This window comes from Pongo abelii, chromosome 12 (genome assembly GCF_028885655.2).
Source record: "Pongo abelii isolate AG06213 chromosome 12, NHGRI_mPonAbe1-v2.0_pri, whole genome shotgun sequence".
NCBI classification, from domain to species: Eukaryota; Metazoa; Chordata; class Mammalia; order Primates; family Hominidae; genus Pongo; species Pongo abelii.
The window spans coordinates 19,046,701-19,118,789 of NC_071997.2; positions in this window are offsets into that span (position 1 = coordinate 19,046,701).

The window sequence follows — 72,089 nt, forward strand, 5'->3', positions numbered from 1 at the left end:
TTTTGTAGAATCTGTAAGTCGATATTTGGAACGCTTTTAGGCCTGTGTTTGTAAAGTAAATATCTTCACATAAGAACTAGACAGAAGCATTCTCAGAAACTTCTTTGTGATGTGCGCATTGAACTCACAAAGTTGAACCTTCCTTTTCATATGGCAGTGTTGAAACACTCTTTTAGTAGAATTTGCAAGGGATAAATGCAGTGCTAACAGGCCAACACTGGAAAAGGAAATATGTTCACATAAAAACTAGACTGAAGCATTCTCAGAAACTTTCCTGTGATTTATGGATTTAACTCACAGAGTGGAAACTTCCTATTGATAGCACAGTTTTGAAACATTCTTTTTCTAGAATCTGCAAGTGGTTATCTGGAGCGATTTGCGGCCTATGCTGGAAAAGGAAATATCTTCACATAAAAACTAGACAGAAGAATTCTCAGAAACTTCTTTTTGACGAGTGCATTCAACACGCAGACTTGAACCTTTCTTTTGAAAGAGCAGTTTTCAAACACTCTTTTTGTAGAATCTGCAAGTGGACGTTTGGAACGTTTTGTGGCATATGCTGGGAAATGAAATATATTCACATAAAAACTAGACAGAAGCATTCCCAGAAACTTCTTCATTATGTTTGCTTTGAACTCACAGAGTTGAACCTTGCCTTTGATAGAGCAGTTTTGAAACACTCTTTTTGTAGAATCTGCAAGTGGATATTGGGAGAGCTTTGAAGATTATGATGGAAAAGGAAATATCATAAAATAAAATCTAGAAAGAACATTCTCAAGAATTTCTTTGTGATGAGTGCATGCAAGTCACAGAGTGGAGCCTTCCTGTAGATAGAACAGTTTGGGGACTTTCTTTTTGTAGAATCCGCAAGGGGATATTTGGAGCGCTTTGTCTATGCTGGAAAAGGAAATATCTTCACATAAAAACTAGACAGAAGCATTCTCAGAAACTTCTTTGCGTTTTGTGCATTGAACTCACAGACTCGAACATTCCTTTTGATAGGTCAGTTTTGAGATACTCTTTTAGTAGAATCTCCAAATGGATATATGGATCGATTTGGGGCCTACAAGGGAAAAGGAAATATCTTCAAATAGAAACTAGTCAGAAGAATTCTCAGAACGTTCCCTGTGCTTTGTGCATTCAACTCACAAAGTTCAACCTTCCTTTTGATAGAGCAGGTTTGAAACACTCTTTTTGTAGAATCTGCAGGTGGATATTTGGAGCGTTTTGAGGCCTATGCTGGGAAATGAAATATCTTCACCTAAAAACTAGACAGAAGCATTCTCAGAAACTTCTGTGTGATGAGTGCATTCAACTCACAGACTTGAGCGTTCCTTTTCATAGAACAGTTTGGAAACACTCCTTTTGTAGAATCCGCAATTGTTTATTTGGAGTGCTTTGAGGCCTATGTTGGAAAAGGAAATAATTTCACATAAAAACTAGACAGAAGCATTCTCAGAAACTTCTTCCTGATGTGTGCACTCAACTCGCAGAGTTAAACCATCCTTTTCATGGAGTTGTTTTGAAACACAGTTTTTATAGACTCTGCAAGTGGATATTTGGGGTGCTGTGAGACCTATGCTGGAAAGGGAAATAACTTCACATAAAAACTAGAATGAAGCATTCGAAGAAACTACTTTTTCATGTGTACTTTCAACTTACAGACTTGAACCTTCCTTTTGATAGAGAAGTTTTCAAACACTCTTTTGGTAGAATCTGCCAGTGGATACTTGAAGCGCTTTGAGGCCTATGCTCGAAAAGAAAATATCTTCTCATAAAAACTAGACAGAAGCATTGTCAAAAAATTTTGAGATGAGTGCATTCAACTCACAGGCTTGAAACTCCCTTTTCATAGAGCAGTTTTGAAACACTCTTTTTGAAGAATATGCAATTGGATATTTGGAGCTCTTTGAGGCCTATCCTGGGAAACGAAATATCATTACATAAAAATTAGACAGAAGCATTCTCAGAAATTTCTTGTTGATGAGTGCATTCAACTCAGAGTTGAATCTTCCTTTTGATAGAGCAGTTTTGAAACACACTTACTGTAGAATCTGTAAGTGGATACTTGGTGTGCTGTGAGGCCTATCCTGGAAAAGAAAATGTCTTCACTTACAAACCGCACAGAAACATTCTCAGAAACTGATAATGTGTGCATTCAACTTCCAGAGTTGAACCTTCCTTTTGATACTGCAGTTTTGAAACCCTCTTTTTGAAGTATCTGTAAGTGGATATTTTTAGCGCTTTGAGTCCTATGCTGAAAAAGCAAATATCTTCACCTAAAAACTAGAAAGCAGCATTCCCATATACTGCTTTGGGACGTGTGCATTCAACTCACAGAGTTGAACAATCCTTTTCATAGAGCAGTTCTGTAATACTCTTTTTGTGGAAACGGCAAGTAGATATTTGGTGCGATTGTGACCTCCTTTGGAAAAAGAAATCTATTCAGATGAAAACCACACAAAAGCATTCTCAGAAACTTCATTCTGATGAGTGCATTCAACTCACACAGTTAAACCTTCCTTCTGATAGAACACTTTTGAAACACTCTTTTTCTACATTCTCCAAGCGGATATTTGGAGTGCTTTGAGGCCCATGCTGGAAAAGTTAACATCTTCACATAAAAACTAGGCAGAAGCATTCTCAGAAACTTTTTCATGATGTGTCCATTCATCTCAAACAGTTGAACCTTCCTTTTCACAGAGCAGTTTTGAAACACTCTTTTAGTAGAATCTCCAAGTGGATATCTGGAGTGCTAAGAGGCCAACACTGGAAAAGCAAACATCTTCATATAAAAAGTAGACAGAAGCATTCTCAGAAACTTCTTTCGGATGTGTGCATTCAACTCACAGAGTGGAGACTTCATTTTGATAGAACAGTTTTGAAACACTCTTTTTGTAGAATATGGAAGTGGATATTTGGAGCGCTTTGGGGCTTATGCGGGAAAAGGAAATATCTTCACGTAAAAACTAGACAGAAGCATTCTCAGAAACTTCTTTGTGATGAGTACATTCAACTCACACAGTTGAACCTTCCTATTGATATAACAGTTTTGAAACACTCTTTTTGTAGGTTCTCGAAGCAGATATTTGGAGCGCATTGAGGCCTAGGCTGGAAAAGGAAATATCTTCACATAAAAACTAGACAGAAGCATTCTCAGAAAGCTTCCTATGCCTCCTGCATTCAACACAGAGTTCAACCCTCCTTTTGATAGAGCAGTTTTGAAAAACTCTTTTCGTAGAATGTTCAAGTGGATATTTGGAGGGCTTTGAGGTCTATGTTGGGAAATGAAATATCTTCCAATAGAAAATAGACAGAAGCATTCTCAGGAACATCTTGGTGATGTGTGCATTCAACTAAGAGAGTTGAATCTTCCTTTTCATTGAGCAGTTTTGAAACACTCTTTTAGTAGAATCTGCAAGGGGATATTTGCAGCGCTTTGAGGCCAATGCTGTAAAAGGAATTATCTTCCCATAAAAACCAGACACAAGCATTCTGAGAAACTTTTTGTGAAACGTGCAATCAACTCACAGAGTTGAACATTCCTTTTGATAGAGCAGTATTGAAACACTCTTTTTGTAGAATCTGAGAGTGTATATTTGGAGCGCTTTGAGGCCTAAGGTGGAAAAGGAAATATCATCACATAAAAACTACACAGAAGCATTCTCAGAAACTACTTTGTGATGAGTGCATTCAACTCACAGACTTGAACGTTCCTTTTGATAGAACAGTTTGGAAGCACTCTTTTTGTAGAATCTGCTGTGGGATATTTGGAGGGCTATGAGGCCTATGCTGGAAAATTAAATATCTTCATATAAAAACAATACAGAATCAGTTTCAGAAACTTCATTGTGATGTGCACATTCAACTCACAGCATTGAACCTTCTTTTTGATGCAGCAGTTTTGAAACAGTCTTTCAGTAGAATCTGTAAGTGGATATTTGGAGTGCTATGAAACATACTTTGGAAAAGGAAATATCTTCACATAAAAACTAGACAGAAGCATTCTCATAAACTTCCCGGTTCTTTGGGCATTCAACTCATGGAGTTGAACCTTCCTTTTGAGAGCGCATTCTTCAAACACTCTTTGTGTAGATTCTCAAAGAGGATATTTGGAGCGCTTTGAGGACTAGCCTGGAAAAGGAAATATCTTCATATAAAAATTAAACAGAAGAATTCTCAAAATCTTCTTTGTGATGTGTGCATTGAACTTACAGAGTTGAACCTTCCTTTTCATAGGGCAGCTTTGAAGCACTCTTTTAGTAGAATCTGCAAGTGGATATATGGGGTAATTTGAGGCCTGCAATGGAAAAGGAAATATCTTCACATATACACTAGACGGAATAATTCTCAGAAGGTTCCCTGTGCCTTGTGCATTCAACTCACAGGCCTGAAACTTCCTTTTGAAAGAGCACTTGTGAAACACACTTTTTGTAGAATCTGCAAGTGGATATTTGGAGCGCTTTGAAGCCTATTCCGGGAAATGAAACATCTTCACGTAAAATCTAGACAGAAGCATTCTCAGAAACTTCTTCGTGGTGTGTGCATTCAAATAACATAGTTGAAATTTCCTTTTCATAGAGCAGTTTTAAACACGCTTTTGTAAAATCTGCAAGTGGGTATTTGGAGTGCTTTGAGGATTATGCTGGGAAAGGAAATACCTTCACATAAAAACTTGGTGGAAGAATTCTCAAAAACTTCCTTGTGATGAGTGCATTCAACTGACAGGCTTGAACCTTCTTTTTGAAAGAGCAATTTTGAAACACGCTTTTAGTAGAATCTGCAAGTGGATATATGGAGCTCTTTGAGGCCTTTGCTGGAAAATGAAATATCTTCTCCTAAAAACCAGACAGAAGCATTCTAAGATACTTCTTCATGATGTGTGCATTCAACTCACAGAGTTGAACCTCCCTTTACATTGCGCAGTTTTAAACAAACTTTGTGTAGTATCTGCAAGTGGATATTTGGAGCGCTTTGAGGCCTATGGTGGAAAATGAAACACCTTCACATAAAAACTAGACAGAAGCATTCCCAGAAACTTCTTTGTGATGAGTGCATTCAACTCACAGAGTGGAACCTTCTTCTTGGTAGAACAGTTTTGAAACACTCTTTTTGTAGAATCTGTAAGTCGATATTTGGAACGCTTTTAGGCCTGTGTTTGTAAAGTAAATATCTTCACATAAGAACTAGACAGAAGCATTCTCAGAAACTTCTTTGTGATGTGCGCATTGAACTCACAAAGTTGAACCTTCCTTTTCATATGGCAGTGTTGAAACACTCTTTTAGTAGAATTTGCAAGGGATAAATGCAGTGCTAACAGGCCAACACTGGAAAAGGAAATATGTTCACATAAAAACTAGACTGAAGCATTCTCAGAAACTTTCCTGTGATTTATGGATTTAACTCACAGAGTGGAAACTTCCTATTGATAGCACAGTTTTGAAACATTCTTTTTCTAGAATCTGCAAGTGGTTATCTGGAGCGATTTGCGGCCTATGCTGGAAAAGGAAATATCTTCACATAAAAACTAGACAGAAGAATTCTCAGAAACTTCTTTTTGACGAGTGCATTCAACACGCAGACTTGAACCTTTCTTTTGAAAGAGCAGTTTTCAAACACTCTTTTTGTAGAATCTGCAAGTGGACGTTTGGAACGTTTTGTGGCATATGCTGGGAAATGAAATATATTCACATAAAAACTAGACAGAAGCATTCCCAGAAACTTCTTCATTATGTTTGCTTTGAACTCACAGAGTTGAACCTTGCCTTTGATAGAGCAGTTTTGAAACACTCTTTTTGTAGAATCTGCAAGTGGATATTGGGAGAGCTTTGAAGATTATGATGGAAAAGGAAATATCATAAAATAAAATCTAGAAAGAACATTCTCAAGAATTTCTTTGTGATGAGTGCATGCAAGTCACAGAGTGGAGCCTTCCTGTAGATAGAACAGTTTGGGGACTTTCTTTTTGTAGAATCCGCAAGGGGATATTTGGAGCGCTTTGTCTATGCTGGAAAAGGAAATATCTTCACATAAAAACTAGACAGAAGCATTCTCAGAAACTTCTTTGCGTTTTGTGCATTGAACTCACAGACTCGAACATTCCTTTTGATAGGTCAGTTTTGAGATACTCTTTTAGTAGAATCTCCAAATGGATATATGGATCGATTTGGGGCCTACAAGGGAAAAGGAAATATCTTCAAATAGAAACTAGTCAGAAGAATTCTCAGAACGTTCCCTGTGCTTTGTGCATTCAACTCACAAAGTTCAACCTTCCTTTTGATAGAGCAGGTTTGAAACACTCTTTTTGTAGAATCTGCAGGTGGATATTTGGAGCGTTTTGAGGCCTATGCTGGGAAATGAAATATCTTCACCTAAAAACTAGACAGAAGCATTCTCAGAAACTTCTGTGTGATGAGTGCATTCAACTCACAGACTTGAGCGTTACTTTTCATAGAACAGTTTGGAAACACTCCTTTTGTAGAATCCGCAATTGTTTATTTGGAGTGCTTTGAGGCCTATGTTGGAAAAGGAAATAATTTCACATAAAAACTAGACAGAAGCATTCTCAGAAACTTCTTCCTGATGTGTGCACTCAACTCGCAGAGTTAAACCATCCTTTTCATGGAGTTGTTTTGAAACACAGTTTTTATAGACTCTGCAAGTGGATATTTGGGGTGCTGTGAGACCTATGCTGGAAAGGGAAATAACTTCACATAAAAACTAGAATGAAGCATTCGAAGAAACTACTTTTTCATGTGTACTTTCAACTTACAGACTTGAACCTTCCTTTTGATAGAGAAGTTTTCAAACACTCTTTTGGTAGAATCTGCCAGTGGATACTTGAAGCGCTTTGAGGCCTATGCTCGAAAAGAAAATATCTTCTCATAAAAACTAGACAGAAGCATTGTCAAAAAATTTTGAGATGAGTGCATTCAACTCACAGGCTTGAAACTCCCTTTTCATAGAGCAGTTTTGAAACACTCTTTTTGAAGAATATGCAATTGGATATTTGGAGCTCTTTGAGGCCTATCCTGGGAAACGAAATATCATTACATAAAAATTAGACAGAAGCATTCTCAGAAATTTCTTGTTGATGAGTGCATTCAACTCAGAGTTGAATCTTCCTTTTGATAGAGCAGTTTTGAAACACACTTACTGTAGAATCTGTAAGTGGATACTTGGTGTGCTGTGAGGCCTATCCTGGAAAAGAAAATGTCTTCACTTACAAACCGCACAGAAACATTCTCAGAAACTGATAATGTGTGCATTCAACTTCCAGAGTTGAACCTTCCTTTTGATACTGCAGTTTTGAAACACTCTTTTTGAAGTATCTGTAAGTGGATATTTTTAGCGCTTTGAGTCCTATGCTGAAAAAGCAAATATCTTCACCTAAAAACTAGAAAGCAGCATTCCCATATACTGCTTTGGGACGTGTGCATTCAACTCACAGAGTTGAACAATCCTTTTCATAGAGCAGTTCTGTAACACTCTTTTTGTGGAAACGGCAAGTAGATATTTGGTGCGATTGTGACCTCCTTTGGAAAAAGAAATCTATTCAGATGAAAACCACACAAAAGCATTCTCAGAAACTTCATTCTGATGAGTGCATTCAACTCACACAGTTAAACCTTCCTTTTGATAGAACACTTTTGAAACACTCTTTTTCTACATTCTCCAAGCGGATATTTGGAGTGCTTTGAGGCCCATGCTGGAAAAGTTAACATCTTCACATAAAAACTAGGCAGAAGCATTCTCAGAAACTTTTTCATGATGTGTCCATTCATCTCAAACAGTTGAACCTTCCTTTTCACAGAGCAGTTTTGAAACACTCTTTTAGTAGAATCTCCAAGTGGATATCTGGAGTGCTAAGAGGCCAACACTGGAAAAGCAAACATCTTCATATAAAAAGTAGACAGAAGCATTCTCAGAAACTTCTTTCGGATGTGTGCATTCAACTCACAGAGTGGAGACTTCATTTTGATAGAACAGTTTTGAAACACTCTTTTTGTAGAATATGGAAGTGGATATTTGGAGCGCTTTGGGGCTTATGCGGGAAAAGGAAATATCTTCACGTAAAAACTAGACAGAAGCATTCTCAGAAACTTCTTTGTGATGAGTACATTCAACTCACACAGTTGAACCTTCCTATTGATATAACAGTTTTGAAACACTCTTTTTGTAGGTTTCTCGAAGCAGATATTTGGAGCGCATTGAGGCCTAGGCTGGAAAAGGAAATATCTTCACATAAAAACTAGACAGAAGCATACTCAGAAAGCTTCCTATGCCTCCTGCATTCAACACAGAGTTCAACCCTCCTTTTGATAGAGCAGTTTTGAAAAACTCTTTTCGTAGAATGTTCAAGTGGATATTTGGAGGGCTTTGAGGTCTATGTTGGGAAATGAAATATCTTCCAATAGAAAATAGACAGAAGCATTCTCAGGAACATCTTGGTGATGTGTGCATTCAACTAAGAGAGTTGAATCTTCCTTTTCATTGAGCAGTTTTGAAACACTCTTTTAGTAGAATCTGCAAGGGGATATTTGCAGCGCTTTGAGGCCAATGCTGTAAAAGGAATTATCTTCCCATAAAAACCAGACACAAGCATTCTGAGAAACTTTTTGTGAAACGTGCAATCAACTCACAGAGTTGAACATTCCTTTTGATAGAGCAGTATTGAAACACTCTTTTTGTAGAATCTGAGAGTGTATATTTGGAGCGCTTTGAGGCCTAAGGTGGAAAAGGAAATATCATCACATAAAAACTACACAGAAGCATTCTCAGAAACTACTTTGTGATGAGTGCATTCAACTCACAGACTTGAACGTTCCTTTTGATAGAACAGTTTGGAAGCACTCTTTTTGTAGAATCTGCTGTGGGATATTTGGAGGGCTATGAGGCCTATGCTGGAAAATTAAATATCTTCATATAAAAACAATACAGAATCAGTTTCAGAAACTTCATTGTGATGTGCACATTCAACTCACAGCATTGAACCTTCTTTTTGATGCAGCAGTTTTGAAACAGTCTTTCAGTAGAATCTGTAAGTGGATATTTGGAGTGCTATGAAACATACTTTGGAAAAGGAAATATCTTCACATAAAAACTAGACAGAAGCATTCTCATAAACTTCCCGGTTCTTTGGGCATTCAACTCATGGAGTTGAACCTTCCTTTTGAGAGCGCATTCTTCAAACACTCTTTGTGTAGATTCTCAAAGAGGATATTTGGAGCGCTTTGAGGACTAGCCTGGAAAAGGAAATATCTTCATATAAAAATTAAACAGAAGAATTCTCAAAATCTTCTTTGTGATGTGTGCATTGAACTTACAGAGTTGAACCTTCCTTTTCATAGGGCAGCTTTGAAGCACTCTTTTAGTAGAATCTGCAAGGGGATATATGGGGTAATTTGAGGCTTGCAATGGAAAAGGAAATATCTTCACATATACACTAGAGGGAATAATTCTCAGAAGGTTCCCTGTGCCTTGTGCATTCAACTCACAGGCCTGAAACTTCCTTTTGAAAGAGCACTTGTGAAACACACTTTTTGTAGAATCTGCAAGTGGATATTTGGAGCGCTTTGAAGCCTATTCTGGGAAATGAAACATCTTCACGTAAAATCTAGACCGAAGCATTCTCAGAAACTTCTTCGTGGTGTGTGCATTCAAATAACATAGTTGAAATTTCCTTTTCATAGATCAGTTTTAAACACGCTTTTGTAAAATCTGCAAGTGGGTATTTGGAGTGCTTTGAGGATTATGCTGGGAAAGGAAATACCTTCACATAAAAACTTGGTGGAAGAATTCTCAAAAACTTCCTTGTGATGAGTGCATTCAACTGACAGGCTTGAACCTTCTTTTTGAAAGAGCAATTTTGAAACACGCTTTTAGTAGAATCTGCAAGTGGATATATGGAGCTCTTTGAGGCCTTTGCTGGAAAATGAAATATCTTCTCCTAAAAACCAGACAGAAGCATTCTAAGATACTTCTTCATGATGTGTGCATTCAACTCACAGAGTTGAACCTCCCTTTACATTGCGCAGTTTTAAACAAACTTTGTGTAGTATCTGCAAGTGGATATTTGGAGCGCTTTGAGGCCTATGGTGGAAAATGAAACACCTTCACATAAAAACTAGACAGAAGCATTCCCAGAAACTTCTTTGTGATGAGTGCATTCAACTCACAGAGTGGAACCTTCTTCTTGGTAGAACAGTTTTGAAACACTCTTTTTGTAGAATCTGTAAGTCGATATTTGGAACGCTTTTAGGCCTGTGTTTGTAAAGTAAATATCTTCACATAAGAACTAGACAGAAGCATTCTCAGAAACTTCTTTGTGATGTGCGCATTGAACTCACAAAGTTGAACCTTCCTTTTCATATGGCAGTGTTGAAACACTCTTTTAGTAGAATTTGCAAGGGATAAATGCAGTGCTAACAGGCCAACACTGGAAAAGGAAATATGTTCACATAAAAACTAGACTGAAGCATTCTCAGAAACTTTCCTGTGATTTATGGATTTAACTCACAGAGTGGAAACTTCCTATTGATAGCACAGTTTTGAAACATTCTTTTTCTAGAATCTGCAAGTGGTTATCTGGAGCGATTTGCGGCCTATGCTGGAAAAGGAAATATCTTCACATAAAAACTAGACAGAAGAATTCTCAGAAACTTCTTTTTGACGAGTGCATTCAACACGCAGACTTGAACCTTTCTTTTGAAAGAGCAGTTTTCAAACACTCTTTTTGTAGAATCTGCAAGTGGACGTTTGGAACGTTTTGTGGCATATGCTGGGAAATGAAATATATTCACATAAAAACTAGACAGAAGCATTCCCAGAAACTTCTTCATTATGTTTGCTTTGAACTCACAGAGTTGAACCTTGCCTTTGATAGAGCAGTTTTGAAACACTCTTTTTGTAGAATCTGCAAGTGGATATTGGGAGAGCTTTGAAGATTATGATGGAAAAGGAAATATCATAAAATAAAATCTAGAAAGAACATTCTCAAGAATTTCTTTGTGATGAGTGCATGCAAGTCACAGAGTGGAGCCTTCCTGTAGATAGAACAGTTTGGGGACTTTCTTTTTGTAGAATCCGCAAGGGGATATTTGGAGCGCTTTGTCTATGCTGGAAAAGGAAATATCTTCACATAAAAACTAGACAGAAGCATTCTCAGAAACTTCTTTGCGTTTTGTGCATTGAACTCACAGACTCGAACATTCCTTTTGATAGGTCAGTTTTGAGATACTCTTTTAGTAGAATCTCCAAATGGATATATGGATCGATTTGGGGCCTACAAGGGAAAAGGAAATATCTTCAAATAGAAACTAGTCAGAAGAATTCTCAGAACGTTCCCTGTGCTTTGTGCATTCAACTCACAAAGTTCAACCTTCCTTTTGATAGAGCAGGTTTGAAACACTCTTTTTGTAGAATCTGCAGGTGGATATTTGGAGCGTTTTGAGGCCTATGCTGGGAAATGAAATATCTTCACCTAAAAACTAGACAGAAGCATTCTCAGAAACTTCTGTGTGATGAGTGCATTCAACTCACAGACTTGAGCGTTCCTTTTCATAGAACAGTTTGGAAACACTCCTTTTGTAGAATCCGCAATTGTTTATTTGGAGCGCTTTGAGGCCTATGTTGGAAAAGGAAATATTTTCACATAAAAACTAGACAGAAGCATTCTCAGAAACTTCTTCCTGATGTGTGCATTCAACTCGCAGAGTTAAACCATCCTTTTCATAGAGCTGTTTTGAAACACAGTTTTTATAGACTCTGCAAGTGGATATTTGGGGCGCCGTGAGACCTATGCTGGAAAGGGAAATAACTTCACATAAAAACTGGAATGAAGCATTTGAAGAAACTTCTTTTTCATGTGTACTTTGAACTTACAGACTTGAACCTTCCTTTTGATAGAGAAGTTTTCAAACACTCTTTTGGTAGAATCTGCCAGTGGATATTTGAAGCGCTTTGAGGCCTATGCTCGAAAAGAAAATATCTTCTCATAAAAACTAGACAGAAGCATTGTCAAAAAATTTTGAGATGAGTGCATTCAACTCACAGGCTTGAAACTTCCTTTTCATAGAGCAGTTTTGAAACACTCTTTTTGAAGAATATGTAATTGGATATTTGGAGCTCTTTGAGGCCTATCCTGGGAAACGAAATATCATTACATAAAAATTAGACAGAAGCATTCTCAGAAATTTCTTGTTGATGAGTGCATTCAACTCAGAGTTGAATCTTCCTTTTGATAGAGCAGTTTTGAAACACACTTACTGTAGAATCTGTAAGTGGATACTTGGTGTGCTGTGAGGCCTATCCTGGAAAAGAAAATGTCTTCACTTACAAACCGCACAGAAACATTCTCAGAAACTGATAATGTGTGCATTCAACTTCCAGAGTTGAACCTTCCTTTTGATAATGCAGTTTTGAAACACTCTTTTTGAAGTATCTGTAAGTGGATATTTTTAGCGCTTTGAGTCCTATGCTGAAAAAGCAAATATCTTCACATAAAAACTAGAAAGCAGCATTCCCATATACTGCTTTGGGACGTGTGCATTCAACTCACAGAGTTGAACAATCCTTTTCATAGAGCAGTTCTGTAACACTCTTTTTGTGGAAACGGCAAGTAGATATTTGGTGCGATTGCAACCTCCTTTGGAAAAAGAAATCTATTCAGATGAAAACCACACAAAAGCATTCTCAGAAACTTCATTCTGATGAGTGCATTCAACTCACACAGTTAAACCTTCCTTTTGATAGAACACTTTTGAAACACTCTTTTTCTACATTCTCCAAGCGGATATTTGGAGTGCTTTGAGGCCCATGCTGGAAAAGTTAACATCTTCACATAAAAACTAGACAGAAGCATTCTCAGAAACTTTTTCATGATGTGTCCATTCATCTCAAACAGTTGAACCTTCCTTTTCACAGAGCAGTTTTGAAACACTCTTTTAGTAGAATCTCCAAGTGGATATCTGGAGTGCTAAGAGGCCAACACTGGAAAAGCAAACATCTTCATATAAAAAGTAGACAGAAGCATTCTCAGAAACTTCTTTCGGATGTGTGCATTCAACTCACAGAGTGGAGACTTCATTTTGATAGAACAGTTTTGAAACACTCTTTTTGTAGAATATGTAAGTGGATATTTGGAGCGCTTTGGGGCTTATGCGGGAAAAGGAAATATCTTCACGTCAAAACTAGACAGAAGCATTCTCAGAAACTTCTTTGTGATGAGTACATTCAACTCACACAGTTGAACCTTCCTATTGATATAACAGTTTTGAAACACTCTTTTTGTAGGTTCTCGAAGCAGATATTTGGAGCGCATTGAGGCCTAGGCTGGAAAAGGAAATATCTTCACATAAAAACTAGACAGAAGCATTCTCAGAAAGCTTCCTATGCCTCCTGCATTCAATACAGAGTTCAACCCTCCTTTTGATAGAGCAGTTTTGAAAAACTCTTTTTGTAGAATGTTCAAGTGGATATTTGGAGGGCTTTGAGGTCTATGTTGGGAAATGAAATATCTTCCAATAGAAAATAGACAGAAGCATTCTCAGGAACATCTTGGTGATGTGTGCATTCAACTAAGAGAGTTGAATCTTCCTTTTCATTGAGCAGTTTTGAAACACTCTTTTAGTAGAATCTGCAAGGGGATATTTGCAGCGCTTTGAGGCCAATGCTGTAAAAGGAATTATCTTCCCATAAAAACCAGACACAAGCATTCTCAGAAACTTTTTGTGAAACATGCAATCAACTCACAGAGTTGAACATTCCTTTTGATAGAGCAGTATTGAAACACTCTTTTTGTAGAATCTGAGAGTGTATATTTGGAGCGCTTTGAGGCCTAAGGTGGAAAAGGAAATATCATCACATAAAAACTACACAGAAGCATTCTCAGAAACTACTTTGTGATGAGTGCATTCAACTCACAGACTTGAACGTTCCTTTTGATAGAACAGTTTGGAAGCACTCTTTTTGTAGAATCTGCTGTGGGATATTTGGAGGGCTATGAGGCCTATGCTGGAAAATTAAATATCTTCATATAAAAATAATACAGAATCAGTTTCAGAAACTTCATTGTGATGTGCACATTCAACTCACAGCATTGAACCTTCTTTTTGATGCAGCAGTTTTGAAACAGTCTTTCAGTAGAATCTGTAAGTGGATATTTGGAGTGCTATGAAACATACTTTGGAAAAGGAAATATCTTCACATAAAAACTAGACAGAAGCATTCTCATAAACTTCCCGGTTCTTCAGGCATTCAACTCATGGAGTTGAACCTTCCTTTTGAGAGCGCATTCTTCAAACACTCTTTGTGTAGATTCTCAAAGAGGATATTTGGAGCGCTTTGAGGACTAGCCTGGAAAAGGAAATATCTTCATATAAAAATTAAACAGAAGAATTCTCAAAATCTTCTTTGTGATGTGTGCATTGAACTTACAGAGTTGAACCTTCCTTTTCATAGGGCAGCTTTGAAGCACTCTTTTAGTAGAATCTGCAAGTGGATATATGGGGTAATTTCAGGCCTGCAATGGAAAAGGAAATATCTTCACATATACACTAGACGGAATAATTCTCAGAAGGTTCCCTGTGCCTTGTGCATTCAACTCACAGGCCTGAAACTTCCTCTTGAAAGAGCACTTGTGAAACACACTTTTTGTAGAATCTGCAAGTGGATATTTGGAGCGCTTTGAGGCCTAGGGTGGAAAATGAAACACCTTCACATAAAAACTAGACAGAAGCATTCCCAGAAACTTCTTTGTGATGAGTGCATTCAACTCACAGAGTGGAACCTTCTTCTGGGTAGAACAGTTTTGAAACACTCTTTTTGTAGAATCTATAAGTCGATATTTGGAACGCTTTTAGGCCTATGTTTGTAAAGTAAATATCTTCACATAAGAACTAGACAGAAGCATTCTCAGAAATTTCTTTGTGATGTGCGCATTGAACTCACAAAGTTGAACCTTCCTTTTCATATGGCAGTGTTGAAACACTCTTTTAGTAGAATTTGCAAGGGATATATGCAGTGCTAACAGGCCAACACTGGAAAAGGAAATATGTTCACATAAAAACTAGACTGAAGCATTCTCAGAAACTTACCTGTGATTTATGGATTCAACTCACAGAGTGGAAACTTCCTATTGATAGCACAGTTTTGAAACATTCTTTTTCTAGAATCTGCAAGTGGTTATCTGGAGCGATTTGCGGCCTATGCTGGAAAAGGAAATATCTTCACGTAAAAACTAGACAGAAGCATTCCCAGAAACTTCTTCATTATGTTTGCTTTGAACTCACAGAGTTGAACCTTGCCTTTGATAGAGCAGTTTTGAAACACTCTTTTTGTAGAATCTGCAAGTGGATATTGGGAGAGCTTTGAAGATTATGATGGAAAAGGAAATATCATAAAATAAAATCTAGAAAGAACATTCTCAAGACTTTCTTTGTGATGAGTGCATGCAAGTCACAGAGTGGAGCCTTCCTGTAGATAGAACAGTTTGGGGACATTCTTTTTGTAGAATCCGCAAGGGGATATTTGGAGCGCTTTGTTGTCTATGCTGGAAAAGGAAATATCTTCACATAAAAACTAGACAGAAGCATTCTCAGAAACTTCTTTGTGTTTTGTGCATTGAACTCACAGACTCGAACATTCCTTTTGATAGGTCAGTTTTGAGATACTCTTTTAGTAGAATCTCCAAATGGATATATGGATTGATTTGGGGCCTACAAGGGAAAAGGAAATATCTTCAAATAGAAACTAGTCAGAAGAATTCTCAGAACGTTCCCTGTGCTTTGTGCATTCAACTCACAAAGTTCAACCTTCCTTTTGATAGAGCAGGTTTGAAACACTCTTTTTGTAGAATCTGCAGGTGGATATTTGGAGCGTTTTGAGGCCTATGCTGGGAAATGAAATATCTTCACCTAAAAACTAGACAGAAGCATTCTCAGAAACTTCTGTGTGATGAGTGCATTCAACTCACAGACTTGAGCGTTCCTTTTCATAGAACGGTTTGGAAACACTCCTTTTGTAGAATCCGCAATTGTTTATTTGGAGCGCTTTGAGGCCTATGTTGGAAAAGGAAATATTTTCACATAAAAACTAGACAGAAGCATTCTCAGAAACTTCTTCCTGATGTGTGCCTTCAACTCGCAGAGTTAAACCATCCTTTTCATAGAGCTGTTTTGAAACACAGTTTTTATCGAATCTGCAAGGGGATATTTGGGGTGCTGTGAGACCTATGCTGGAAAGGGAAATAACTTCACATAAAAACTAGAATGAAGCATTCGAAGAAACTTCTTTTTCATGTGTACTTTCAACGTACAGACTTGAACCTTCCTTTTGATAGAGAAGTTTTCAAACACTCTTTTGGTAGAATCTGCCAGTGGATATTTGAAGCGCTTTGAGGCCTGTGCTCGAAAAGAAAATATCTTCTCATAAAAATTAGACAGAAGCATTGTCAAAAAATTTTGAGATGAGTGCATTCAACTCACAGGCTTGAAACTTCCTTTTCATAGAGCAGTTTTGAAACACTCTTTTTGAAGAATACGCAATTGGATATTTGGAGCTCTTTGAGGCCTATCCTGGGAAATGAAATATCATTACATAAAAATTAGACAGAAGCATTCTCAGAAATTTCTTGTTGATGAGTGCATTCAACTCAGAGTTGAATCTTCCTTTTGATAGAGCAGTTTTGAAACACACTTACTGTAGAATCTGTAAGTGGATACTTGGTGTGCTGTGAGGCCTATCCTGGAAAAGAAAATGTCTTCACTTACAAACCGCACAGAAACATTATGAGAAACTGATAATGTGTGCATTCAACTTCCAGAGTTGAACCTTCCTTTTGATACTGCAGTTTTGAAACCCTCTTTTTGAAGTATCTGTAAGTGGATATTTTTAGCGATTTGAGTCCTATGCTGAAAAAGCAAATATCTTCACCTAAAAACTAGAAAGCAGCATTCCCATATAGTGCTTTGGGACGTGTGCATTCAACTCACAGAGTTGAACAATCCTTTTCATAGAGCAGTTCTGTAACACTCTTTTTGTGGAAACGGCAAGTAGATATTTGGTGCGATTGCGACCTCCTTTGGAAAAAGAAATATATTCAGATGAAAACCACACAAAAGCATTCTCAGAAAATTCATTCTGATGAGCGCATTCAACTCACGCAGTTAAACCTTCCTTTTGATAGAACACTTTTGAAACACTCTTTTTGTACATTCTCCAAGCGGATATTTGGAGTGCTTCGAGGCCCATGCTGGAAAAGTTAACATCTTCACATAAAAACTAGACAGAAGCATTCTCAGAAACTTTTTCATGATGTGTCCATTCATCTCAAACAGTTGAACCTTCCTTTTCACAGAGCAGTTTTGAAACACTCTTTTAGTAGAATCTCCAAGTGGATATCTGGAGTGCTAAGAGGCCAACACTGGAAAAGCAAACATCTTCATATAAAAAGTAGACAGAAGCATTCTCAGAAACTTCTTTCGGATGTGTGCATTCAACTCACAGAGTGGAGACTTCATTTTGATAGAACAGTTTTGAAACACTCTTTTTGTAGAATATGTAAGTGGATATTTGGAGTGCTTTGGGGCTTATGCGGGAAAAGGAAATATCTTCACGTCAAAACTAGACAGAAGCATTCTCAGAAACTTCTTTGTGATGAGTACATTCAACTCACACAGTTGAACCTTCCTATTGATATAACAGTTTTGAAACACTCTTTTTGTAGGTTCTCGAAGCAGATATTTGGAGCGCATTGAGGCCTAGGCTGGAAAAGGAAATATCTTCACATAAAAACTAGACAGAAGCATTCTCAGAAAGCTTCCTATGCCTCCTGCATTCAATACAGAGTTCCACCCTCCTTTTGATAGAGCAGTTTTGAAAAACTCTTTTTGTAGAATGTTCAAGTGGATATTTGGAGGGCTTTGAGGTCTGTGTTGGGAAATGAAATATCTTCCAATAGAAAATAGACAGAAGCATTCTCAGGAACATCTTGGTGATGTGTGCATTCAACTAAGAGAGTTGAATCTTCCTTTTCATTGAGCAGTTTTGAAACACTCTTTTAGTAGAATCTGCAAGGGGATATGTGCAGCGCTTTGAGGCCAATGCTGTAAAAGGAATTATCTTCCCATAAAAACCAGACACAAGCATTCTCAGAAACTTTTTGTGAAACGTGCAATCAACTCACAGAGTTGAACATTCCTTTTGATAGAGCAGTATTGAAACACTCGTTTTGTAGAATCTGAGAGTGTATATTTGGAGCGCTTTGAGGCCTAAGGTGGAAAAGGAGATATCATCACATAAAAACTACACAGATGCATTCTCAGAAACTACTTTGTGATGAGTGCATTCAACTCACAGACTTGAACATTCCTTTTGATAGAACAGTTTGGAAGCACTCTTTTTGTAGAATCTGCTGTGGGATATTTGGAGGGCTATGAGGCCTATGCTGGAAAATTAAATATCTTCATATAAAAACAATACAGAATCATTTTCAGAAACTTCATTGTGATGTGCACATTCAACTCACAGTATTGAACCTTCTTTTTGATGCAGCAGTTTTGAAACAGTCTTTCAGTAGAATCTGTAAGTGGATATTTGGAGTGCTATGAAACATACTTTGGAAAAGGAAATATCTTCACATAAAAACTAGACAGAAGCATTCTCATAAACTTCCCGGTTCTTTAGGCATTCAACTCATGGAGTTGAACCTTCCTTTTGAGAGTGCATTCTTCAAACACTCTTTGTGTAGATGCTCAAAGAGGATATTTGGAGCGCTTTGAGGACTAGCCTGGAAAAGGAAATATCTTCATATAAAAATTAAACAGAAGAATTCTCAAAATCTTCTTTGTGATGTGTGCATTGAACTTACAGAGTTGAACCTTCCTTTTCATAGGGCAGCTTTGAAACACTCTTTTAGTAGAATCTGCAAGTGGATATATGGGGTAATTTGAGGCCTGCAATGGAAAAGGAAATATCTTCACATATACACTAGACGGAATAATTCTCAGAAGGTTCCCTGTGCTTTGTGCATTCAACTCACAGGCCTGAAACTTCCTTTTGAAAGAGCACTTGTGAAACACACTTTTTGTAGAATCTGCAAGTGGATATTTGGAGCGCTTTGAGGCCTAGGGTGGAAAATGAAACACCTTCACATAAAAACTAGACAGAAGCATTCCCAGAAACTTCTTTGTGATGAGTGCATTCAACTCACAGAGTGGAACCTTCTTCTGGGTAGAACAGTTTTGAAACACTCTTTTTGTAGAATCTATAAGTCCATATTTGGAACGCTTTTAGGCCTATGTTTGTAAAGTAAATATCTTCACATAAGAACTAGACAGAAGCATTCTCAGAAATTTCTTTGTGATGTGCGCATTGAACTCACAAAGTTGAACCTTCCTTTTCATATGGCAGTGTTGAAACACTCTTTTAGTAGAATTTGCAAGGGATATATGCAGTGCTAACAGGCCAACACTGGAAAAGGAAGTATGTTCACATAAAAATTAGACTGAAGCATTCTCAGAAACTTACCTGTGATTTATGGATTCAACTCACAGAGTGGAAACTTCCTATTGATAGCACAGTTTTGAAACATTCTTTTTCTAGAATCTGCAAGTGGTTATCTGGAGCGATTTGCGGCCTATGCTGGAAAAGGAAATATCTTCACGTAAAAACTAGACAGAAGCATTCCCAGAAACTTCTTCATTATGTTTGCTTTGAACTCACAGAGTTGAACCTTGCCTTTGATAGAGCAGTTTTGAAACACTCTTTTTGTAGAATATGCAAGTGGATATTGGGAGAGCTTTGAAGATTATGATGGAAAAGGAAATATCATAAAATAAAATCTAGAAAGAACATTCTCAAGACTTTCTTTGTGATGAGTGCATGCAAGTCACAGAGTGGAGCCTTCCTGTAGATAGAACAGTTTGGGGACATTCTTTTTGTAGAATCCGCAAGGGGATATTTGGAGCGCTTTGTTGTCTATGCTGGAAAAGGAAATATCTTCACAAAAAAACTAGACAGAAGCATTCTCAGAAACTTCTTTGTGTTTTGTGCATTGAACTCACAGACACGAACATTCCTTTTGATAGGTCAGTTTTGAGATACTCTTTTAGTAGAATCTCCAAATGGATATATGGATGGATTTGGGGCCTACAAGGGAAAAGAAAATATCTTCAAATAGAAACTAGTCAGAAGAATTCTCAGAACGTTCCCTGTGCTTTGTGCATTCAACTCACAAAGTTCAACCTTCCTTTTGATAGAGCAGGTTTGAAACACTCTTTTTGTAGAATCTGCAGGTGGATATTTGGAGCGCTTTGAGGCCTTTGCTGGGAAATGAAATATCTTCACCTAAAAACTAGACAGAAGCATTCTCAGAAACTTCTGTGTGATGAGTGCATTCAACTCACAGACTTGAGCGTTCCTTTTCATAGAACGGTTTGGAAACACTCCTTTTGTAGAATCCGCAATTGTTTATTTGGAGCGCTTTGAGGCCTATGTTGGAAAAGGAAATATTTTCACATAAAAACTAGACAGAAGCATTCTCAGAAACTTCTTCCTGATGTGTGCCTTCAACTCGCAGAGTTAAACCATCCTTTTCATAGAGCTGTTTTGAAACACGGTTTTTATAGAATCTGCAAGTGGATATTTGGGGCGCTGTGAGACCTATGCTGGAAAGGGAAATAACTTCACATAAAAACTGGAATGAAGCATTCGAAGAAACTTCTTTTTCATGTGTACTTTGAACTTACAGACTTGAACCTTCCTTTTGATAGAGAAGTTTTCAAACACTCTTTTGGTAGAATCTGCCAGTGGATATTGGAAGCGCTTTGAGGCCTATGCTCGAAAAGAAAATATCTTCTCATAAAAACTAGACAGAAGCAGTGTCAAAAAATTTTGAGATGAGTGCATTCAACTCACAGGCTTGAAACTTCCTTTTCATAGAGCAGTTTTGAAACACTCTTTTTGAAGAATATGCAATTGGATATTTGGAGTTCTTTCAGGCCTATCCTGGGAAACGAATTATCATTACATAAAAATTAGACAGGAGCATTCTCAGAAATTTCTTGTTGATGAGTGCATTCAACTCAGAGTTGAATCATCCTTTTGATAGAGCAGATTTGAAACACACTTACTGTAGAATCTGTAAGTGGATACTTGGTGTGCTGTGAGGCCTATCCTGGAAAAGAAAATGTCTTCACTTACAAACCGCACAGAAACATTCTCAGAAACTGATAATGTGTGCATTCAACTTCCAGAGTTGAACCTTCCTTTTGATACTGCACTTTTGAAACACTCTTTTTGAAGTATCTGTAAGTGGATATTTTTAGCGCTTTGAGTCCTGTGCTGAAAAAGCAAATATCTTCACATAAAAACTAGAAAGCAGCATTCCCATATACTGCTTTGGGACGTGTGAATTCAACTCACAGAGTTGAACAATCCTTTTCATAGAGCAGTTCTGTAACACTCTTTTTGTGGAAACGGCAAGTAGATATTTGGTGCGATTGCGACCTCCTTTGGAAAAAGAAATCTATTCAGATGAAAACCACACAAAAGCATTCTCAGAAACTTCATTCTGATGAGTGCATTCAACTCACACAGTTAAACCTTCCTTTTGATAGAACACTTTTGAAACACTCTTTTTGTACATTCTCCAAGCGGATATTTGGAGTGCTTTGAGGCCCATGCTGGAAAAGATAACATCTTCACATAAAAACTAGACAGAAGCATTCTCAGAAACTTTTTCATGATGTGTCCATTCATCTCAAACAGTTGAACCTTCCTTTTCACAGAGCAGTTTTGAAACACTCTTTTAGTAGAATCTCCAAGTGGATATCTGGAGTGCTAAGAGGCCAACACTGGAAAAGCAAACATCTTCATATAAAAAGTAGACAGAAGCATTCTCAGAAACTTCTTTCGGATGTGTGCATTCAACTCACAGAGTGGAGACTTCATTTTGATAGAACAGTTTTGAAACACTCTTTTTGTAGAATATGGAAGTGGATATTTGGAGCGCTTTGGGGCTTATGCGGGAAAAGGAAATATCTTCACGTCAAAACTAGACAGAAGCATTCTCAGAAACTTCTTTGTGATGAGTACATTCAACTCACACAGTTGAACCTTCCTATTGATATAACAGTTTTGAAACACTCTTTTTGTAGGTTCTCGAAGCAGATATTTGGAGCGCATTGAGGCCTAGGCTGGAAAAGGAAATATCTTCACATAAAAACTAGACAGAAGCATTCTCAGAAAGCTTCCTATGCCTCCTGCATTCAACACAGAGTTCAACCCTCCTTTTGATAGAGCAGTTTTGAAAAACTCCTTTTGTAGAATGTTCAAGTGGATATTTGGAGGGCTTTGAGGTCTATGTTGGGAAATGAAATAACTTCAAATAGAAAATAGACAGAAGCATTCTCAGGAACATCTTGGCGATGTGTGCATTCAACTAAGAGAGTTGAATCTTCCTTTTCATTGAGCAGTTTTGAAACACTCTTTTAGTAGAATCTGCAAGGGGATATTTGCAGCGCTTTGAGGCCAATGCTGTAAAAGGAATTATCTTCCCATAAAAACCAGACACAAGCATTCTCAGAAACTTTTTGTGAAACGTGCAATCAACTCACAGAGTTGAACATTCCTTTTGATAGAGCAGTATTGAAACACTCTTTTTGTAGAATCTGAGAGTGTATATTTGGAGTGCTTTGAGGCCTAAGGTGGAAAAGGAAATATCATCATATAAAAACTACACAGAAGCATTCTCAGAAACTACTTTGTGATGAGTTCATTCAACTCACAGACTTGAACGTTCCTTTTGATAGAACAGTTTGGAAGCACTCTTTTTGTAGAATCTGCTGTGGGATACTTGGAGGGCTATGAGGCCTATGCTGGAAAATTAAATATCTTCATATAAAAACAATACAGAATCAGTTTCAGAAACCTCATTGTAATGTGCACATTCCACTCACAGCATTGAACCTTCTTTTTGATGCAGCAGTTTTGAAACAGTCTTTCAGTAGAATCTGTAAGTGGATATTTGGAGTGCTATGAAACATACTTTGGAAAAGGAAATATCTTCACATAAAAACTAGACAGAAGCATTCTCATAAACTTCCCGGTTCTTTAGGCATTCAACTCATGGAGTTGAACCTTCGTTTTGAGAGCGCATTCTTCAAACACTCTTTGTGTAGATTCTCAAAGAGGATATTTGGAGCGCTTTGAGGACTAGCCTGGAAAAGGAAACATCTTCATATAAAAATTAAACAGAAGAATTCTCAAAATCTTCTTTGTGATGTGTGCATTGAACTGACAGAGTTGAACCTTCCTTTTCATAGGGCAGCTTTGAAGCACTCTTTTAGTAGAATCTGCAAGTGGATATATCGGGTAATTTGAGGCCTGCAATGGAAAAGGAAATATCTTCACATATACACTAGACGGAATAATTCTCAGAAGGTTCCCTGTGCCTTGTGCATTCAACTCACAGGCCTGAAACTTCCTCTTGAAAGAGCACTTGTGAAACACACTTTTTGTAGAATCTGCAAGTGGATATTTGGAGCGCTTTGAAGCCTATTCTGGGAAATGAAACATCTTCACGTAAAATCTAGACAGAAGCATTCTCAGAAACTTCTTCGTGGTGTGTGCATTCAAATAACATAGTTGAAATTTCCTTTTCATAGAGCAGTTTTAAACACGCTTTTGTAAAATCTGCAAGTGGGTATTTGGAGTGCTTTGAGGATTATGCTGGGAAAGGAAATACCTTCACATAAAAACTAGGTGGAAGAATTCTCAAAAACTTCCTTGTGATGAGTGCATTCAACTGACAGGCTTGAACCTTCTTTTTGAAAGAGCAATTTTGAAACATGCTTTTAGTAGAATCTGCAAGTGGATATATGGAGCTCTTTGAGGCCTTTGCTGGAAAATGAAATATCTTCTCCTAAAAACCAGACAGAAGCATTCTAAGATACTTCTTCATGATGTGTGCATTCAACTCACAGAGTTGAACCTCCCTTTTCATTGCGCAGTTTTAAACAAACTTTGTGTAGTATCTGCAAGTGGATATTTGGAGCGCTTTGAGGCCTATGGTGGAAAATGAAACACCTTCACATAAAAACTAGACAGAAGCATTCCCAGAAACTTCTTTGCGATGAGTGCATTCAACTCACAGAGTGGAACCTTCTTCTTGGTAGAACAGTTTTGAAACACTCTTTTTGTAGAATCTGTAAGTCGATATTTGGAACGCTTTTAGGCCTATGTTTGTAAAGTAAATATCTCCACATAAGAACTAGACAGAAGCATTCTCAGAAACTTCTTTGTGATGTGCGCATTGAACTCACAAAGTTGAACCTTCCTTTTCATATGGCAGTGTTGAAACACTCTTTTAGTAGAATTTGCAAGGGATATATGCAGTGCTAACAGGCCAACACTGGAAAAGGAAATATGTTCACATAAAAACTAGACTGAAGCATTCTCAGAAACTTTCCTGTGATTTATGGATTCAACTCACAGAGTGGAAACTTCCTATTGATAGCACAGTTTTGAAACATTCTTTTTCTAGAATCTGCAAGTGGTTATCTGGAGCGATTTGCGGCCTATGCTGGAAAAGGAAATATCTTCACATAAAAACTAGACAGAAGAATTCTCAGAAACTTCTTTTTGATGAGTGCATTCAACACGCAGACTTGTACCTTTCTTTTGAAAGAGCAGTTTTCAAACACTCTTTTTGTAGAATCTGCAAGTGGACGTTTGGAACGTTTTGTGGCATATGCTGGGAAATGAAATATATTCACATAAAAATTAGACAGAAGCATTCCCAGAAACTTCTTCATTATGTTTGCTTTGAACGCACAGAGTTGAACCTTGCCTTTGATAGAGCAGTTTTGAAACACTCTTTTTGTAGAATCTGCAAGTGGATATTGGGAGAGCTTTGAAGATTATGATGGAAAAGGAAATATCATAAAATAAAAGCTAGAAAGAACATTCTCAAGAATTTCTTTGTGATGAGTGCATGCAAGTCACAGAGTGGAGCCTTCCTGTAGATAGAACAGTTTGGGGACATTCTTTTTGTAGAATCCGCAAGGGGATATTTGGAGCGCTTTTTTGTCTATGCTGGAAAAGGAATTATCTTCACATAAAAACTAGACAGAAGCATTCTCAGAAACTTCTTTGCGTTTTGTGCATTGAACTCACAGACTCGAACTTTCCTTTTGATAGGTCAGTTTTGAGATACTCTTTTAGTAGAATCTCCAAATGGATATATGGATCGATTTTGGGCCTACAAGGGAAAAGGAAATATCTTCAAATAGAAACTAGTCAGAAGAATTCTCAGAACGTTCCCTGTGCTTTGTGCATTCAACTCACAAAGTTCAACCTTCCTTTTGATAGAGCAGGTTTGAAACACTCTTTTTGTAGAATCTGCAGGTGGATATTTGGAGCGTTTTGAGGCCTATGCTGGGAAATGAAATATCTTCACCTAAAAACTAGACAGAAGCATTCCCAGAAACTTCTGTGTGATGAGTGCGTTCAACTCACAGACTTGAGCGTTCCTTTTCATAGAACAGTTTGGAAACACTCCTTTTGTAGAATCCGCAATTGTTTATTTGGAGCGCTTTGAGGCCTATGTTGGAAAAGGAAATATTTTCACATGAAAACTAGACAGAAGCATTCTCAGAAACTTCTTCCTGATGTGTGCATTCAACTCGCAGAGTTAAACCATCCTTTTCATAGAGCTGTTTTGAAACACAGTTTTTACAGACTCTGCAAGTGGATATTTGGGGTGCTGTGAGACCTATGCTGGAAAGGGAAATAACTTCACATAAAAACTAGAATGAAGCATTCGAAGAAACTACTTTTTCATGTGTACTTTCAACTTACAGACTTGAACCTTCCTTTTGATAGAGAAGTTTTCAAACACTCTTTTGGTAGAATCTGCCAGTGGATACTTGAAGCGCTTTGAGGCCTATGCTCGAAAAGAAAATATCTTCTCATAAAAACTAGACAGAAGCATTGTCAAAAAATTTTGAGATGAGTGCATTCAACTCACAGGCTTGAAACTTCCTTTTCATAGAGCAGTTTTGAAACACTCTTTTTGAAGAATATGCAATTGGATATTTGGAGCTCTTTGAGGCCTATCCTGGGAAACGAAATATCATTACATAAAAATTAGACAGAAGCATTCTCAGAAATTTCTTGTTGATGAGTGCATTCAACTCAGAGTTGAATCTTCCTTTTGATAGAGCAGTTTTGAAACACACTTACTGTAGAATCTGTAAGTGGATACTTGGTGTGCTGTGAGGCCTATCCTGGAAAAGAAAATGTCTTCACTTACAAACCGCACAGAAACATTCTCAGAAACTGATAATGTGTGCATTCAACTTCCAGAGTTGAACCTTCCTTTTGATACTGCAGTTTTGAAACACTCTTTTTGAAGTATCTGTAAGTGGATATTTTTAGCGCTTTGAGTCCTATGCTGAAAAAGCAAATATCTTCACCTAAAAACTAGAAAGCAGCATTCCCATATACTGCTTTGGGACGTGTGCATTCAACTCACAGAGTTGAACAATCCTTTTCATAGAGCAGTTCTGTAATACTCTTTTTGTGGAAACGGCAAGTAGATATTTGGTGCGATTGTGACCTCCTTTGGAAAAAGAAATCTATTCAGATGAAAACCACACAAAAGCATTCTCAGAAACTTCATTCTGATGAGTGCATTCAACTCACACAGTTAAACCTTCCTTCTGATAGAACACTTTTGAAACACTCTTTTTCTACATTCTCCAAGCGGATATTTGGAGTGCTTTGAGGCCCATGCTGGAAAAGTTAACATCTTCACATAAAAACTAGGCAGAAGCATTCTCAGAAACTTTTTCATGATGTGTCCATTCATCTCAAACAGTTGAACCTTCCTTTTCACAGAGCAGTTTTGAAACACTCTTTTAGTAGAATCTCCAAGTGGATATCTGGAGTGCTAAGAGGCCAACACTGGAAAAGCAAACATCTTCATATAAAAAGTAGACAGAAGCATTCTCAGAAACTTCTTTCCGATGTGTGCATTCAACTCACAGAGTGGAGACTTCATTTTGATAGAACAGTTTTGAAACACTCTTTTTGTAGAATATGGAAGTGGATATTTGGAGCGCTTTGGGGCTTATGCGGGAAAAGGAAATATCTTCACGTAAAAACTAGACAGAAGCATTCTCAGAAACTTCTTTGTGATGAGTACATTCAACTCACACAGTTGAACCTTCCTATTGATATAACAGTTTTGAAACACTCTTTTTGTAGGTTCTCGAAGCAGATATTTGGAGCGCATTGAGGCCTAGGCTGGAAAAGGAAATATCTTCACATAAAAACTAGACAGAAGCATTCTCAGAAAGCTTCCTATGCCTCCTGCATTCAACACAGAGTTCAACCCTCCTTTTGATAGAGCAGTTTTGAAAAACTCTTTTCGTAGAATGTTCAAGTGGATATTTGGAGGGCTTTGAGGTCTATGTTGGGAAATGAAATATCTTCCAATAGAAAATAGACAGAAGCATTCTCAGGAACATCTTGGTGATGTGTGCATTCAACTAAGAGAGTTGAATCTTGCTTTTCATTGAGCAGTTTTGAAACACTCTTTTAGTAGAATCTGCAAGGGGATATTTGCAGCGCTTTGAGGCCAATGCTGTAAAAGGAATTATCTTCCCATAAAAACCAGACACAAGCATTCTGAGAAACTTTTTGTGAAACGTGCAATCAACTCACAGAGTTGAACATTCCTTTTGATAGAGCAGTATTGAAACACTCTTTTTGTAGAATCTGAGAGTGTATATTTGGAGCGCTTTGAGGCCTAAGGTGGAAAAGGAAATATCATCACATAAAAACTACACAGAAGCATTCTCAGAAACTACTTTGTGATGAGTGCATTCAACTCACAGACTTGAACGTTCCTTTTGATAGAACAGTTTGGAAGCACTCTTTTTGTAGAATCTGCTGTGGGATATTTGGAGGGCTATGAGGCCTATGCTGGAAAATTAAATATCTTCATATAAAAACAATACAGAATCATTTTCAGAAACTTCATTGTGATGTGCACATTCAACTCACAGCATTGAACATTCTTTTTGATGCAGCAGTTTTGAAACAGTCTTTCAGTAGAATCTGTAAGTGGATATTTGGAGTGCTATGAAACATACTTTGGAAAAGGAAATATCTTCACATAAAAACTAGACAGAAGCATTCTCATAAACTTCCCGGTTCTTTGGGCATTCAACTCATGGAGTTGAACCTTCCTTTTGAGAGCGCATTCTTCAAACACTCTTTGTGTAGATTCTCAAAGAGGATATTTGGAGCGCTTTGAGGACTAGCCTGGAAAAGGAAATATCTTCATATAAAAATTAAACAGAAGAATTCTCAAAATCTTCTTTGTGATGTGTGCATTGAACTTACAGAGTTGAACCTTCCTTTTCATAGGGCAGCTTTGAAGCACTCTTTTAGTAGAATCTGCAAGTGGATATATGGGGTAATTTGAGGCCTGCAATGGAAAAGGAAATATCTTCACATATACACTAGACGGAATAATTCTCAGAAGGTTCCCTGTGCCTTGTGCATTGAACTCACAGGCCTGAAACTTCCTTTTGAAAGTGCACTTGTGAAACACACTTTTTGTAGAATCTGCAAGTGGATATTTGGAGCGCTTTGAAGCCTATTCCGGGAAATGAAACATCTTCACGTAAAATCTACACAGAAGCATTCTCAGAAACTTCTTCGTGGTGTGTGCATTCAAATAACATAGTTGAAATTTCCTTTTCATAGAGCAGTTTTAAACACGCTTTTGTAAAATCTGCAAGTGGGTATTTGGAGTGCTTTGAGGATTATGCTGGGAAAGGAAATACCTTCACATAAAAACTTGGTGGAAGAATTCTCAAAAACTTCCTTGTGATGAGTGCATTCAACTGACAGGCTTGAACCTTCTTTTTGAAAGAGCAATTTTGAAACACGCTTTTAGTAGAATCTGCAAGTGGATATATGGAGCTCTTTGAGGCCTTTGCTGGAAAATGAAATATCTTCTCCTAAAAACCAGACAGAAGCATTCTAAGATACTTCTTCATGATGTGTGCATTCAACTCACAGAGTTGAACCTCCCTTTACATTGCGCAGTTTTAAACAAACTTTGTGTAGTATCTGCAAGTGGATATTTGGAGCGCTTTGAGGCCTATGGTGGAAAATGAAACACCTTCACATAAAAACTAGACAGAAGCATTCCCAGAAACTTCTTTGTGATGAGTGCATTCAACTCACAGAGTGGAACCTTCTTCTTGGTAGAACAGTTTTGAAACACTCTTTTTGTAGAATCTGTAAGTCGATATTTGGAACGCTTTTAGGCCTGTGTTTGTAAAGTAAATATCTTCACATAAGAACTAGACAGAAGCATTCTCAGAAACTTCTTTGTGATGTGCGCATTGAACTCACAAAGTTGAACCTTCCTTTTCATATGGCAGTGTTGAAACACTCTTTTAGTAGAATTTGCAAGGGATAAATGCAGTGCTAACAGGCCAACACTGGAAAAGGAAATATGTTCACATAAAAACTAGACTGAAGCATTCTCAGAAACTTTCCTGTGATTTATGGATTTAACTCACAGAGTGGAAACTTCCTATTGATAGCACAGTTTTGAAACATTCTTTTTCTAGAATCTGCAAGTGGTTATCTGGAGCGATTTGCGGCCTATGCTGGAAAAGGAAATATCTTCACATAAAAACTAGACAGAAGAATTCTCAGAAACTTCTTTTTGACGAGTGCATTCAACACGCAGACTTGAACCTTTCTTTTGAAAGAGCAGTTTTCAAACACTCTTTTTGTAGAATCTGCAAGTGGACGTTTGGAACGTTTTGTGGCATATGCTGGGAAATGAAATATATTCACATAAAAACTAGACAGAAGCATTCCCAGAAACTTCTTCATTATGTTTGCTTTGAACTCACAGAGTTGAACCTTGCCTTTGATAGAGCAGTTTTGAAACACTCTTTTTGTAGAATCTGCAAGTGGATATTGGGAGAGCTTTGAAGATTATGATGGAAAAGGAAATATCATAAAATAAAATCTAGAAAGAACATTCTCAAGAATTTCTTTGTGATGAGTGCATGCAAGTCACAGAGTGGAGCCTTCCTGTAGATAGAACAGTTTGGGGACTTTCTTTTTGTAGAATCCGCAAGGGGATATTTGGAGCGCTTTGTTGTCTATGCTGGAAAAGGAATTATCTTCACATAAAAACTAGACAGAAGCATTCTCAGAAACTTCTTTGCGTTTTGTGCATTGAACTCACAGACTCGAACATTCCTTTTGATAGGTCAGTTTTGAGATACTCTTTTAGTAGAATCTCCAAATGGATATATGGATCGATTTGGGGCCTACAAGGGAAAAGGAAATATCTTCAAATAGAAACTAGTCAGAAGAATTCTCAGAACGTTCCCTGTGCTTTGTGCATTCAACTCACAAAGTTCAACCTTCCTTTTGATAGAGCAGGTTTGAAACACTCTTTTTGTAGAATCTGCAGGTGGATATTTGGAGCGTTTTGAGGCCTATGCTGGGAAATGAAATATCTTCACCTAAAAACTAGACAGAAGCATTCTCAGAAACTTCTGTGTGATGAGATGCGTTCAACTCACAGACTTGAGCGTTCCTTTTCATAGGACAGTTTGGAAACACTCCTTTTGTAGAATCCGCAATTGTTTATTTGGAGCGCTTTGAGGCCTATGTTGGAAAAGGAAATATTTTCACATAAAAACTAGACAGAAGCATTCTCAGAAACTTCTTCCTGATGTGTGCATTCAACTCGCAGAGTTAAACCATTCTTTTCATAGAGCTGTTTTGAAACACAGTTTTTACAGACTCTGCAAGTGGATATTTGGGGTGCTGTGAGACCTATGCTGGAAAGGGAAATAACTTCACATAAAAACTAGAATGAAGCATTCGAAGAAACTACTTTTTCATGTGTACTTTCAACTTACAGACTTGAACCTTCCTTTTGATAGAGAAGTTTTCAAACACTCTTTTGGTAGAATCTGCCAGTGGATACTTGAAGCGCTTTGAGGCCTATGCTCGAAAAGAAAATATCTTCTCATAAAAACTAGACAGAAGCATTGTCAAAAAATTTTGAGATGAGTGCATTCAACTCACAGGCTTGAAACTTCCTTTTCATAGAGCAGTTTTGAAACACTCTTTTTGAAGAATATGCAATTGGATATTTGGAGCTCTTTGAGGCCTATCCTGGGAAACGAAATATCATTACATAAAAATTAGACAGAAGCATTCTCAGAAATATCTTGTTGATGAGTGCATTCAACTCAGAGTTGAATCTTCCTTTTGATAGAGCAGTTTTGAAACACACTTACTGTAGAATCTGTAAGTGGATACTTGGTGTGCTGTGAGGCCTATCCTGGAAAAGAAAATGTCTTCACTTACAAACCGCACAGAAACATTCGCAGAAACTGATAATGTGTGCATTCAACTTCCAGAGTTGAACCTTCCTTTTGATACTGCAGTTTTGAAACACTCTTTTTGAAGTATCTGTAAGTGGATATTTTTAGCGCTTTGAGTCCTATGCTGAAAAAGCAAATATCTTCACCTAAAAACTAGAAAGCAGCATTCCCATATACTGCTTTGGGACGTGTGCATTCAACTCACAGAGTTGAACAATCCTTTTCATAGAGCAGTTCTGTAATACTCTTTTTGTGGAAACGGCAAGTAGATATTTGGTGCGATTGTGACCTCCTTTGGAAAAAGAAATCTATTCAGATGAAAACCACACAAAAGCATTCTCAGAAACTTCATTCTGATGAGTGCATTCAACTCACACAGTTAAACCTTCCTTTTGATAGAACACTTTTGAAACACTCTTTTTCTACATTCTCCAAGCGGATATTTGGAGTGCTTTGAGGCCCATGCTGGAAAAGTTAACATCTTCACATAAAAACTAGGCAGAAGCATTCTCAGAAACTTTTTCATGATGTGTCCATTCATCTCAAACAGTTGAACCTTCCTTTTCACAGAGCAGTTTTGAAACACTCTTTTAGTAGAATCTCCAAGTGGATATCTGGAGTGCTAAGAGGCCAACACTGGAAAAGCAAACATCTTCATATAAAAAGTAGACAGAAGCATTCTCAGAAACTTCTTTCGGATGTGTGCATTCAACTCACAGAGTGGAGACTTCATTTTGATAGAACAGTTTTGAAACACTCTTTTTGTAGAATATGGAAGTGGATATTTGGAGCGCTTTGGGGCTTATGCGGGAAAAGGAAATATCTTCACGTAAAAACTAGACAGAAGCATTCTCAGAAACTTCTTTGTGATGAGTACATTCAACTCACACAGTTGAACCTTCCTATTGATATAACAGTTTTGAAACACTCTTTTTGTAGGTTCTCGAAGCAGATATTTGGAGCGCATTGAGGCCTAGGCTGGAAAAGGAAATATCTTCACATAAAAACTAGACAGAAGCATTCTCAGAAAGCTTCCTATGCCTCCTGCATTCAACACAGAGTTCAACCCTCCTTTTGATAGAGCAGTTTTGAAAAACTCTTTTCGTAGAATGTTCAAGTGGATATTTGGAGGGCTTTGAGGTCTATGTTGGGAAATGAAATATCTTCCAATAGAAAATAGACAGAAGCATTCTCAGGAACATCTTGGTGATGTGTGCATTCAACTAAGAGAGTTGAATCTTCCTTTTCATTGAGCAGTTTTGAAACACTCTTTTAGTAGAATCTGCAAGGGGATATTTGCAGCGCTTTGAGGCCAATGCTGTAAAAGGAATTATCTTCCCATAAAAACCAGACACAAGCATTCTGAGAAACTTTTTGTGAAACGTGCAATCAACTCACAGAGTTGAACATTCCTTTTGATAGAGCAGTATTGAAACACTCTTTTTGTAGAATCTGAGAGTGTATATTTGGAGCGCTTTGAGGCCTAAGGTGGAAAAGGAAATATCATCACATAAAAACTACACAGAAGCATTCTCAGAAACTACTTTGTGATGAGTGCATTCAACTCACAGACTTGAACGTTCCTTTTGATAGAACAGTTTGGAAGCACTCTTTTTGTAGAATCTGCTGTGGGATATTTGGAGGGCTATGAGGCCTATGCTGGAAAATTAAATATCTTCATATAAAAACAATACAGAATCAGTTTCAGAAACTTCATTGTGATGTGCACATTCAACTCACAGCATTGAACCTTCTTTTTGATGCAGCAGTTTTGAAACAGTCTTTCAGTAGAATCTGTAAGTGGATATTTGGAGTGCTATGAAACATACTTTGGAAAAGGAAATATCTTCACATAAAAACTAGACAGAAGCATTCTCATAAACTTCCCGGTTCTTTGGGCATTCAACTCATGGAGTTGAACCTTCCTTTTGAGAGCGCATTCTTCAAACACTCTTTGTGTAGATTCTCAAAGAGGATATTTGGAGCGCTTTGAGGACTAGCCTGGAAAAGGAAATATCTTCATATAAAAATTAAACAGAAGAATTCTGAAAATCTTCTTTGTGATGTGTGCATTGAACTTACAGAGTTGAACCTTCCTTTTCATAGGGCAGCTTTGAAGCACTCTTTTAGTAGAATCTGCAAGTGGATATATGGGGTAATTTGAGGCTTGCAATGGAAAAGGAAATATCTTCACATATACACTAGAGGGAATAATTCTCAGAAGGTTCCCTGTGCCTTGTGCATTCAACTCACAGGCCTGAAACTTCCTTTTGAAAGAGCACTTGTGAAACACACTTTTTGTAGAATCTGCAAGTGGATATTTGGAGCGCTTTGAAGCCTATTCTGGGAAATGAAACATCTTCACGTAAAATCTAGACAGAAGCATTCTCAGAAACTTCTTCGTGGTGTGTGCATTCAAATAACATAGTTGAAATTTCCTTTTCATAGAGCAGTTTTAAACACGCTTTTGTAAAATCTGCAAGTGGGTATTTGGAGTGCTTTGAGGATTATGCTGGGAAAGGAAATACCTTCACATAAAAACTTGGTGGAAGAATTCTCAAAAACTTCCTTGTGATGAGTGCATTCAACTGACAGGCTTGAACCTTCTTTTTGAAAGAGCAATTTTGAAACACGCTTTTAGTAGAATCTGCAAGTGGATATATGGAGCTCTTTGAGGCCTTTGCTGGAAAATGAAATATCTTCTCCTAAAAACCAGACAGAAGCATTCTAAGATACTTCTTCATGATGTGTGCATTCAACTCACAGAGTTGAACCTCCCTTTACATTGCGCAGTTTTAAACAAACTTTGTGTAGTATCTGCAAGTGGATATTTGGAGCGCTTTGAGGCCTATGGTGGAAAATGAAACACCTTCACATAAAAACTAGACAGAAGCATTCCCAGAAACTTCTTTGTGATGAGTGCATTCAACTCACAGAGTGGAACCTTCTTCTTGGTAGAACAGTTTTGAAACACTCTTTTTGTAGAATCTGTAAGTCGATATTTGGAACGCTTTTAGGCCTGTGTTTGTAAAGTAAATATCTTCACATAAGAACTAGACAGAAGCATTCTCAGAAACTTCTTTGTGATGTGCGCATTGAACTCACAAAGTTGAACCTTCCTTTTCATATGGCAGTGTTGAAACACTCTTTTAGTAGAATTTGCAAGGGATAAATGCAGTGCTAACAGGCCAACACTGGAAAAGGAAATATGTTCACATAAAAACTAGACTGAAGCATTCTCAGAAACTTTCCTGTGATTTATGGATTTAACTCACAGAGTGGAAACTTCCTATTGATAGCACAGTTTTGAAACATTCTTTTTCTAGAATCTGCAAGTGGTTATCTGGAGCGATTTGCGGCCTATGCTGGAAAAGGAAATATCTTCACATAAAAACTAGACAGAAGAATTCTCAGAAACTTCTTTTTGACGAGTGCATTCAACACGCAGACTTGAACCTTTCTTTTGAAAGAGCAGTTTTCAAACACTCTTTTTGTAGAATCTGCAAGTGGACGTTTGGAACGTTTTGTGGCATATGCTGGGAAATGAAATATATTCACATAAAAACTAGACAGAAGCATTCCCAGAAACTTCTTCATTATGTTTGCTTTGAACTCACAGAGTTGAACCTTGCCTTTGATAGAGCAGTTTTGAAACACTCTTTTTGTAGAATCTGCAAGTGGATATTGGGAGAGCTTTGAAGATTATGATGGAAAAGGAAATATCATAAAATAAAATCTAGAAAGAACATTCTCAAGAATTTCTTTGTGATGAGTGCATGCAAGTCACAGAGTGGAGCCTTCCTGTAGATAGAACAGTTTGGGGACTTTCTTTTTGTAGAATCCGCAAGGGGATATTTGGAGCGCTTTGTCTATGCTGGAAAAGGAAATATCTTCACATAAAAACTAGACAGAAGCATTCTCAGAAACTTCTTTGCGTTTTGTGCATTGAACTCACAGACTCGAACATTCCTTTTGATAGGTCAGTTTTGAGATACTCTTTTAGTAGAATCTCCAAATGGATATATGGATTGATTTGGGGCCTACAAGGGAAAAGGAAATATCTTCAAATAGAAACTAGTCAGAAGAATTCTCAGAACGTTCCCTGTGCTTTGTGCATTCAACTCACAAAGTTCAACCTTCCTTTTGATAGAGCAGGTTTGAAACACTCTTTTTGTAGAATCTGCAGGTGGATATTTGGAGCGTTTTGAGGCCTATGCTGGGAAATGAAATATCTTCACCTAAAAACTAGACAGAAGCATTCTCAGAAACTTCTGTGTGATGAGTGCATTCAACTCACAGACTTGAGCGTTCCTTTTCATAGAACAGTTTGGAAACACTCCTTTTGTAGAATCCGCAATTGTTTATTTGGAGTGCTTTGAGGCCTATGTTGGAAAAGGAAATAATTTCACATAAAAACTAGACAGAAGCATTCTCAGAAACTTCTTCCTGATGTGTGCACTCAACTCGCAGAGTTAAACCATCCTTTTCATAGAGTTGTTTTGAAACACAGTTTTTATAGACTCTGCAAGTGGATATTTGGGGTGCTGTGAGACCTATGCTGGAAAGGGAAATAACTTCACATAAAAACTAGAATGAAGCATTCGAAGAAACTACTTTTTCATGTGTACTTTCAACTTACAGACTTGAACCTTCCTTTTGATAGAGAAGTTTTCAAACACTCTTTTGGTAGAATCTGCCAGTGGATACTTGAAGCGCTTTGAGGCCTATGCTCGAAAAGAAAATATCTTCTCATAAAAACTAGACAGAAGCATTGTCAAAAAATTTTGAGATGAGTGCATTCAACTCACAGGCTTGAAACTCCCTTTTCATAGAGCAGTTTTGAAACACTCTTTTTGAAGAATATGCAATTGGATATTTGGAGCTCTTTGAGGCCTATCCTGGGAAACGAAATATCATTACATAAAAATTAGACAGAAGCATTCTCAGAAATTTCTTGTTGATGAGTGCATTCAACTCAGAGTTGAATCTTCCTTTTGATAGAGCAGTTTTGAAACACACTTACTGTAGAATCTGTAAGTGGATACTTGGTGTGCTGTGAGGCCTATCCTGGAAAAGAAAATGTCTTCACTTACAAACCGCACAGAAACATTCTCAGAAACTGATAATGTGTGCATTCAACTTCCAGAGTTGAACCTTCCTTTTGATACTGCAGTTTTGAAACACTCTTTTTGAAGTATCTGTAAGTGGATATTTTTAGCGCTTTGAGTCCTATGCTGAAAAAGCAAATATCTTCACCTAAAAACTAGAAAGCAGCATTCCCATATACTGCTTTGGGACGTGTGCATTCAACTCACAGAGTTGAACAATCCTTTTCATAGAGCAGTTCTGTAACACTCTTTTTGTGGAAACGGCAAGTAGATATTTGGTGCGATTGTGACCTCCTTTGGAAAAAGAAATCTATTCAGATGAAAACCACACAAAAGCATTCTCAGAAACTTCATTCTGATGAGTGCATTCAACTCACACAGTTAAACCTTCCTTTTGATAGAACACTTTTGAAACACTCTTTTTCTACATTCTCCAAGCGGATATTTGGAGTGCTTTGAGGCCCATGCTGGAAAAGTTAACATCTTCACATAAAAACTAGGCAGAAGCATTCTCAGAAACTTTTTCATGATGTGTCCATTCATCTCAAACAGTTGAACCTTCCTTTTCACAGAGCAGTTTTGAAACACTCTTTTAGTAGAATCTCCAAGTGGATATCTGGAGTGCTAAGAGGCCAACACTGGAAAAGCAAACATCTTCATATAAAAAGTAGACAGAAGCATTCTCAGAAACTTCTTTCGGATGTGTGCATTCAACTCACAGAGTGGAGACTTCATTTTGATAGAACAGTTTTGAAACACTCTTTTTGTAGAATATGGAAGTGGATATTTGGAGCGCTTTGGGGCTTATGCGGGAAAAGGAAATATCTTCACGTAAAAACTAGACAGAAGCATTCTCAGAAACTTCTTTGTGATGAGTACATTCAACTCACACAGTTGAACCTTCCTATTGATATAACAGTTTTGAAACACTCTTTTTGTAGGTTCTCGAAGCAGATATTTGGAGCGCATTGAGGCCTAGGCTGGAAAAGGAAATATCTTCACATAAAAACTAGACAGAAGCATTCTCAGAAAGCTTCCTATGCCTCCTGCATTCAACACAGAGTTCAACCCTCCTTTTGATAGAGCAGTTTTGAAAAACTCTTTTCGTAGAATGTTCAAGTGGATATTTGGAGGGCTTTGAGGTCTATGTTGGGAAATGAAATATCTTCCAATAGAAAATAGACAGAAGCATTCTCAGGAACATCTTGGTGATGTGTGCATTCAACTAAGAGAGTTGAATCTTCCTTTTCATTGAGCAGTTTTGAAACACTCTTTTAGTAGAATCTGCAAGGGGATATTTGCAGCGCTTTGAGGCCAATGCTGTAAAAGGAATTATCTTCCCATAAAAACCAGACACAAGCATTCTGAGAAACTTTTTGTGAAACGTGCAATCAACTCACAGAGTTGAACATTCCTTTTGATAGAGCAGTATTGAAACACTCTTTTTGTAGAATCTGAGAGTGTATATTTGGAGCGCTTTGAGGCCTAAGGTGGAAAAGGAAATATCATCACATAAAAACTACACAGAAGCATTCTCAGAAACTACTTTGTGATGAGTGCATTCAACTCACAGACTTGAACGTTCCTTTTGATAGAACAGTTTGGAAGCACTCTTTTTGTAGAATCTGCTGTGGGATATTTGGAGGGCTATGAGGCCTATGCTGGAAAATTAAATATCTTCATATAAAAACAATACAGAATCAGTTTCAGAAACTTCATTGTGATGTGCACATTCAACTCACAGCATTGAACCTTCTTTTTGATGCAGCAGTTTTGAAACAGTCTTTCAGTAGAATCTGTAAGTGGATATTTGGAGTGCTATGAAACATACTTTGGAAAAGGAAATATCTTCACATAAAAACTAGACAGAAGCATTCTCATAAACTTCCCGGTTCTTTGGGCATTCAACTCATGGAGTTGAACCTTCCTTTTGAGAGCGCATTCTTCAAACACTCTTTGTGTAGATTCTCAAAGAGGATATTTGGAGCGCTTTGAGGACTAGCCTGGAAAAGGAAATATCTTCATATAAAAATTAAACAGAAGAATTCTGAAAATCTTCTTTGTGATGTGTGCATTGAACTTACAGAGTTGAACCTTCCTTTTCATAGGGCAGCTTTGAAGCACTCTTTTAGTAGAATCTGCAAGTGGATATATGGGGTAATTTGAGGCTTGCAATGGAAAAGGAAATATCTTCACATATACACTAGAGGGAATAATTCTCAGAAGGTTCCCTGTGCCTTGTGCATTCAACTCACAGGCCTGAAACTTCCTTTTGAAAGAGCACTTGTGAAACACACTTTTTGTAGAATCTGCAAGTGGATATTTGGAGAGCTTTGAAGCCTATTCTGGGAAATGAAACATCTTCACGTAAAATCTAGACAGAAGCATTCTCAGAAACTTCTTCGTGGTGTGTGCATTCAAATAACATAGTTGAAATTTCCTTTTCATAGAGCAGTTTTAAACACGCTTTTGTAAAATCTGCAAGTGGGTATTTGGAGTGCTTTGAGGATTATGCTGGGAAAGGAAATACCTTCACATAAAAACTTGGTGGAAGAATTCTCAAAAACTTCCTTGTGATGAGTGCATTCAACTGACAGGCTTGAACCTTCTTTTTGAAAGAGCAATTTTGAAACACGCTTTTAGTAGAATCTGCAAGTGGATATATGGAGCTCTTTGAGGCCTTTGCTGGAAAATGAAATATCTTCTCCTAAAAACCAGACAGAAGCATTCTAAGATACTTCTTCATGATGTGTGCATTCAACTCACAGAGTTGAACCTCCCTTTACATTGCGCAGTTTTAAACAAACTTTGTGTAGTATCTGCAAGTGGATATTTGGAGCGCTTTGAGGCCTATGGTGGAAAATGAAACACCTTCACATAAAAACTAGACAGAAGCATTCCCAGAAACTTCTTTGTGATGAGTGCATTCAACTCACAGAGTGGAACCTTCTTCTTGGTAGAACAGTTTTGAAACACTCTTTTTGTAGAATCTGTAAGTCGATATTTGGAACGCTTTTAGGCCTGTGTTTGTAAAGTAAATATCTTCACATAAGAACTAGACAGCAGCATTCTCAGAAACTTCTTTGTGATGTGCGCATTGAACTCACAAAGTTGAACCTTCCTTTTCATATGGCAGTGTTGAAACACTCTTTTAGTAGAATTTGCAAGGGATAAATGCAGTGCTAACAGGCCAACACTGGAAAAGGAAATATGTTCACATAAAAACTAGACTGAAGCATTCTCAGAAACTTTCCTGTGATTTATGGATTTAACTCACAGAGTGGAAACTTCCTATTGATAGCACAGTTTTGAAACATTCTTTTTCTAGAATCTGCAAGTGGTTATCTGGAGCGATTTGCGGCCTATGCTGGAAAAGGAAATATCTTCACATAAAAACTAGACAGAAGAATTCTCAGAAACTTCTTTTTGACGAGTGCATTCAACACGCAGACTTGAACCTTTCTTTTGAAAGAGCAGTTTTCAAACACTCTTTTTGTAGAATCTGCAAGTGGACGTTTGGAACGTTTTGTGGCATATGCTGGGAAATGAAATATATTCACATAAAAACTAGACAGAAGCATTCCCAGAAACTTCTTCATTATGTTTGCTTTGAACTCACAGAGTTGAACCTTGCCTTTGATAGAGCAGTTTTGAAACACTCTTTTTGTAGAATCTGCAAGTGGATATTGGGAGAGCTTTGAAGATTATGATGGAAAAGGAAATATCATAAAATAAAATCTAGAAAGAACATTCTCAAGACTTTCTTTGTGATGAGTGCATGCAAGTCACAGAGTGGAGCCTTCCTGTAGATAGAACAGTTTGGGGACTTTCTTTTTGTAGAATCCGCAAGGGGATATTTGGAGCGCTTTGTCTATGCTGGAAAAGGAAATATCTTCACATAAAAACTAGACAGAAGCATTCTCAGAAACTTCTTTGCGTTTTGTGCATTGAACTCACAGACTCGAACATTCCTTTTGATAGGTCAGTTTTGAGATACTCTTTTAGTAGAATCTCCAAATGGATATATGGATTGATTTGGGGCCTACAAGGGAAAAGGAAATATCTTCAAATAGAAACTAGTCAGAAGAATTCTCAGAACGTTCCCTGTGCTTTGTGCATTCAACTCACAAAGTTCAACCTTCCTTTTGATAGAGCAGGTTTGAAACACTCTTTTTGTAGAATCTGCAGGTGGATATTTGGAGCGTTTTGAGGCCTATGCTGGGAAATGAAATATCTTCACCTAAAAACTAGACAGAAGCATTCTCAGAAACTTCTGTGTGATGAGTGCATTCAACTCACAGACTTGAGCGTTCCTTTTCATAGAACAGTTTGGAAACACTCCTTTTGTAGAATCCGCAATTGTTTATTTGGAGTGCTTTGAGGCCTATGTTGGAAAAGGAAATAATTTCACATAAAAACTAGACAGAAGCATTCTCAGAAACTTCTTCCTGATGTGTGCACTCAACTCGCAGAGTTAAACCATCCTTTTCATAGAGTTGTTTTGAAACACAGTTTTTATAGACTCTGCAAGTGGATATTTGGGGTGCTGTGAGACCTATGCTGGAAAGGGAAATAACTTCACATAAAAACTAGAATGAAGCATTCGAAGAAACTACTTTTTCATGTGTACTTTCAACTTACAGACTTGAACCTTCCTTTTGATAGAGAAGTTTTCAAACACTCTTTTGGTAGAATCTGCCAGTGGATACTTGAAGCGCTTTGAGGCCTATGCTCGAAAAGAAAATATCTTCTCATAAAAACTAGACAGAAGCATTGTCAAAAAATTTTGAGATGAGTGCATTCAACTCACAGGCTTGAAACTCCCTTTTCATAGAGCAGTTTTGAAACACTCTTTTTGAAGAATATGCAATTGGATATTTGGAGCTCTTTGAGGCCTATCCTGGGAAACGAAATATCATTACATAAAAATTAGACAGAAGCATTCTCAGAAATTTCTTGTTGATGAGTGCATTCAACTCAGAGTTGAATCTTCCTTTTGATAGAGCAGTTTTGAAACACACTTACTGTAGAATCTGTAAGTGGATACTTGGTGTGCTGTGAGGCCTATCCTGGAAAAGAAAATGTCTTCACTTACAAACCGCACAGAAACATTCTCAGAAACTGATAATGTGTGCATTCAACTTCCAGAGTTGAACCTTCCTTTTGATACTGCAGTTTTGAAACACTCTTTTTGAAGTATCTGTAAGTGGATATTTTTAGCGCTTTGAGTCCTATGCTGAAAAAGCAAATATCTTCACCTAAAAACTAGAAAGCAGCATTCCCATATACTGCTTTGGGACGTGTGCATTCAACTCACAGAGTTGAACAATCCTTTTCATAGAGCAGTTCTGTAACACTCTTTTTGTGGAAACGGCAAGTAGATATTTGGTGCGATTGTGACCTCCTTTGGAAAAAGAAATCTATTCAGATGAAAACCACACAAAAGCATTCTCAGAAACTTCATTCTGATGAGTGCATTCAACTCACACAGTTAAACCTTCCTTTTGATAGAACACTTTTGAAACACTCTTTTTCTACATTCTCCAAGCGGATATTTGGAGTGCTTTGAGGCCCATGCTGGAAAAGTTAACATCTTCACATAAAAACTAGGCAGAAGCATTCTCAGAAACTTTTTCATGATGTGTCCATTCATCTCAAACAGTTGAACCTTCCTTTTCACAGAGCAGTTTTGAAACACTCTTTTAGTAGAATCTCCAAGTGGATATCTGGAGTGCTAAGAGGCCAACACTGGAAAAGCAAACATCTTCATATAAAAAGTAGACAGAAGCATTCTCAGAAACTTCTTTCGGATGTGTGCATTCAACTCACAGAGTGGAGACTTCATTTTGATAGAACAGTTTTGAAACACTCTTTTTGTAGAATATGGAAGTGGATATTTGGAGCGCTTTGGGGCTTATGCGGGAAAAGGAAATATCTTCACGTAAAAACTAGACAGAAGCATTCTCAGAAACTTCTTTGTGATGAGTACATTCAACTCACACAGTTGAACCTTCCTATTGATATAACAGTTTTGAAACACTCTTTTTGTAGGTTCTCGAAGCAGATATTTGGAGCGCATTGAGGCCTAGGCTGGAAAAGGAAATATCTTCACATAAAAACTAGACAGAAGCATTCTCAGAAAGCTTCCTATGCCTCCTGCATTCAACACAGAGTTCAACCCTCCTTTTGATAGAGCAGTTTTGAAAAACTCTTTTCGTAGAATGTTCAAGTGGATATTTGGAGGGCTTTGAGGTCTATGTTGGGAAATGAAATATCTTCCAATAGAAAATAGACAGAAGCATTCTCAGGAACATCTTGGTGATGTGTGCATTCAACTAAGAGAGTTGAATCTTCCTTTTCATTGAGCAGTTTTGAAACACTCTTTTAGTAGAATCTGCAAGGGGATATTTGCAGCGCTTTGAGGCCAATGCTGTAAAAGGAATTATCTTCCCATAAAAACCAGACACAAGCATTCTGAGAAACTTTTTGTGAAACGTGCAATCAACTCACAGAGTTGAACATTCCTTTTGATAGAGCAGTATTGAAACACTCTTTTTGTAGAATCTGAGAGTGTATATTTGGAGCGCTTTGAGGCCTAAGGTGGAAAAGGAAATATCATCACATAAAAACTACACAGAAGCATTCTCAGAAACTACTTTGTGATGAGTGCATTCAACTCACAGACTTGAACGTTCCTTTTGATAGAACAGTTTGGAAGCACTCTTTTTGTAGAATCTGCTGTGGGATATTTGGAGGGCTATGAGGCCTATGCTGGAAAATTAAATATCTTCATATAAAAACAATACAGAATCAGTTTCAGAAACTTAATTGTGATGTGCACATTCAACTCACAGCATTGAACCTTCTTTTTGATGCAGCAGTTTTGAAACAGTCTTTCAGTAGAATCTGTAAGTGGATATTTGGAGTGCTATGAAACATACTTTGGAAAAGGAAATATCTTCACATAAAAACTAGACAGAAGCATTCTCATAAACTTCCCGGTTCTTTGGGCATTCAACTCATGGAGTTGAACCTTCCTTTTGAGAGCGCATTCTTCAAACACTCTTTGTGTAGATTCTCAAAGAGGATATTTGGAGCGCTTTGAGGACTAGCCTGGAAAAGGAAATATCTTCATATAAAAATTAAACAGAAGAATTCTGAAAATCTTCTTTGTGATGTGTGCATTGAACTTACAGAGTTGAACCTTCCTTTTCATAGGGCAGCTTTGAAGCACTCTTTTAGTAGAATCTGCAAGTGGATATATGGGGTAATTTGAGGCCTGCAATGGAAAAGGAAATATCTTCACATATACACTAGAGGGAATAATTCTCAGAAGGTTCCCTGTGCCTTGTGCATTCAACTCACAGGCCTGAAACTTCCTTTTGAAAGAGCACTTGTGAAACACACTTTTTGTAGAATCTGCAAGTGGATATTTGGAGCGCTTTGAGGCCTAGGGTGGAAAATGAAACACCTTCACATAAAAACTAGACAGAAGCATTCCCAGAAACTTCTTTGTGATGAGTGCATTCAACTCACAGAGTGGAACCTTCTTCTGGGTAGAACAGTTTTGAAACACTCTTTTTGTAGAATCTATAAGTCCATATTTGGAACGCTTTTAGGCCTATGTTTGTAAAGTAAATATCTTCACATAAGAACTAGACAGAAGCATTCTCAGAAATTTCTTTGTGATGTGCGCATTGAACTCACAAAGTTGAACCTTCCTTTTCATATGGCAGTGTTGAAACACTCTTTTAGTAGAATTTGCAAGGGATATATGCAGTGCTAACAGGCCAACACTGGAAAAGGAAATATGTTCACATAAAAACTAGACTGAAGCATTCTCAGAAACTTACCTGTGATTTATGGATTCAACTCACAGAGTGGAAACTTCCTATTGATAGCACAGTTTTGAAACATTCTTTTTCTAGAATCTGCAAGTGGTTATCTGGAGCGATTTGCGGCCTAGGCTGGAAAAGGAAATATCTTCACGTAAAAACTAGACAGAAGCATTCCCAGAAACTTCTTCATTATGTTTGCTTTGAACTCACAGAGTTGAACCTTGCCTTTGATAGAGCAGTTTTGAAACACTCTTTTTGTAGAATATGCAAGTGGATATTGGGAGAGCTTTGAAGATTATGATGGAAAAGGAAATATCATAAAATAAAATCTAGAAAGAACATTCTCAAGACTTTCTTTGTGATGAGTGCATGCAAGTCACAGAGTGGAGCCTTCCTGTAGATAGAACAGTTTGGGGACATTCTTTTTGTAGAATCCGCAAGGGGATATTTGGAGCGCTTTGTTGTCTATGCTGGAAAAGGAAATATCTTCACATAAAAACTAGACAGAAGCATTCTCAGAAACTTCTTTGTGTTTTGTGCATTGAACTCACAGACACGAACATTCCTTTTGATAGGTCAGTTTTGAGATACTCTTTTAGTAGAATCTCCAAATGGATATATGGATGGATTTGGGGCCTACAAGGGAAAAGAAAATATCTTCAAATAGAAACTAGTCAGAAGAATTCTCAGAACGTTCCCTGTGCTTTGTGCATTCAACTCACAAAGTTCAACCTTCCTTTTGATAGAGCAGGTTTGAAACACTCTTTTTGTAGAATCTGCAGGTGGATATTTGGAGCGCTTTGAGGCCTTTGCTGGGAAATGAAATATCTTCACCTAAAAACTAGACAGAAGCATTCTCAGAAACTTCTGTGTGATGAGTGCATTCAACTCACCGACTTGAGCGTTCCTTTTCATAGAACGGTTTGGAAACACTCCTTTTGTAGAATCCGCAATTGATTATTTGGAGCGCTTTGAGGCCTATGTTGGAAAAGGAAATATTTTCACATAAAAACTAGACAGAAGCATTCTCAGAAACTTCTTCCTGATGTGTGCCTTCAACTCGCAGAGTTAAACCATCCTTTTCATAGAGCTGTTTTGAAACACGGTTTTTATAGAATCTGCAAGTGGATATTTGGGGCGCTGTGAGACCTATGCTGGAAAGGGATATAACATCACATAAAAACTAGAATGAAGCATTCGAAGAAACTTCTTTTTCATGTGTACTTTCATCTTACAGACTTGAACCTTCCTTTTGATAGAGAAGTTTTCAAACACTCTTTTGGTAGGATCTGCCAGTGGATATTTGAAGCGCTTTGAGGCCTATGCTCGAAAAGAAAATATCTTCTTATAAAAACTAGACAGAAGCATTGTCAAAAAATTTTGAGATGAGTGCATTCAACTCACAGGCTTGAAACTTCCTTTTCATAGAGCAGTTTTGAAACACTCTTTTTGAAGAATATGCAATTGGAAATTTTGAGCTCTTTGAGGCCTATCCTGGGAAACGAAATATCATTACATAAAAATTAGACAGATGCATTCTCAGAAATTTCTTGTTGATGAGTGCATTCAACTCAGAGTTGAATCTTCCTTTTGATAGAGCAGTTTTGAAACACACTTACTGTAGAATCTGTAAGTGGATACTTGGTGTGCTGTGAGGCCTATCCTGGAAAAGAAAATGTCTTCACTTACAAACCGCACAGAAACATTCTCAGAAACTGATAATGTGTGCATTCAACTTCCAGAGTTGAACCTTCCTTTTGATACTGCAGTTTTGAAACACTCTTTTTGAAGTATCTGTAAGTGGATATTTTTAGCGCTTTGAGTCCTATGCTGAAAAAGCAAATATCTTCACCTAAAAACTAGAAAGCAGCATTCCCATATACTGCTTTGGGACGTGTGCATTCAACTCACAGAGTTGAACAATCCTTTTCATAGAGCAGTTCTGTAACACTCTTTTTGTGGAAACGGCAAGTAGATATTTGGTGCGATTGTGACCTCCTTTGGAAAAAGAAATCTATTCAGATGAAAACCACACAAAAGCATTCTCAGAAACTTCATTCTGATGAGTGCATTCAACTCACACAGTTAAACCTTCCTTTTGATAGAACACTTTTGAAACACTCTTTTTCTACATTCTCCAAGCGGATATTTGGAGTGCTTTGAGGCCCATGCTGGAAAAGTTAACATCTTCACATAAAAACTAGGCAGAAGCATTCTCAGAAACTTTTTCATGATGTGTCCATTCATCTCAAACAGTTGAACCTTCCTTTTCACAGAGCAGTTTTGAAACACTCTTTTAGTAGAATCTCCAAGTGGATATCTGGAGTGCTAAGAGGCCAACACTGGAAAAGCAAACATCTTCATATAAAAAGTAGACAGAAGCATTCTCAGAAACTTCTTTCGGATGTGTGCATTCAACTCACAGAGTGGAGACTTCATTTTGATAGAACAGTTTTGAAACACTCTTTTTGTAGAATATGGAAGTGGATATTTGGAGCGCTTTGGGGCTTATGCGGGAAAAGGAAATATCTTCACGTAAAAACTAGACAGAAGCATTCTCAGAAACTTCTTTGTGATGAGTACATTCAACTCACACAGTTGAACCTTCCTATTGATATAACAGTTTTGAAACACTCTTTTTGTAGGTTCTCGAAGCAGATATTTGGAGCGCATTGAGGCCTAGGCTGGAAAAGGAAATATCTTCACATAAAAACTAGACAGAAGCATTCTCAGAAAGCTTCCTATGCCTCCTGCATTCAACACAGAGTTCAACCCTCCTTTTGATAGAGCAGTTTTGAAAAACTCTTTTCGTAGAATGTTCAAGTGGATATTTGGAGGGCTTTGAGGTCTATGTTGGGAAATGAAATATCTTCCAATAGAAAATAGACAGAAGCATTCTCAGGAACATCTTGGTGATGTGTGCATTCAACTAAGAGAGTTGAATCTTCCTTTTCATTGAGCAGTTTTGAAACACTCTTTTAGTAGAATCTGCAAGGGGATATTTGCAGCGCTTTGAGGCCAATGCTGTAAAAGGAATTATCTTCCCATAAAAACCAGACACAAGCATTCTGAGAAACTTTTTGTGAAACGTGCAATCAACTCACAGAGTTGAACATTCCTTTTGATAGAGCAGTATTGAAACACTCTTTTTGTAGAATCTGAGAGTGTATATTTGGAGCGCTTTGAGGCCTAAGGTGGAAAAGGAAATATCATCACATAAAAACTACACAGAAGCATTCTCAGAAACTACTTTGTGATGAGTGCATTCAACTCACAGACTTGAACGTTCCTTTTGATAGAACAGTTTGGAAGCACTCTTTTTGTAGAATCTGCTGTGGGATATTTGGAGGGCTATGAGGCCTATGCTGGAAAATTAAATATCTTCATATAAAAACAATACAGAATCAGTTTCAGAAACTTCATTGTGATGTGCACATTCAACTCACAGCATTGAACCTTCTTTTTGATGCAGCAGTTTTGAAACAGTCTTTCAGTAGAATCTGTAAGTGGATATTTGGAGTGCTATGAAACATACTTTGGAAAAGGAAATATCTTCACATAAAAACTAGACAGAAGCATTCTCATAAACTTCCCGGTTCTTTGGGCATTCAACTCATGGAGTTGAACCTTCCTTTTGAGAGCGCATTCTTCAAACACTCTTTGTGTAGATTCTCAAAGAGGATATTTGGAGCGCTTTGAGGACTAGCCTGGAAAAGGAAATATCTTCATATAAAAATTAAACAGAAGAATTCTGAAAATCTTCTTTGTGATGTGTGCATTGAACTTACAGAGTTGAACCTTCCTTTTCATAGGGCAGCTTTGAAGCACTCTTTTAGTAGAATCTGCAAGTGGATATATGGGGTAATTTGAGGCTTGCAATGGAAAAGGAAATATCTTCACATATACACTAGAGGGAATAATTCTCAGAAGGTTCCCTGTGCCTTGTGCATTCAACTCACAGGCCTGAAACTTCCTTTTGAAAGAGCACTTGTGAAACACACTTTTTGTAGAATCTGCAAGTGGATATTTGGAGAGCTTTGAAGCCTATTCTGGGAAATGAAACATCTTCACGTAAAATCTAGACAGAAGCATTCTCAGAAACTTCTTCGTGGTGTGTGCATTCAAATAACATAGTTGAAATTTCCTTTTCATAGAGCAGTTTTAAACACGCTTTTGTAAAATCTGCAAGTGGGTATTTGGAGTGCTTTGAGGATTATGCTGGGAAAGGAAATACCTTCACATAAAAACTTGGTGGAAGAATTCTCAAAAACTTCCTTGTGATGAGTGCATTCAACTGACAGGCTTGAACCTTCTTTTTGAAAGAGCAATTTTGAAACACGCTTTTAGTAGAATCTGCAAGTGGATATATGGAGCTCTTTGAGGCCTTTGCTGGAAAATGAAATATCTTCTCCTAAAAACCAGACAGAAGCATTCTAAGATACTTCTTCATGATGTGTGCATTCAACTCACAGAGTTGAACCTCCCTTTACATTGCGCAGTTTTAAACAAACTTTGTGTAGTATCTGCAAGTGAATATTTGGAGCGCTTTGAGGCCTATGGTGGAAAATGAAACACCTTCACATAAAAACTAGACAGAAGCATTCCCAGAAACTTCTTTGTGATGAGTGCATTCAACTCACAGAGTGGAACCTTCTTCTTGGTAGAACAGTTTTGAAACACTCTTTTTGTAGAATCTGTAAGTCGATATTTGGAACGCTTTTAGGCCTGTGTTTGTAAAGTAAATATCTTCACATAAGAACTAGACAGCAGCATTCTCAGAAACTTCTTTGTGATGTGCGCATTGAACTCACAAAGTTGAACCTTCCTTTTCATATGGCAGTGTTGAAACACTCTTTTAGTAGAATTTGCAAGGGATAAATGCAGTGCTAACAGGCCAACACTGGAAAAGGAAATATGTTCACATAAAAACTAGACTGAAGCATTCTCAGAAACTTTCCTGTGATTTATGGATTTAACTCACAGAGTGGAAACTTCCTATTGATAGCACAGTTTTGAAACATTCTTTTTCTAGAATCTGCAAGTGGTTATCTGGAGCGATTTGCGGCCTATGCTGGAAAAGGAAATATCTTCACATAAAAACTAGACAGAAGAATTCTCAGAAACTTCTTTTTGACGAGTGCATTCAACACGCAGACTTGAACCTTTCTTTTGAAAGAGCAGTTTTCAAACACTCTTTTTGTAGAATCTGCAAGTGGACGTTTGGAACGTTTTGTGGCATATGCTGGGAAATGAAATATATTCACATAAAAACTAGACAGAAGCATTCCCAGAAACTTCTTCATTATGTTTGCTTTGAACTCACAGAGTTGAACCTTGCCTTTGATAGAGCAGTTTTGAAACACTCTTTTTGTAGAATCTGCAAGTGGATATTGGGAGAGCTTTGAAGATTATGATGGAAAAGGAAATATCATAAAATAAAATCTAGAAAGAACATTCTCAAGACTTTCTTTGTGATGAGTGCATGCAAGTCACAGAGTGGAGCCTTCCTGTAGATAGAACAGTTTGGGGACTTTCTTTTTGTAGAATCCGCAAGGGGATATTTGGAGCGCTTTGTCTATGCTGGAAAAGGAAATATCTTCACATAAAAACTAGACAGAAGCATTCTCAGAAACTTCTTTGCGTTTTGTGCATTGAACTCACAGACTCGAACATTCCTTTTGATAGGTCAGTTTTGAGATACTCTTTTAGTAGAATCTCCAAATGGATATATGGATTGATTTGGGGCCTACAAGGGAAAAGGAAATATCTTCAAATAGAAACTAGTCAGAAGAATTCTCAGAACGTTCCCTGTGCTTTGTGCATTCAACTCACAAAGTTCAACCTTCCTTTTGATAGAGCAGGTTTGAAACACTCTTTTTGTAGAATCTGCAGGTGGATATTTGGAGCGTTTTGAGGCCTATGCTGGGAAATGAAATATCTTCACCTAAAAACTAGACAGAAGCATTCTCAGAAACTTCTGTGTGATGAGTGCATTCAACTCACAGACTTGAGCGTTCCTTTTCATAGAACAGTTTGGAAACACTCCTTTTGTAGAATCCGCAATTGTTTATTTGGAGTGCTTTGAGGCCTATGTTGGAAAAGGAAATAATTTCACATAAAAACTAGACAGAAGCATTCTCAGAAACTTCTTCCTGATGTGTGCACTCAACTCGCAGAGTTAAACCATCCTTTTCATAGAGTTGTTTTGAAACACAGTTTTTATAGACTCTGCAAGTGGATATTTGGGGTGCTGTGAGACCTATGCTGGAAAGGGAAATAACTTCACATAAAAACTAGAATGAAGCATTCGAAGAAACTACTTTTTCATGTGTACTTTCAACTTACAGACTTGAACCTTCCTTTTGATAGAGAAGTTTTCAAACACTCTTTTGGTAGAATCTGCCAGTGGATACTTGAAGCGCTTTGAGGCCTATGCTCGAAAAGAAAATATCTTCTCATAAAAACTAGACAGAAGCATTGTCAAAAAATTTTGAGATGAGTGCATTCAACTCACAGGCTTGAAACTCCCTTTTCATAGAGCAGTTTTGAAACACTCTTTTTGAAGAATATGCAATTGGATATTTGGAGCTCTTTGAGGCCTATCCTGGGAAACGAAATATCATTACATAAAAATTAGACAGAAGCATTCTCAGAAATTTCTTGTTGATGAGTGCATTCAACTCAGAGTTGAATCTTCCTTTTGATAGAGCAGTTTTGAAACACACTTACTGTAGAATCTGTAAGTGGATACTTGGTGTGCTGTGAGGCCTATCCTGGAAAAGAAAATGTCTTCACTTACAAACCGCACAGAAACATTCTCAGAAACTGATAATGTGTGCATTCAACTTCCAGAGTTGAACCTTCCTTTTGATACTGCAGTTTTGAAACACTCTTTTTGAAGTATCTGTAAGTGGATATTTTTAGCGCTTTGAGTCCTATGCTGAAAAAGCAAATATCTTCACCTAAAAACTAGAAAGCAGCATTCCCATATACTGCTTTGGGACGTGTGCATTCAACTCACAGAGTTGAACAATCCTTTTCATAGAGCAGTTCTGTAACACTCTTTTTGTGGAAACGGCAAGTAGATATTTGGTGCGATTGTGACCTCCTTTGGAAAAAGAAATCTATTCAGATGAAAACCACACAAAAGCATTCTCAGAAACTTCATTCTGATGAGTGCATTCAACTCACACAGTTAAACCTTCCTTTTGATAGAACACTTTTGAAACACTCTTTTTCTACATTCTCCAAGCGGATATTTGGAGTGCTTTGAGGCCCATGCTGGAAAAGTTAACATCTTCACATAAAAACTAGGCAGAAGCATTCTCAGAAACTTTTTCATGATGTGTCCATTCATCTCAAACAGTTGAACCTTCCTTTTCACAGAGCAGTTTTGAAACACTCTTTTAGTAGAATCTCCAAGTGGATATCTGGAGTGCTAAGAGGCCAACACTGGAAAAGCAAACATCTTCATATAAAAAGTAGACAGAAGCATTCTCAGAAACTTCTTTCGGATGTGTGCATTCAACTCACAGAGTGGAGACTTCATTTTGATAGAACAGTTTTGAAACACTCTTTTTGTAGAATATGGAAGTGGATATTTGGAGCGCTTTGGGGCTTATGCGGGAAAAGGAAATATCTTCACGTAAAAACTAGACAGAAGCATTCTCAGAAACTTCTTTGTGATGAGTACATTCAACTCACACAGTTGAACCTTCCTATTGATATAACAGTTTTGAAACACTCTTTTTGTAGGTTCTCGAAGCAGATATTTGGAGCGCATTGAGGCCTAGGCTGGAAAAGGAAATATCTTCACATAAAAACTAGACAGAAGCATTCTCAGAAAGCTTCCTATGCCTCCTGCATTCAACACAGAGTTCAACCCTCCTTTTGATAGAGCAGTTTTGAAAAACTCTTTTCGTAGAATGTTCAAGTGGATATTTGGAGGGCTTTGAGGTCTATGTTGGGAAATGAAATATCTTCCAATAGAAAATAGACAGAAGCATTCTCAGGAACATCTTGGTGATGTGTGCATTCAACTAAGAGAGTTGAATCTTCCTTTTCATTGAGCAGTTTTGAAACACTCTTTTAGTAGAATCTGCAAGGGGATATTTGCAGCGCTTTGAGGCCAATGCTGTAAAAGGAATTATCTTCCCATAAAAACCAGACACAAGCATTCTGAGAAACTTTTTGTGAAACGTGCAATCAACTCACAGAGTTGAACATTCCTTTTGATAGAGCAGTATTGAAACACTCTTTTTGTAGAATCTGAGAGTGTATATTTGGAGCGCTTTGAGGCCTAAGGTGGAAAAGGAAATATCATCACATAAAAACTACACAGAAGCATTCTCAGAAACTACTTTGTGATGAGTGCATTCAACTCACAGACTTGAACGTTCCTTTTGATAGAACAGTTTGGAAGCACTCTTTTTGTAGAATCTGCTGTGGGATATTTGGAGGGCTATGAGGCCTATGCTGGAAAATTAAATATCTTCATATAAAAACAATACAGAATCAGTTTCAGAAACTTCATTGTGATGTGCACATTCAACTCACAGCATTGAACCTTCTTTTTGATGCAGCAGTTTTGAAACAGTCTTTCAGTAGAATCTGTAAGTGGATATTTGGAGTGCTATGAAACATACTTTGGAAAAGGAAATATCTTCACATAAAAACTAGACAGAAGCATTCTCATAAACTTCCCGGTTCTTTGGGCATTCAACTCATGGAGTTGAACCTTCCTTTTGAGAGCGCATTCTTCAAACACTCTTTGTGTAGATTCTCAAAGAGGATATTTGGAGCGCTTTGAGGACTAGCCTGGAAAAGGAAATATCTTCATATAAAAATTAAACAGAAGAATTCTGAAAATCTTCTTTGTGATGTGTGCATTGAACTTACAGAGTTGAACCTTCCTTTTCATAGGGCAGCTTTGAAGCACTCTTTTAGTAGAATCTGCAAGTGGATATATGGGGTAATTTGAGGCTTGCAATGGAAAAGGAAATATCTTCACATATACACTAGAGGGAATAATTCTCAGAAGGTTCCCTGTGCCTTGTGCATTCAACTCACAGGCCTGAAACTTCCTTTTGAAAGAGCACTTGTGAAACACACTTTTTGTAGAATCTGCAAGTGGATATTTGGAGAGCTTTGAAGCCTATTCTGGGAAATGAAACATCTTCACGTAAAATCTAGACAGAAGCATTCTCAGAAACTTCTTCGTGGTGTGTGCATTCAAATAACATAGTTGAAATTTCCTTTTCATAGAGCAGTTTTAAACACGCTTTTGTAAAATCTGCAAGTGGGTATTTGGAGTGCTTTGAGGATTATGCTGGGAAAGGAAATACCTTCACATAAAAACTTGGTGGAAGAATTCTCAAAAACTTCCTTGTGATGAGTGCATTCAACTGACAGGCTTGAACCTTCTTTTTGAAAGAGCAATTTTGAAACACGCTTTTAGTAGAATCTGCAAGTGGATATATGGAGCTCTTTGAGGCCTTTGCTGGAAAATGAAATATCTTCTCCTAAAAACCAGACAGAAGCATTCTAAGATACTTCTTCATGATGTGTGCATTCAACTCACAGAGTTGAACCTCCCTTTACATTGCGCAGTTTTAAACAAACTTTGTGTAGTATCTGCAAGTGGATATTTGGAGCGCTTTGAGGCCTATGGTGGAAAATGAAACACCTTCACATAAAAACTAGACAGAAGCATTCCCAGAAACTTCTTTGTGATGAGTGCATTCAACTCACAGAGTGGAACCTTCTTCTTGGTAGAACAGTTTTGAAACACTCTTTTTGTAGAATCTGTAAGTCGATATTTGGAACGCTTTTAGGCCTGTGTTTGTAAAGTAAATATCTTCACATAAGAACTAGACAGCAGCATTCTCAGAAACTTCTTTGTGATGTGCGCATTGAACTCACAAAGTTGAACCTTCCTTTTCATATGGCAGTGTTGAAACACTCTTTTAGTAGAATTTGCAAGGGATAAATGCAGTGCTAACAGGCCAACACTGGAAAAGGAAATATGTTCACATAAAAACTAGACTGAAGCATTCTCAGAAACTTTCCTGTGATTTATGGATTTAACTCACAGAGTGGAAACTTCCTATTGATAGCACAGTTTTGAAACATTCTTTTTCTAGAATCTGCAAGTGGTTATCTGGAGCGATTTGCGGCCTATGCTGGAAAAGGAAATATCTTCACATAAAAACTAGACAGAAGAATTCTCAGAAACTTCTTTTTGACGAGTGCATTCAACACGCAGACTTGAACCTTTCTTTTGAAAGAGCAGTTTTCAAACACTCTTTTTGTAGAATCTGCAAGTGGACGTTTGGAACGTTTTGTGGCATATGCTGGGAAATGAAATATATTCACATAAAAACTAGACAGAAGCATTCCCAGAAACTTCTTCATTATGTTTGCTTTGAACTCACAGAGTTGAACCTTGCCTTTGATAGAGCAGTTTTGAAACACTCTTTTTGTAGAATCTGCAAGTGGATATTGGGAGAGCTTTGAAGATTATGATGGAAAAGGAAATATCATAAAATAAAATCTAGAAAGAACATTCTCAAGACTTTCTTTGTGATGAGTGCATGCAAGTCACAGAGTGGAGCCTTCCTGTAGATAGAACAGTTTGGGGACTTTCTTTTTGTAGAATCCGCAAGGGGATATTTGGAGCGCTTTGTCTATGCTGGAAAAGGAAATATCTTCACATAAAAACTAGACAGAAGCATTCTCAGAAACTTCTTTGCGTTTTGTGCATTGAACTCACAGACTCGAACATTCCTTTTGATAGGTCAGTTTTGAGATACTCTTTTAGTAGAATCTCCAAATGGATATATGGATTGATTTGGGGCCTACAAGGGAAAAGGAAATATCTTCAAATAGAAACTAGTCAGAAGAATTCTCAGAACGTTCCCTGTGCTTTGTGCATTCAACTCACAAAGTTCAACCTTCCTTTTGATAGAGCAGGTTTGAAACACTCTTTTTGTAGAATCTGCAGGTGGATATTTGGAGCGTTTTGAGGCCTATGCTGGGAAATGAAATATCTTCACCTAAAAACTAGACAGAAGCATTCTCAGAAACTTCTGTGTGATGAGTGCATTCAACTCACAGACTTGAGCGTTCCTTTTCATAGAACAGTTTGGAAACACTCCTTTTGTAGAATCCGCAATTGTTTATTTGGAGTGCTTTGAGGCCTATGTTGGAAAAGGAAATAATTTCACATAAAAACTAGACAGAAGCATTCTCAGAAACTTCTTCCTGATGTGTGCACTCAACTCGCAGAGTTAAACCATCCTTTTCATAGAGTTGTTTTGAAACACAGTTTTTATAGACTCTGCAAGTGGATATTTGGGGTGCTGTGAGACCTATGCTGGAAAGGGAAATAACTTCACATAAAAACTAGAATGAAGCATTCGAAGAAACTACTTTTTCATGTGTACTTTCAACTTACAGACTTGAACCTTCCTTTTGATAGAGAAGTTTTCAAACACTCTTTTGGTAGAATCTGCCAGTGGATACTTGAAGCGCTTTGAGGCCTATGCTCGAAAAGAAAATATCTTCTCATAAAAACTAGACAGAAGCATTGTCAAAAAATTTTGAGATGAGTGCATTCAACTCACAGGCTTGAAACTCCCTTTTCATAGAGCAGTTTTGAAACACTCTTTTTGAAGAATATGCAATTGGATATTTGGAGCTCTTTGAGGCCTATCCTGGGAAACGAAATATCATTACATAAAAATTAGACAGAAGCATTCTCAGAAATTTCTTGTTGATGAGTGCATTCAACTCAGAGTTGAATCTTCCTTTTGATAGAGCAGTTTTGAAACACACTTACTGTAGAATCTGTAAGTGGATACTTGGTGTGCTGTGAGGCCTATCCTGGAAAAGAAAATGTCTTCACTTACAAACCGCACAGAAACATTCTCAGAAACTGATAATGTGTGCATTCAACTTCCAGAGTTGAACCTTCCTTTTGATACTGCAGTTTTGAAACACTCTTTTTGAAGTATCTGTAAGTGGATATTTTTAGCGCTTTGAGTCCTATGCTGAAAAAGCAAATATCTTCACCTAAAAACTAGAAAGCAGCATTCCCATATACTGCTTTGGGACGTGTGCATTCAACTCACAGAGTTGAACAATCCTTTTCATAGAGCAGTTCTGTAACACTCTTTTTGTGGAAACGGCAAGTAGATATTTGGTGCGATTGTGACCTCCTTTGGAAAAAGAAATCTATTCAGATGAAAACCACACAAAAGCATTCTCAGAAACTTCATTCTGATGAGTGCATTCAACTCACACAGTTAAACCTTCCTTTTGATAGAACACTTTTGAAACACTCTTTTTCTACATTCTCCAAGCGGATATTTGGAGTGCTTTGAGGCCCATGCTGGAAAAGTTAACATCTTCACATAAAAACTAGGCAGAAGCATTCTCAGAAACTTTTTCATGATGTGTCCATTCATCTCAAACAGTTGAACCTTCCTTTTCACAGAGCAGTTTTGAAACACTCTTTTAGTAGAATCTCCAAGTGGATATCTGGAGTGCTAAGAGGCCAACACTGGAAAAGCAAACATCTTCATATAAAAAGTAGACAGAAGCATTCTCAGAAACTTCTTTCGGATGTGTGCATTCAACTCACAGAGTGGAGACTTCATTTTGATAGAACAGTTTTGAAACACTCTTTTTGTAGAATATGGAAGTGGATATTTGGAGCGCTTTGGGGCTTATGCGGGAAAAGGAAATATCTTCACGTAAAAACTAGACAGAAGCATTCTCAGAAACTTCTTTGTGATGAGTACATTCAACTCACACAGTTGAACCTTCCTATTGATATAACAGTTTTGAAACACTCTTTTTGTAGGTTCTCGAAGCAGATATTTGGAGCGCATTGAGGCCTAGGCTGGAAAAGGAAATATCTTCACATAAAAACTAGACAGAAGCATTCTCAGAAAGCTTCCTATGCCTCCTGCATTCAACACAGAGTTCAACCCTCCTTTTGATAGAGCAGTTTTGAAAAACTCTTTTCGTAGAATGTTCAAGTGGATATTTGGAGGGCTTTGAGGTCTATGTTGGGAAATGAAATATCTTCCAATAGAAAATAGACAGAAGCATTCTCAGGAACATCTTGGTGATGTGTGCATTCAACTAAGAGAGTTGAATCTTCCTTTTCATTGAGCAGTTTTGAAACACTCTTTTAGTAGAATCTGCAAGGGGATATTTGCAGCGCTTTGAGGCCAATGCTGTAAAAGGAATTATCTTCCCATAAAAACCAGACACAAGCATTCTGAGAAACTTTTTGTGAAACGTGCAATCAACTCACAGAGTTGAACATTCCTTTTGATAGAGCAGTATTGAAACACTCTTTTTGTAGAATCTGAGAGTGTATATTTGGAGCGCTTTGAGGCCTAAGGTGGAAAAGGAAATATCATCACATAAAAACTACACAGAAGCATTCTCAGAAACTACTTTGTGATGAGTGCATTCAACTCACAGACTTGAACGTTCCTTTTGATAGAACAGTTTGGAAGCACTCTTTTTGTAGAATCTGCTGTGGGATATTTGGAGGGCTATGAGGCCTATGCTGGAAAATTAAATATCTTCATATAAAAACAATACAGAATCAGTTTCAGAAACTTAATTGTGATGTGCACATTCAACTCACAGCATTGAACCTTCTTTTTGATGCAGCAGTTTTGAAACAGTCTTTCAGTAGAATCTGTAAGTGGATATTTGGAGTGCTATGAAACATACTTTGGAAAAGGAAATATCTTCACATAAAAACTAGACAGAAGCATTCTCATAAACTTCCCGGTTCTTTGGGCATTCAACTCATGGAGTTGAACCTTCCTTTTGAGAGCGCATTCTTCAAACACTCTTTGTGTAGATTCTCAAAGAGGATATTTGGAGCGCTTTGAGGACTAGCCTGGAAAAGGAAATATCTTCATATAAAAATTAAACAGAAGAATTCTGAAAATCTTCTTTGTGATGTGTGCATTGAACTTACAGAGTTGAACCTTCCTTTTCATAGGGCAGCTTTGAAGCACTCTTTTAGTAGAATCTGCAAGTGGATATATGGGGTAATTTGAGGCCTGCAATGGAAAAGGAAATATCTTCACATATACACTAGAGGGAATAATTCTCAGAAGGTTCCCTGTGCCTTGTGCATTCAACTCACAGGCCTGAAACTTCCTTTTGAAAGAGCACTTGTGAAACACACTTTTTGTAGAATCTGCAAGTGGATATTTGGAGCGCTTTGAGGCCTAGGGTGGAAAATGAAACACCTTCACATAAAAACTAGACAGAAGCATTCCCAGAAACTTCTTTGTGATGAGTGCATTCAACTCACAGAGTGGAACCTTCTTCTGGGTAGAACAGTTTTGAAACACTCTTTTTGTAGAATCTATAAGTCCATATTTGGAACGCTTTTAGGCCTATGTTTGTAAAGTAAATATCTTCACATAAGAACTAGACAGAAGCATTCTCAGAAATTTCTTTGTGATGTGCGCATTGAACTCACAAAGTTGAACCTTCCTTTTCATATGGCAGTGTTGAAACACTCTTTTAGTAGAATTTGCAAGGGATATATGCAGTGCTAACAGGCCAACACTGGAAAAGGAAATATGTTCACATAAAAACTAGACTGAAGCATTCTCAGAAACTTACCTGTGATTTATGGATTCAACTCACAGAGTGGAAACTTCCTATTGATAGCACAGTTTTGAAACATTCTTTTTCTAGAATCTGCAAGTGGTTATCTGGAGCGATTTGCGGCCTAGGCTGGAAAAGGAAATATCTTCACGTAAAAACTAGACAGAAGCATTCCCAGAAACTTCTTCATTATGTTTGCTTTGAACTCACAGAGTTGAACCTTGCCTTTGATAGAGCAGTTTTGAAACACTCTTTTTGTAGAATATGCAAGTGGATATTGGGAGAGCTTTGAAGATTATGATGGAAAAGGAAATATCATAAAATAAAATCTAGAAAGAACATTCTCAAGACTTTCTTTGTGATGAGTGCATGCAAGTCACAGAGTGGAGCCTTCCTGTAGATAGAACAGTTTGGGGACATTCTTTTTGTAGAATCCGCAAGGGGATATTTGGAGCGCTTTGTTGTCTATGCTGGAAAAGGAAATATCTTCACATAAAAACTAGACAGAAGCATTCTCAGAAACTTCTTTGTGTTTTGTGCATTGAACTCACAGACACGAACATTCCTTTTGATAGGTCAGTTTTGAGATACTCTTTTAGTAGAATCTCCAAATGGATATATGGATGGATTTGGGGCCTACAAGGGAAAAGAAAATATCTTCAAATAGAAACTAGTCAGAAGAATTCTCAGAACGTTCCCTGTGCTTTGTGCATTCAACTCACAAAGTTCAACCTTCCTTTTGATAGAGCAGGTTTGAAACACTCTTTTTGTAGAATCTGCAGGTGGATATTTGGAGCGCTTTGAGGCCTTTGCTGGGAAATGAAATATCTTCACCTAAAAACTAGACAGAAGCATTCTCAGAAACTTCTGTGTGATGAGTGCATTCAACTCACCGACTTGAGCGTTCCTTTTCATAGAACGGTTTGGAAACACTCCTTTTGTAGAATCCGCAATTGATTATTTGGAGCGCTTTGAGGCCTATGTTGGAAAAGGAAATATTTTCACATAAAAACTAGACAGAAGCATTCTCAGAAACTTCTTCCTGATGTGTGCCTTCAACTCGCAGAGTTAAACCATCCTTTTCATAGAGCTGTTTTGAAACACGGTTTTTATAGAATCTGCAAGTGGATATTTGGGGCGCTGTGAGACCTATGCTGGAAAGGGATATAACATCACATAAAAACTAGAATGAAGCATTCGAAGAAACTTCTTTTTCATGTGTACTTTCATCTTACAGACTTGAACCTTCCTTTTGATAGAGAAGTTTTCAAACACTCTTTTGGTAGGATCTGCCAGTGGATATTTGAAGCGCTTTGAGGCCTATGCTCGAAAAGAAAATATCTTCTTATAAAAACTAGACAGAAGCATTGTCAAAAAATTTTGAGATGAGTGCATTCAACTCACAGGCTTGAAACTTCCTTTTCATAGAGCAGTTTTGAAACACTCTTTTTGAAGAATATGCAATTGGAAATTTTGAGCTCTTTGAGGCCTATCCTGGGAAACGAAATATCATTACATAAAAATTAGACAGATGCATTCTCAGAAATTTCTTGTTGATGAGTGCATTCAACTCAGAGTTGAATCTTCCTTTTGATAGAGCAGTTTTGAAACACACTTACTGTAGAATCTGTAAGTGGATACTTGGTGTGCTGTGAGGCCTATCCTGGAAAAGAAAATGTCTTCACTTACAAACCGCACAGAAACATTCTCAGAAACTGATAATGTGTGCATTCAACTTCCAGAGTTGAACCTTCCTTTTGATACTGCAGTTTTGAAACACTCTTTTTGAAGTATCTGTAAGTGGATATTTTTAGCGCTTTGAGTCCTATGCTGAAAAAGCAAATATCTTCACCTAAAAACTAGAAAGCAGCATTCCCATATACTGCTTTGGGACGTGTGCATTCAACTCACAGAGTTGAACAATCCTTTTCATAGAGCAGTTCTGTAACACTCTTTTTGTGGAAACGGCAAGTAGATATTTGGTGCGATTGTGACCTCCTTTGGAAAAAGAAATCTATTCAGATGAAAACCACACAAAAGCATTCTCAGAAACTTCATTCTGATGAGTGCATTCAACTCACACAGTTAAACCTTCCTTTTGATAGAACACTTTTGAAACACTCTTTTTCTACATTCTCCAAGCGGATATTTGGAGTGCTTTGAGGCCCATGCTGGAAAAGTTAACATCTTCACATAAAAACTAGGCAGAAGCATTCTCAGAAACTTTTTCATGATGTGTCCATTCATCTCAAACAGTTGAACCTTCCTTTTCACAGAGCAGTTTTGAAACACTCTTTTAGTAGAATCTCCAAGTGGATATCTGGAGTGCTAAGAGGCCAACACTGGAAAAGCAAACATCTTCATATAAAAAGTAGACAGAAGCATTCTCAGAAACTTCTTTCGGATGTGTGCATTCAACTCACAGAGTGGAGACTTCATTTTGATAGAACAGTTTTGAAACACTCTTTTTGTAGAATATGGAAGTGGATATTTGGAGCGCTTTGGGGCTTATGCGGGAAAAGGAAATATCTTCACGTAAAAACTAGACAGAAGCATTCTCAGAAACTTCTTTGTGATGAGTACATTCAACTCACACAGTTGAACCTTCCTATTGATATAACAGTTTTGAAACACTCTTTTTGTAGGTTCTCGAAGCAGATATTTGGAGCGCATTGAGGCCTAGGCTGGAAAAGGAAATATCTTCACATAAAAACTAGACAGAAGCATTCTCAGAAAGCTTCCTATGCCTCCTGCATTCAACACAGAGTTCAACCCTCCTTTTGATAGAGCAGTTTTGAAAAACTCTTTTCGTAGAATGTTCAAGTGGATATTTGGAGGGCTTTGAGGTCTATGTTGGGAAATGAAATATCTTCCAATAGAAAATAGACAGAAGCATTCTCAGGAACATCTTGGTGATGTGTGCATTCAACTAAGAGAGTTGAATCTTCCTTTTCATTGAGCAGTTTTGAAACACTCTTTTAGTAGAATCTGCAAGGGGATATTTGCAGCGCTTTGAGGCCAATGCTGTAAAAGGAATTATCTTCCCATAAAAACCAGACACAAGCATTCTGAGAAACTTTTTGTGAAACGTGCAATCAACTCACAGAGTTGAACATTCCTTTTGATAGAGCAGTATTGAAACACTCTTTTTGTAGAATCTGAGAGTGTATATTTGGAGCGCTTTGAGGCCTAAGGTGGAAAAGGAAATATCATCACATAAAAACTACACAGAAGCATTCTCAGAAACTACTTTGTGATGAGTGCATTCAACTCACAGACTTGAACGTTCCTTTTGATAGAACAGTTTGGAAGCACTCTTTTTGTAGAATCTGCTGTGGGATATTTGGAGGGCTATGAGGCCTATGCTGGAAAATTAAATATCTTCATATAAAAACAATACAGAATCAGTTTCAGAAACTTCATTGTGATGTGCACATTCAACTCACAGCATTGAACCTTCTTTTTGATGCAGCAGTTTTGAAACAGTCTTTCAGTAGAATCTGTAAGTGGATATTTGGAGTGCTATGAAACATACTTTGGAAAAGGAAATATCTTCACATAAAAACTAGACAGAAGCATTCTCATAAACTTCCCGGTTCTTTGGGCATTCAACTCATGGAGTTGAACCTTCCTTTTGAGAGCGCATTCTTCAAACACTCTTTGTGTAGATTCTCAAAGAGGATATTTGGAGCGCTTTGAGGACTAGCCTGGAAAAGGAAATATCTTCATATAAAAATTAAACAGAAGAATTCTGAAAATCTTCTTTGTGATGTGTGCATTGAACTTACAGAGTTGAACCTTCCTTTTCATAGGGCAGCTTTGAAGCACTCTTTTAGTAGAATCTGCAAGTGGATATATGGGGTAATTTGAGGCTTGCAATGGAAAAGGAAATATCTTCACATATACACTAGAGGGAATAATTCTCAGAAGGTTCCCTGTGCCTTGTGCATTCAACTCACAGGCCTGAAACTTCCTTTTGAAAGAGCACTTGTGAAACACACTTTTTGTAGAATCTGCAAGTGGATATTTGGAGAGCTTTGAAGCCTATTCTGGGAAATGAAACATCTTCACGTAAAATCTAGACAGAAGCATTCTCAGAAACTTCTTCGTGGTGTGTGCATTCAAATAACATAGTTGAAATTTCCTTTTCATAGAGCAGTTTTAAACACGCTTTTGTAAAATCTGCAAGTGGGTATTTGGAGTGCTTTGAGGATTATGCTGGGAAAGGAAATACCTTCACATAAAAACTTGGTGGAAGAATTCTCAAAAACTTCCTTGTGATGAGTGCATTCAACTGACAGGCTTGAACCTTCTTTTTGAAAGAGCAATTTTGAAACACGCTTTTAGTAGAATCTGCAAGTGGATATATGGAGCTCTTTGAGGCCTTTGCTGGAAAATGAAATATCTTCTCCTAAAAACCAGACAGAAGCATTCTAAGATACTTCTTCATGATGTGTGCATTCAACTCACAGAGTTGAACCTCCCTTTACATTGCGCAGTTTTAAACAAACTTTGTGTAGTATCTGCAAGTGGATATTTGGAGCGCTTTGAGGCCTATGGTGGAAAATGAAACACCTTCACATAAAAACTAGACAGAAGCATTCCCAGAAACTTCTTTGTGATGAGTGCATTCAACTCACAGAGTGGAACCTTCTTCTTGGTAGAACAGTTTTGAAACACTCTTTTTGTAGAATCTGTAAGTCGATATTTGGAACGCTTTTAGGCCTGTGTTTGTAAAGTAAATATCTTCACATAAGAACTAGACAGCAGCATTCTCAGAAACTTCTTTGTGATGTGCGCATTGAACTCACAAAGTTGAACCTTCCTTTTCATATGGCAGTGTTGAAACACTCTTTTAGTAGAATTTGCAAGGGATAAATGCAGTGCTAACAGGCCAACACTGGAAAAGGAAATATGTTCACATAAAAACTAGACTGAAGCATTCTCAGAAACTTTCCTGTGATTTATGGATTTAACTCACAGAGTGGAAACTTCCTATTGATAGCACAGTTTTGAAACATTCTTTTTCTAGAATCTGCAAGTGGTTATCTGGAGCGATTTGCGGCCTATGCTGGAAAAGGAAATATCTTCACATAAAAACTAGACAGAAGAATTCTCAGAAACTTCTTTTTGACGAGTGCATTCAACACGCAGACTTGAACCTTTCTTTTGAAAGAGCAGTTTTCAAACACTCTTTTTGTAGAATCTGCAAGTGGACGTTTGGAACGTTTTGTGGCATATGCTGGGAAATGAAATATATTCACATAAAAACTAGACAGAAGCATTCCCAGAAACTTCTTCATTATGTTTGCTTTGAACTCACAGAGTTGAACCTTGCCTTTGATAGAGCAGTTTTGAAACACTCTTTTTGTAGAATCTGCAAGTGGATATTGGGAGAGCTTTGAAGATTATGATGGAAAAGGAAATATCATAAAATAAAATCTAGAAAGAACATTCTCAAGAATTTCTTTGTGATGAGTGCATGCAAGTCACAGAGTGGAGCCTTCCTGTAGATAGAACAGTTTGGGGACTTTCTTTTTGTAGAATCCGCAAGGGGATATTTGGAGCGCTTTGTCTATGCTGGAAAAGGAAATATCTTCACATAAAAACTAGACAGAAGCATTCTCAGAAACTTCTTTGCGTTTTGTGCATTGAACTCACAGACTCGAACATTCCTTTTGATAGGTCAGTTTTGAGATACTCTTTTAGTAGAATCTCCAAATGGATATATGGATTGATTTGGGGCCTACAAGGGAAAAGGAAATATCTTCAAATAGAAACTAGTCAGAAGAATTCTCAGAACGTTCCCTGTGCTTTGTGCATTCAACTCACAAAGTTCAACCTTCCTTTTGATAGAGCAGGTTTGAAACACTCTTTTTGTAGAATCTGCAGGTGGATATTTGGAGCGTTTTGAGGCCTATGCTGGGAAATGAAATATCTTCACCTAAAAACTAGACAGAAGCATTCTCAGAAACTTCTGTGTGATGAGTGCATTCAACTCACAGACTTGAGCGTTCCTTTTCATAGAACAGTTTGGAAACACTCCTTTTGTAGAATCCGCAATTGTTTATTTGGAGCGCTTTGAGGCCTATGTTGGAAAAGGAAATAATTTCACATAAAAACTAGACAGAAGCATTCTCAGAAACTTCTTCCTGATGTGTGCACTCAACTCGCAGAGTTAAACCATCCTTTTCATAGAGTTGTTTTGAAACACAGTTTTTATAGACTCTGCAAGTGGATATTTGGGGTGCTGTGAGACCTATGCTGGAAAGGGAAATAACTTCACATAAAAACTAGAATGAAGCATTCGAAGAAACTACTTTTTCATGTGTACTTTCAACTTACAGACTTGAACCTTCCTTTTGATAGAGAAGTTTTCAAACACTCTTTTGGTAGAATCTGCCAGTGGATACTTGAAGCGCTTTGAGGCCTATGCTCGAAAAGAAAATATCTTCTCATAAAAACTAGACAGAAGCATTGTCAAAAAATTTTGAGATGAGTGCATTCAACTCACAGGCTTGAAACTCCCTTTTCATAGAGCAGTTTTGAAACACTCTTTTTGAAGAATATGCAATTGGATATTTGGAGCTCTTTGAGGCCTATCCTGGGAAACGAAATATCATTACATAAAAATTAGACAGAAGCATTCTCAGAAATTTCTTGTTGATGAGTGCATTCAACTCAGAGTTGAATCTTCCTTTTGATAGAGCAGTTTTGAAACACACTTACTGTAGAATCTGTAAGTGGATACTTGGTGTGCTGTGAGGCCTATCCTGGAAAAGAAAATGTCTTCACTTACAAACCGCACAGAAACATTCTCAGAAACTGATAATGTGTGCATTCAACTTCCAGAGTTGAACCTTCCTTTTGATACTGCAGTTTTGAAACACTCTTTTTGAAGTATCTGTAAGTGGATATTTTTAGCGCTTTGAGTCCTATGCTGAAAAAGCAAATATCTTCACCTAAAAACTAGAAAGCAGCATTCCCATATACTGCTTTGGGACGTGTGCATTCAACTCACAGAGTTGAACAATCCTTTTCATAGAGCAGTTCTGTAACACTCTTTTTGTGGAAACGGCAAGTAGATATTTGGTGCGATTGTGACCTCCTTTGGAAAAAGAAATCTATTCAGATGAAAACCACACAAAAGCATTCTCAGAAACTTCATTCTGATGAGTGCATTCAACTCACACAGTTAAACCTTCCTTTTGATAGAACACTTTTGAAACACTCTTTTTCTACATTCTCCAAGCGGATATTTGGAGTGCTTTGAGGCCCATGCTGGAAAAGTTAACATCTTCACATAAAAACTAGGCAGAAGCATTCTCAGAAACTTTTTCATGATGTGTCCATTCATCTCAAACAGTTGAACCTTCCTTTTCACAGAGCAGTTTTGAAACACTCTTTTAGTAGAATCTCCAAGTGGATATCTGGAGTGCTAAGAGGCCAACACTGGAAAAGCAAACATCTTCATATAAAAAGTAGACAGAAGCATTCTCAGAAACTTCTTTCGGATGTGTGCATTCAACTCACAGAGTGGAGACTTCATTTTGATAGAACAGTTTTGAAACACTCTTTTTGTAGAATATGGAAGTGGATATTTGGAGCGCTTTGGGGCTTATGCGGGAAAAGGAAATATCTTCACGTAAAAACTAGACAGAAGCATTCTCAGAAACTTCTTTGTGATGAGTACATTCAACTCACACAGTTGAACCTTCCTATTGATATAACAGTTTTGAAACACTCTTTTTGTAGGTTCTCGAAGCAGATATTTGGAGCGCATTGAGGCCTAGGCTGGAAAAGGAAATATCTTCACATAAAAACTAGACAGAAGCATTCTCAGAAAGCTTCCTATGCCTCCTGCATTCAACACAGAGTTCAACCCTCCTTTTGATAGAGCAGTTTTGAAAAACTCTTTTCGTAGAATGTTCAAGTGGATATTTGGAGGGCTTTGAGGTCTATGTTGGGAAATGAAATATCTTCCAATAGAAAATAGACAGAAGCATTCTCAGGAACATCTTGGTGATGTGTGCATTCAACTAAGAGAGTTGAATCTTCCTTTTCATTGAGCAGTTTTGAAACACTCTTTTAGTAGAATCTGCAAGGGGATATTTGCAGCGCTTTGAGGCCAATGCTGTAAAAGGAATTATCTTCCCATAAAAACCAGACACAAGCATTCTGAGAAACTTTTTGTGAAACGTGCAATCAACTCACAGAGTTGAACATTCCTTTTGATAGAGCAGTATTGAAACACTCTTTTTGTAGAATCTGAGAGTGTATATTTGGAGCGCTTTGAGGCCTAAGGTGGAAAAGGAAATATCATCACATAAAAACTACACAGAAGCATTCTCAGAAACTACTTTGTGATGAGTGCATTCAACTCACAGACTTGAACGTTCCTTTTGATAGAACAGTTTGGAAGCACTCTTTTTGTAGAATCTGCTGTGGGATATTTGGAGGGCTATGAGGCCTATGCTGGAAAATTAAATATCTTCATATAAAAACAATACAGAATCATTTTCAGAAACTTCATTGTGATGTGCACATTCAACTCACAGCATTGAACCTTCTTTTTGATGCAGCAGTTTTGAAACAGTCTTTCAGTAGAATCTGTAAGTGGATATTTGGAGTGCTATGAAACATACTTTGGAAAAGGAAATATCTTCACATAAAAACTAGACAGAAGCATTCTCATAAACTTCCCGGTTCTTTGGGCATTCAACTCATGGAGTTGAACCTTCCTTTTGAGAGCGCATTCTTCAAACACTCTTTGTGTAGATTCTCAAAGAGGATATTTGGAGCGCTTTGAGGACTAGCCTGGAAAAGGAAATATCTTCATATAAAAATTAAACAGAAGAATTCTGAAAATCTTCTTTGTGATGTGTGCATTGAACTTACAGAGTTGAACCTTCCTTTTCATAGGGCAGCTTTGAAGCACTCTTTTAGTAGAATCTGCAAGTGGATATATGGGGTAATTTGAGGCCTGCAATGGAAAAGGAAATATCTTCACATATACACTAGAGGGAATAATTCTCAGAAGGTTCCCTGTGCCTTGTGCATTCAACTCACAGGCCTGAAACTTCCTTTTGAAAGAGCACTTGTGAAACACACTTTTTGTAGAATCTGCAAGTGGATATTTGGAGCGCTTTGAGGCCTAGGGTGGAAAATGAAACACCTTCACATAAAAACTAGACAGAAGCATTCCCAGAAACTTCTTTGTGATGAGTGCATTCAACTCACAGAGTGGAACCTTCTTCTGGGTAGAACAGTTTTGAAACACTCTTTTTGTAGAATCTATAAGTCCATATTTGGAACGCTTTTAGGCCTATGTTTGTAAAGTAAATATCTTCACATAAGAACTAGACAGAAGCATTCTCAGAAATTTCTTTGTGATGTGCGCATTGAACTCACAAAGTTGAACCTTCCTTTTCATATGGCAGTGTTGAAACACTCTTTTAGTAGAATTTGCAAGGGATATATGCAGTGCTAACAGGCCAACACTGGAAAAGGAAATATGTTCACATAAAAACTAGACTGAAGCATTCTCAGAAACTTACCTGTGATTTATGGATTCAACTCACAGAGTGGAAACTTCCTATTGATAGCACAGTTTTGAAACATTCTTTTTCTAGAATCTGCAAGTGGTTATCTGGAGCGATTTGCGGCCTAGGCTGGAAAAGGAAATATCTTCACGTAAAAACTAGACAGAAGCATTCCCAGAAACTTCTTCATTATGTTTGCTTTGAACTCACAGAGTTGAACCTTGCCTTTGATAGAGCAGTTTTGAAACACTCTTTTTGTAGAATATGCAAGTGGATATTGGGAGAGCTTTGAAGATTATGATGGAAAAGGAAATATCATAAAATAAAATCTAGAAAGAACATTCTCAAGACTTTCTTTGTGATGAGTGCATGCAAGTCACAGAGTGGAGCCTTCCTGTAGATAGAACAGTTTGGGGACATTCTTTTTGTAGAATCCGCAAGGGGATATTTGGAGCGCTTTGTTGTCTATGCTGGAAAAGGAAATATCTTCACATAAAAACTAGACAGAAGCATTCTCAGAAACTTCTTTGTGTTTTGTGCATTGAACTCACAGACACGAACATTCCTTTTGATAGGTCAGTTTTGAGATACTCTTTTAGTAGAATCTCCAAATGGATATATGGATGGATTTGGGGCCTACAAGGGAAAAGAAAATATCTTCAAATAGAAACTAGTCAGAAGAATTCTCAGAACGTTCCCTGTGCTTTGTGCATTCAACTCACAAAGTTCAACCTTCCTTTTGATAGAGCAGGTTTGAAACACTCTTTTTGTAGAATCTGCAGGTGGATATTTGGAGCGCTTTGAGGCCTTTGCTGGGAAATGAAATATCTTCACCTAAAAACTAGACAGAAGCATTCTCAGAAACTTCTGTGTGATGAGTGCATTCAACTCACCGACTTGAGCGTTCCTTTTCATAGAACGGTTTGGAAACACTCCTTTTGTAGAATCCGCAATTGATTATTTGGAGCGCTTTGAGGCCTATGTTGGAAAAGGAAATATTTTCACATAAAAACTAGACAGAAGCATTCTCAGAAACTTCTTCCTGATGTGTGCCTTCAACTCGCAGAGTTAAACCATCCTTTTCATAGAGCTGTTTTGAAACACGGTTTTTATAGAATCTGCAAGTGGATATTTGGGGCGCTGTGAGACCTATGCTGGAAAGGGATATAACATCACATAAAAACTAGAATGAAGCATTCGAAGAAACTTCTTTTTCATGTGTACTTTCATCTTACAGACTTGAACCTTCCTTTTGATAGAGAAGTTTTCAAACACTCTTTTGGTAGGATCTGCCAGTGGATATTTGAAGCGCTTTGAGGCCTATGCTCGAAAAGAAAATATCTTCTTATAAAAACTAGACAGAAGCATTGTCAAAAAATTTTGAGATGAGTGCATTCAACTCACAGGCTTGAAACTTCCTTTTCATAGAGCAGTTTTGAAACACTCTTTTTGAAGAATATGCAATTGGAAATTTTGAGCTCTTTGAGGCCTATCCTGGGAAACGAAATATCATTACATAAAAATTAGACAGATGCATTCTCAGAAATTTCTTGTTGATGAGTGCATTCAACTCAGAGTTGAATCTTCCTTTTGATAGAGCAGTTTTGAAACACACTTACTGTAGAATCTGTAAGTGGATACTTGGTGTGCTGTGAGGCCTATCCTGGAAAAGAAAATGTCTTCACTTACAAACCGCACAGAAACATTATCAGAAACTGATAATGTGTGCATTCAACTTCCAGAGTTGAACCTTCCTTTTGATACTGCAGTTTTGAAACACTCTTTTTGAAGTATCTGTAAGTGGATATTTTTAGCGCTTTGAGTCCTATGCTGAAAAAGCAAATATCTTCACCTAAAAACTAGAAAGCAGCATTCCCATATACTGCTTTGGGACGTGTGCATTCAACTCACAGAGTTGAACAATCCTTTTCATAGAGCAGTTCTGTAACACTCTTTTTGTGGAAACGGCAAGTAGATATTTGGTGCGATTGTGACCTCCTTTGGAAAAAGAAATCTATTCAGATGAAAACCACACAAAAGCATTCTCAGAAACTTCATTCTGATGAGTGCATTCAACTCACACAGTTAAACCTTCCTTTTGATAGAACACTTTTGAAACACTCTTTTTCTACATTCTCCAAGCGGATATTTGGAGTGCTTTGAGGCCCATGCTGGAAAAGTTAACATCTTCACATAAAAACTAGGCAGAAGCATTCTCAGAAACTTTTTCATGATGTGTCCATTCATCTCAAACAGTTGAACCTTCCTTTTCACAGAGCAGTTTTGAAACACTCTTTTAGTAGAATCTCCAAGTGGATATCTGGAGTGCTAAGAGGCCAACACTGGCAAAGCAAACATCTTCATATAAAAAGTAGACAGAAGCATTCTCAGAAACTTCTTTCGGATGTGTGCATTCAACTCACAGAGTGGAGACTTCATTTTGATAGAACAGTTTTGAAACACTCTTTTTGTAGAATATGGAAGTGGATATTTGGAGCGCTTTGGGGCTTATGCGGGAAAAGGAAATATCTTCACGTAAAAACTAGACAGAAGCATTCTCAGAAACTTCTTTGTGATGAGTACATTCAACTCACACAGTTGAACCTTCCTATTGATATAACAGTTTTGAAACACTCTTTTTGTAGGTTCTCGAAGCAGATATTTGGAGCGCATTGAGGCCTAGGCTGGAAAAGGAAATATCTTCACATAAAAACTAGACAGAAGCATTCTCAGAAAGCTTCCTATGCCTCCTGCATTCAACACAGAGTTCAACCCTCCTTTTGATAGAGCAGTTTTGAAAAACTCTTTTCGTAGAATGTTCAAGTGGATATTTGGAGGGCTTTGAGGTCTATGTTGGGAAATGAAATATCTTCCAATAGAAAATAGACAGAAGCATTCTCAGGAACATCTTGGTGATGTGTGCATTCAACTAAGAGAGTTGAATCTTCCTTTTCATTGAGCAGTTTTGAAACACTCTTTTAGTAGAATCTGCAAGGGGATATTTGCAGCGCTTTGAGGCCAATGCTGTAAAAGGAATTATCTTCCCATAAAAACCAGACACAAGCATTCTGAGAAACTTTTTGTGAAACGTGCAATCAACTCACAGAGTTGAACATTCCTTTTGATAGAGCAGTATTGAAACACTCTTTTTGTAGAATCTGAGAGTGTATATTTGGAGCGCTTTGAGGCCTAAGGTGGAAAAGGAAATATCATCACATAAAAACTACACAGAAGCATTCTCAGAAACTACTTTGTGATGAGTGCATTCAACTCACAGACTTGAACGTTCCTTTTGATAGAACAGTTTGGAAGCACTCTTTTTGTAGAATCTGCTGTGGGATATTTGGAGGGCTATGAGGCCTATGCTGGAAAATTAAATATCTTCATATAAAAACAATACAGAATCAGTTTCAGAAACTTCATTGTGATGTGCACATTCAACTCACAGCATTGAACCTTCTTTTTGATGCAGCAGTTTTGAAACAGTCTTTCAGTAGAATCTGT